Consider the following 69,659-nt stretch of genomic DNA (forward strand, 5'->3'; position numbering starts at 1 on the left):
TACTTGACTTAGCCCAGCCCAGGAGACACAGAGCAGAACACTGTATATCATGGAGTAAACTGGGCAGGTGAAGTGTAATCCAAGACCAGCTAAGAGTTCAAATGTTATTCTCTGTCACAGCTGAGTCTAGATCAGTGTCAAGAGCCTGCAAAGGAACAATGAACAGACCTTGAAGGGGGACCACTCACCTTCCTTGCTAACTGGCTGCATGTCTGGAATCAGCACGTAGCAGATACTATCACGTGAGAAACACATGTTTTGCAGAAACACATGCTTAGTTTAGAAGGAAGAGATGTGATGAGTATTCTTTTTACAATTTAAAAGTTTTTATTGTTACCACACAAAAATATCAACTCACAATTCAAAGGGGATAGTATTACAGCCAAAAATGCAAAGAGAAGCAAAAATGCGAATGTCTATGAATAAATGGTGAACACGTCCATAAATCCTCAAAGAACTGTGTTTATTTCATTGACAGATAAAACATTCAGACTCAATTCTGATGTGTGCTGAGGATTAAGAAGCTTGCTTTACAATTAGGACACACATCATACATATTGTCATCTGTTTTCCATACAGACATGTTCTTTCTCATGGGCGTGGTTTCCCTTTGGTACCCATTTTTCCTGTCCTTACAAAGTATTTCATCGAAAAATTCAGCATATAATATATACCGAATCTGAAAATATTACAAATATACACATTTCAAAAGTCTTGAAAACAAAAAAGAAAGATCAAATCCCTTATTAGTAACTGTAAATTCACCTGGAAAGCTGCTGCTAATCCTTTTAAGCATGGATATAATTGGCCTTTTGTTTAAATTAAAATGTAAGCTTTTTGCAGAGACAGAAGTGCTAAGATTGAATGAGAACTGTTCACATGTTCACTCTTGACCACAGGGGCCATCAGAACTGAATTCAGAACGTGAGATAATTATGCCTTTACTTGTAAAACCCTAAGACCTATGAAGTCGTGATCCACAGGTTTGCTCAGTAAAGAATGGATTCTTGTGTCTCTAAGGTGCCTACTAAGGGGAGTACCAAAAATATCCCGATATGTGGTAATCTCAGGATCAAAACCCAATTTTATAAATAACAGAACCAAATCCTCAAATTGCACAGCAGATTTGTTCTTACTGAGGGACTGAAGTCTAAACCATGCCTGGAACCCCAGATGCTACAGAGGAAATGGTTGAGAAGGATGATTGAGCTGTCAGTTCTGCAGGCTAGTGGGACTCCAGGCAGGCAGAAAACACACAGGCCCAGCATGCCTGGGGCCCATGCTCCTGAAGTTCAGTCTCTGTTAACCAGATTTCCAAATCTTCATCCTCCTTAGAATCTTCAGAATGCTCAGTCATTTGTTCAGATTTGAGGAACGCTTTTTAAAAAATAATTAATGAGTTAATTAATTTAGAGTCAGGGTCCCCTTCTATAGTCCAGGCTGGAACGATCATAATGGCACAATCACAGCTCACTGTAGCCCCAAACTCTTGGGCTCAAGCGATCCTCCAGCCTCAGCCTCCCAAGTAGCTGGGACTACAGGTGCCTGCCAGCACTCCTGGCTCGATGAGCAGATTTCTGTACATTTATCCCAAATCCTTGGTTTGTATATCCTGCATTCTTGATGGAATTTTCATGAGAATTCGGGGTGAGGGGGGAAGTTGTTCTCTCATCTTTCTTTAACAGAATGGGTCAGAGGCCACTGCTCCACCACAAGAAAGGCTCCAGAAAGGACTGTGCCCACCAGGCTCTGTGTCAAACCAGCCACGTCTTCTGTGTTCCCAGAAACGTCAGCAGCATTATCAATCCTAACTCATCAACACTATGTAAAAATACTCTGGGTGGCTTGAATGTCTTTATACCGTATTAAACACAGTCGGAGCAGCATGGCCTCACGTGGCTGCAGGGGACACGCACGCCTGCATCAGGCACAGCTTTGCAGGGAGGACTGCCCTGAGCAGCCTCCTTCCATCTTTGGCAGGGGCCTCACAGGTGAGAGTTGGAAACCTGGGTTTTCTTTTTCCTGCCACATTTATAGGAATATGCTCTAAAGAAAAAAAAAAAGAGAAAAGATAAAGTCTTCATGAAAGATTACACAACTAGTCAGAAGAAAGTCTGCTATTACTTAATAGCATAGCTGGTTTTGATCAAATACTCTCATGAGTAACTTCTCAGGAAAACTCACCTCAAAGGCAGGGAGAATAAGTGTCTCCAGCCTCACTTCTGACCTCCTTTCAGACCCCAGTGAGGGGTTAGATAGCAAGTTAGCATGTAAGCTCTTTGTGAATGTCTATTAAATAACATGTGTTTGGAAATGAGCTGTTGACGCGAACCAAAATAGCAGAAATGATACAATAATTTATTTTAGAAGAGAAAATGCTAATAGGTTTTAATGTGTAGTTTTTTCCCAGACTAAGTAATCATGGATTGTTATTAATATGATTAATTTGTAGTGCTGTAAATCATACTCTACTAGGATTTTTTTTAAGTAGGTAGCGACTAGGAATAATGAATTAATTTACCCACTTTTTATTTTGAAAAATGACTTTTGTTGGTATAATCTTTAAGTTTGCATACTAATCAGATATTAATTTTCCCTGCTTGCCATTTAGAGGCCCCTCTACAACAAAAAGACAAAACAGAAAGGTAAAACAAACAAAACAGGAACCATCTCTCCCAGTTGTTTCATTTTAATACGACTACGACTCAACTGGCGGAAGAGCCTTGATCTCAGATGACTGGCTCTTCCTCCATTTTTTCCTGATATGTTTGAAAATCTGACCCCTGAATGGTTTGGGGATAAGGAATGAACGCTTCACTTTCACTATTTAAACATGCAGCCATCAGCAGAGTAGAATCAAAGGAAAATGCAATTCCTCTTGTTAGGACACTGGTGTGGAACCAGGGCAGCAACTGAGATGAGATGAGGCTCACCACTGAGCGCTGGGCGTCTTGGAGCCCTGATGGCACAGTCACGGGTTCAGGTTGCCCACAGTCAGCACTAGACCCCACCCCACGTTTGACCCTGTAGTAGTGATTTTTCAACAGGTGCGCCGTGGTACACTATTGTGCCATGAGAGGATCTTAGGCGTGCCGTGATAATTTTTAAAGATCATTCATTAAATTATTTTTGAAAGAAGTTCAAAGCACAGCAAGTATATTCTTTTTTTCCCCTCTTCTTTTTTTGATCAATATAATTAAGTGTGCCGTGGATGTTTAACTATTGGTTCAAGCATGCAATGAGATAAAGCAGGTTGAAAACACTGCCCTATGTATAATCTTAGCAAGAACACTGTCCTCCTTGAGGGCACAGAAGTCCAAGAAAAGTTATCCTTGAAGTCGGGATCTCTTATGTTAAGATATTCCCATTTCCATCCTCGCCATTTTCCTTGCTTCATTTACTTGCTTGAATACTTTCCTTTCTCCTGGTTTACTAGCACCGTAGCCCCTGGGCTGGCGATGTGGACCTCCCCCGACCCTGACCCAGTCCCCATATCCTGATACAAACCAAGCAACTACCTGTGATGACACACTCAGCACAGTGTCTCTCCTTTCTGGAAGGAGTAAGGCCCTACAGGGTTAGACTACTCAAAAGGGCTCTTATTAACTGACTTTTGTTTTACAAAAGGGCAGTGTCTTAAAGAGGAACCCTCACCTCTCCCCACACTAAGGTAGCATGTTCTCGGGTGAAATGCTGGTAAAGCTTTGGGTGAGGAATAAGCCACCATCCATCAATTTATTTCCAAACAAGCACACAAATGCCTTTGAGTTATTTCAGGAAGCAAATGTCCACCTGTCCTCTGGCCTGGCCTGTTAGTGGTCAATCAACAGGATGTGAGATGGTGACGTTGTTTTGAGTATACCAGTAAGCCTTTCTTATGAGAGTTCTGGGGATAATGAATTAATCTTATCTTTAAAAATAGCATCAAAAACAGGACGATAAAATCACTGTGTAAATAGCTGTACCTTGCAAAGTTGGAAAGGTCTGGTGAAATACTTATGAGGCTCTTAGCCTACCTCTGGAAAGGAAGACAGCACCTGATTAAAAGAGGATCTGAGAGAGAAATTTCCAGCCCCACGAGAGGGATACTCACTATTCAAAAAAATTCATAAATAGGATCTATCATATAATCCAACTACACAAAATAAGGGACTCACACTCCCACATCGGGCAATGCCGACCCAGTGCCAGTGCTAGCATTGAAAAGATGTGACCCTCCCTGACTTCCTACTTATAAACAAGTAAGGATAAACATTTTCATTGCACAAAATTGTTTTGAGTATTAAATGAAACAATGTATGGGAAACCATCAGTCCCACAGGGGCTTAAAACAGTCAGCTCCTACCCTTTCCCCAAACTACAAGTGAAGGAAAAAAAGCACCATGAGGTTACCAAAATTTCATAAATTTTTATTTCAAAACAGATACTTTAATGTAGAGGTCCCTACTCTTAATTTCTAGGTCATTATTAAGATTGATTTTTACTTTTAAAATTAACTCTTATTTTTTAAATTACACTAATAATTTTTAAAATAATTTCAAACACAGAAATCTCTAGACATAAAAGCGATGGCCCTCCCTCTTCACCCCTCTTCCTAACCCATTTCTGTCCCCAGAGGGTGTATATTATTATTTTGTACGTTTTACAATACACTCTCATATTCATTGTCTCTTTTCATTATGAAAAAATTTCAAATAGAACATTAGAAAGAATGTACATAGTATGAATTTCTGTTGACATAACTCCTTATGTTAATATATTGGTCGATGTTAACTTTCCTTGCATACTATTCAGACCCTCCTCTGGAACTCAGTTTCTCTCTCTGCTATCTCTATTCTCTATCTGTCCATCAATCACCTCCCTCTCGGTTATCTACCTGTTGTTTAATCTATCTACCTACCTACCTATCATCCAGCTATCCATTCTCTGTGATCCTTCTTCTATCACTCATCTGTCAACCATGTACTGTCTCTCACTTATCTATCCATCTACCACCTAGCTATCACCTGTTACCTGCTATCATCTATTAACTACGTATCTGTCATCTCTCTCACTCTATCTAAGCTACCGTCTGCCTGTCATCTATCCTTCCACTGATTTTATTTTTTAATACATATTATACCACATTGTTCAGCGCCATTTCATTTTGTAACCAATCTTGAGACAATCCCCAGGCTTCTTGGTTCGACCCGACTTCTGTCCTCTCTTAGTGTCATCCACATCATGAGCTCATTGTCTCCTTGGTCAGCCCCTCCTGACACACACCCCAGTGACTCCTACTTTGTCACTTTATCGGTTCATTTTCTCTAGATCACTTCTGAGTCTTAACTCCTGGCAGAAAAATGCTTCTGTCTTTACAACCATGTTTTAAAAATAACACAGATTGGGCAGCGCCTGTGGCTCAAAGGAGTAGGGCACCCACCCCATATGCTGGAGGTGGTGGGTTCAAACCCAGCCCCGGCCAAGAATGGCCAAAATAAATAAATAAATTAAATAAATAAATAACACAATCCTTTTCTAGCTTTTTTTTTTTTTTTACAGTAACCTTTGAAGTTTTTGCTTAGGATATGAGGTGGGAGCTTATGTCATTTTCCCCCCATGGACATTCAGTGTTCTCAGCATCACCCTCTCCCTGATGTTTTGAAATGCTGCTTTTCCATAGGACACATGGAATTTGGTATAATACCTGCCCAGCTTCTCTACATCATCCACGGTTTCTGGCAAAGCAATACCCTTGGTTTCAGGCAGGAGCATCACGAGGCCACCACAGAGAGAAGCCAGGACACCTACGGAACAGGGGACAGGTGTTATTGCCCAGGAACACACGGCCTGGCCCCGCTGCCACCCGCCTGCTGGCAGCTGCCACAGTGCTCACCTGGAGGGCCCGTGGGTTGGGAGAACTTCTGAGGAACTAGCCAACTCCCAGTTTCCTTGCCAGGACCTCAGTGTCCTTGGCCTTCCTACACCTGCACACTAACCACCATGGCGCCCGTGCTCCTGGCGCGGATTTGTTCCCTCCCACATTTAACCAATGTTTACTGAGCACCTACTCAGTGCCCAACACACAGGCCACACCTCTGGTGTCACAGGAAGCTGGGAACTGCCAGAGAAGAACCCCCACTTCCATTCACCAACAGGGTCACCTACTGACACTCCCTCCCTCCTCCCAGTCCTCCTTCACAGAACAATACAAGACTTGTCCCTGCTTCTGCCCAAGGGCGAATCCTCACCTTGCCCTGTCTTTTTGGGTTCCTCACACAGTAATTAAGTTCATTTCATCAATATCTTTACCCATTGGTAAAAGCTTCCAAATTCGGTCAGATTTTCACTTTAACAAGCCTCCTATCAACCACATATCATCCTCCAGTCACCGCCCTTTTTTTTCTCTAGAGCCAAAATTCCTGGGCTGCCGTTCCCGCAGGACAGCAACAGCCTGGGAGGAACTTGGCACTCAATTGCCTTGAGGTCCCTCCTGGTCTCTGCCTCTACCCTTCCCTGGTTCTACCCAGCCTGCTGGAAGCAGGAGGAAGGATGTGAACTGGAGGGACGGGAAGGGGTCAAGGAGCGTGGGAGCGGCTGTGTGTTCCCTGTTCCCTCGGCATCGCACTTCTGTCATCAGACCAAATGAAGATACGATATGGATAGATAGAAAACATTTAAAAATGCAATTATCTTAGACTTCTTTTTAAACATACTGAAGATCCAACTAGGTCCCCTGAAAATTTCTTGTTCTGTTCCCTGATACCATAAAAGAGTTTCATAGTGTTTGATTTTAACTCAGAGACTAAACAAAAAGGCTAAATCATTGTTTATCAACACACTTTAATACAAACTAAATTAAAGCCATTCAGGATTTTAAATTTTACTATAATCAGATGGGCTCCCCCAAACTAAAACAGTTGTCTTAAAAGGGTCTACTACAGTAAAGAATGTAGATGAAAGCTCTTAAGAAGAGCGTTAAAAAAATAAGTTCTGGCTTGGTGCCTATGGCTCAAGTGGCTAAGGTGCCAGCCACATACACCTAAGGTGGCAGGTTCGAATCCAGCCCAGGCCTGCCAAACAACAATGATGGCTGCAACCAAAAAAAAAAAAAATAAGTTCTTACCAAAGATTATCAGAGGTAGTTCCAGCCACACGGCTGCCAGCCGGAAAAGCAGAAAGGGGGCTATGATTCCCCCCAAATCACACAAACCTGAACACAGTGAAACTCCAAAGTTTCTGTAGAATGAAAAATAGTTTCAAATGAAAACTATTTCAGTAATTAAATTCAAGATAATCAAAATATTTGGAGATATCCAATAACAAAGAAAGTGTGACAATATTCCCCATTTCTCTAGTTTTTAACTTTGGAAACCACTACTCTGGTGTGCTCTGAGCAAACCATTTCCATTTCACACTATTTCCCAGTGAGGGTTGTGAGGAATTCTCCAGTGTGGGTGAGAGGCATCCATCCACCAGCAGCTCACGGCCCTGCCTGCTCTGCGACAGTATGTGCCACTCTGGGCCACTGTGCAACAGCAGTGTACCACAGACTATTTCCCCAGCAAAGGTGGCTGATTTGCACGAATCCCTGAACACTGTTTCATTTTGTCCTTCAATAACTGGCTGCTCAGAAATGCAAGGCGTGTAACATGGTCGGAGAGAGGCCGCAGCCTGGCAGCGGGTGCTCTGGGAACGCAGGTCTAACCTGCAATCTCAGCAAGTACACTAAGAGGTCATCTGGTTCCAGCTCTAGTGTCTTTCAAAAAAACTGTAGCTGTGTATGGAGATACTGATATGAGAAATATTTCTATCACAAAAATGCAGCAGGTAGCATCAGAGAAAGCAGTTATGACTCAAAGCATTTCTTCTTTACTGCCTGAACTCAGCGTGAGCTAATGTATTACCAAATTTAGGAAACTATTTTATAGTTTTTAAGTTGACTTAAAACATTTGACTACAGAATTATTTAGGAGAAACCATGAAATGAATCTTGGAATTACCGTAATGTTGTTGGGTACAATTCTGAATTTACCAAATACACAATTTCAAAGGCCATGGTTATCCCTAGTCTTCCCAGGGTAGCAACTGTGGTCCTCAACCATGGTATCCCTGCAAACACAGAAAGTTTGGAAGGGAGAAGTTAGGGGTCTGATTTTATTAACATTTTATAAAATGACAGACATTTGCTTAGCCTCTCCTAGCCCTAAGTATTTACTAATTTTAAGCACAAATGATAGAACCTCCTAATATTATAGCCAAATTTAGGCAACAGCCAACGCAACCAGAATGATAGCTAACATGTTAGTGTGCTAGATGTCTTTCTGGGTGTATTACAGAAATACAATTCAAGACTCATCTGTTGAGCAGCCGCTATATTGGAATAATGGCCTGTGTTAGGGCTGCTCTGGCTGCAAGAAGAAACTGCTTTCCCCCACAGTAGCTAGTGGGAAACGCTAAACATTCCTTGCTAAATGATTTTTTCTTTTGTGTTTTAATGGCAGAAGGAGTTAAGCATTTTAACTCTAAAGAGTCAGTGCTCTACAGTTTCTTAAGAGCTGTGTGATTTATGTCATCCTTTCCTAGGAGATTTGGTACAAGAACATAGGATTACATGAACAAGACCACATCTGCCCTTCCGAGCAAAGCTGAGGATTCCCAGCATGTGCGGCTCTCATCTGTGGACAGATGGGTACCTTCTATACGCATATGCGTGCTTACATGGCACTAAGTTGTCCTCTTGCCTTCAAGGAGCATTACTGCACCTTCCTGAACAGGTAACTGTTTAGGGGGAAAGTTGGCATGAATGAAGAAGAAAAAAGAGAATCAAACTCAGTAGATTTCTGTGTGTTCTCCCTACAGAGAGTCAACAACAACAACAAAAAGCTTAAATTCATTAAATAAAACAATTGCCCAGGAAGGTAAGCACAGAGAAAGACGGTTTAAGAGTCCAAGTCATTACCGGCAGGCCTCACTTTATTGGATTTTGACTGCAATTGGCTGAGGACATCCAACACCTGTAGCTGTCACACTGAGAATTACATCAGGGAGTGAGGATCTGAGTTGTGCTGATGCACTGGGCCACCCTCTGCCCTGGCACAGAACAGTTGTCAACATGTGTTTTATTCAGGCTTTGCTTTTTCACGAAGGCCAAGGAGGGGCAGGAGGAAATGCATTCCATTCCTGGCCTTCAGTGAGCAGGTGCTGCCAGGGGTGGGAAGTGGGAGCCATGGCCCAGAGTTTCTGGGTCCCAGCCTGATGGGGAACCTCCCACTGCTCTCGGCTGCAGTGAAGAAGGCTGCTTGCTACCCTGGAAATAATCTCATTATCCAGGTTATGCACTTAAGTCATAGGTTTCTTTTTATTAAATCAAGATTGCTTTATCAGTGAGTCTCCCTGATAAGTTCAATGGCAATTTAAGTTTACAACTGAGGCTAGGACTATTAGATGAAAAGAATCAAACAAAACCCAGGAAACCAAATTAAAGCACACACCCACAATGAGAAACATATGTGGTTAGCTCAGATAAATAACCAGTCAATTCAGCAAAATGTCCAGAAAGCATCCCACACTCTGGGAGACATGGTCTGTATCCCACCTGCCAGGCTTAATCTGAAAGATTTCCCACTCTTTTCCAAGCAGTAAAGTCCAGTATCTAACTATATCGGGGCAGAGATTGTGTTGAAATTTGTTAACAAAAGAGAAGTCCTCAAGGCACTGCCCTGTTCATGAACTAAAGAAAACAATAATTTATTAGAAAATGTGAATAATTACATACACACACAAAAACTTATGATCATTCCAATGATACGCTAAGTTCATTTGGGGATTGAACTTTGGGAGCAAAGACAAAAAACACAAGGCAATTTAAAAAGGAGCATTAAAACTAAAATTGTCTCCTGCATAGTTAAATGAGAACACAGAGAAACAATGTCCCTCTTTCAACAGGGACCTGGTCAAGCTGCTAGAGGTTATTAGGAATACACCTTGATTACTAAAGAAAGAAACACAGGATCTAAAAGAAACAAAATTCTGAATCTCCCCTGAATATACCATTTGTAAACTAAAATAAAATCTTAAGCCTCCCCACTGATGGAAAGGACTCCATCATGGGCAAGAGGACCCCAGAAAAACCTTGAACTTGGCTTGTCAGCCACAAAGAGAAGGGCAGCCAGACACGCCTCACTAAGCCCTCTCCCTTTTGGAGTTACTCTCAGTACCAAGACACTAAGTCATTAACAGGAGCTAAGACCAAGCAAGATAAAGCTTAAATCACACAGACAGCTCATCAATTTATTGAACAGATTACTCTAGATTTCTGTCCAGTGGCTTATCTCCTATTAACACACTTACTAATTTTAACTTAAAATATCCCAAGCCTTTAGACAAAACTTCATTTCTTTAGCCAATTAAAAATCAAAGAATTTTTAAATCCAGTTGTAACCTATAAACCTCTCACCCCTTCAAAATGTCCTGCCTTTTCAGACTAACCCAGCATATACCCTCTGTGCATTAATGTGTGGTGTCACGTGTGACTCCTGTCTTCACGGGTGTATAAAACAAACTGCAGCCTGGCCACCGTGGGCACAGTTTCTCAGGATCTCACATGTGTGAGTCACATACATTCAGCTCAAGAATAAACCTCTTTAAATTATTTTACAGATTTGTTTGTCTATGTTAATACATCTGCCCTGATTTCGAATTAAAATTTAGTAAAAAGTCCTAACAGAGATAAGTATATTAAAATGTATGAGCTGACTTTTCACTTAAGGAAATGAGAGTAAAAGACAACTTTTTCATTTCAGAAAGAAGACTCAGCAAAGTTGCGAGGTTTGTAGCCATCCTAAGCAAACTCAAATCAAAGATGGCAGAAAGGTTTGCATGAAGAAAGCTCTTTACTTTCCAGACTTTAATTGGAGTTCAGAAACTTGGGCCAGAAGCATTGAGTCTTAGATGAAGAAACAGCCAGAAAGACAATTTCTTTTTCTAGGATTTCATTCTTTGAACCACGAAAAGTTGGGCTCCGTGGAGGGAACAGAAGTTACACGGTTTTCTGGGAGATAATTTTAGGGCTGGTTTCTCCAGAGGGTTTATCAAAATTCTCTGCTGGGGCTGTCCACCTGGTCAGCAAGGCTGAGAGGAGAAGCCTTTCTAACGGTAATTTACCAGTCCACAAAATCAAGTCTAAAAGCCTCTTTGAACTGGAAGGACAGCCAGATCAAGGGAGGAGCCTCTGTTAAAACTCACTTCAGGGATGTGAAATTTATTCTTGCCAGTCAGTCATAACTGACACATGACCATAAAATCAGCCAGATCTGCCAAGTACAGAAATGTGTCTAGAACAAGAGCAATTAGTTTTCGGTCTTACTGAGAACAACTCTAAAGCTTTGATCAAGAAATTATAGCTATAAAATAAAGCTAATTAGAGGAAGAAGAAAAGTCTAATCTTTGCTTTAAATTTTCCAATATATGAAAGTGTTTTCTACAAAATAGCTTGATTCCCACTTGCCTAGTTACTTTAACCTTGGCTTGGACACACAGTCTTAAAGCTTTCTTGGATATGCTGAATGCAACAGACATTAAAACCATCCTAGTCTAGGACCAGAGAAAATCTAGGACAACATCATGAAATGATGCCCCTATTTTAGTCACTAGTCATTCTTTCCATGTTCCCCTAATTTCATATGCAATGAATATTTCATCTCTTTTTTACATGCAATGAGAACAGAAGACCCCATCTCAGGGGACTACGTTTTTAAGTTAAACCGTAAGTACCAAAGTACAATAGAAAGAACAGTGAAGTCTTCAGTGCTCTACTTAAATGGTACATTTCCTGAAGGCAGGAGTGATGTCTATCTTGTTCACCTCCCCAGTTCAGTGGTTGGCAATTAGTGGATCCCAAAAAGACATGTGTTGATGGATGGCTATTGTACTGATCCCCTACTCTTAGACTATGTTGACTTGGTGTAGCAGGTTCAATAGGGTCTGCCCCGATTTTTGTCCACCTGAAATCTCAGAATGTGACCATATTGGGAAACAGGGTCTTTGCACACATAATCGCTTCTTTACGGTAATCATTCATTCTGATAAATGACCATCTCTCAGAGCCCCTAACCTGGCTTCCAGCGATAGCAGAGAACCTTTATTTCCTGAACCGCACAGGAGCTTCACACTCTTGTGAAGCTATTCTCTACTTTGGAAAAAAATCATCCTCTCCTTCCCTACTATCTGGGACTTTTCATTCTTCACGAATGCCTAGTTCTTACTTCCTGGAAGCTTCTCTGGACAGTTCCCATGGATTAATCACCCCTCCCACCTATTTTTGTTTTTGCTGTTTCTAAATCTAGTAAATAATTCTATTAGTTCACTTGTCACAGTGAAATCATTCCTATTAAAGTGTCTGTGTCCCTTAATATGTTGTGCACCATCTGAAGTTAAGAACTATATCTTCCTTCCTGTGGTGGCCTCAGCGTCTAGCATGGTGCCAGCAGTGCTGTAGGTGCTCAGCAGACGTGTTCAACGACGCCCACCATATCACAGAAGTAACTCCCCGAACAGTAATGAAAAGGGCACTGGACCGCTGTAGGCTAGATTTAGCACAACAGCCATTTCATCTGTAAGTGAACCTAAAAACTGAGAAACAGAAACATCTACAGAACTAATCATTGACCTTCAAAGATGTTACACCGATTAAACAGAACATTGAATGACATCACAAAAGCTTGTGTGGTGCCAAGATCATGATTTGATCGCACACTTCCTATGGACAAGTGGCTCCCTAAACTTTTTAAATTTTGATTTAAGTTTTTTCAGCTGCGAAACAGATGCAGGGGAAGATTACCTTCTGGTAAGAATGCAGTGACAAGGCACGCCACCCCAGCCACTATATTGCTTGCTGCAAAGGGGAGGCGCCGTCCAACACGCTCGATGGTTAGTAAGATCAAGAGAGCTCCTGGCAGTTCCACGACTCCTGAGATGAAAAAGTCTATGTAGAGGTTGCCTCCTATAATTCCCAGGCGCATGACGAGCCCTTGGTAGACCACTGCACTTGTGAACCTGGAACAACATTGGAAGACACCAGAGAAAAAGTGAGAGATGACTTCAGCCTGAGTTGAAGGAAGGGGCACAGTGAAGGCCTGACACAAGCTTTTAAATCCATCATGAGTCAAACTTACCAAGCAAACATGAGTATAAGTGTGCACTTCCTCATTTGGGGAGTTCTCACCAGATCTAAAATGGATGGATTACTAACTTCCTCATCTGTAACAGTGATCTGTGTATAAGAAAAGCAGATTTCAGTAGCAATACATAGCAAAAAACCCCCTACATAGTAGAGAATCATCATTAACCAGATTCAAAGCTACAAAATGGAATAATTTTATTTTCCATTACAGAAATTATGATTATGATACAGGTCCTTCATAATCGTATCTTAAAACCCTGAGAAGGAAAGGGCTTGTCCTCTGGCATTTTTAATAGGCCAAATTCACAAAGCGGGGTTGCTGCACAGAGAATCTGTTCTTGGGCGTAACTGTGGTACTTAGGGTTTTGAGTAACAGGGACAAAAGGTGCGTTCTAAAGTGACACGCGTGTGCACGTTCATTAAACTGGGAGAAAATGAGAGTAAAAGTGGGCACAGCAAGTGGGGTCCAGCCAAGTGTTTCTTTCTATATCAAATCCCCAATGTTTGCTTTGTCAAACACAATAGACTAACGTCAAGTCTAAGATCTGGCATCAAAGATCTTATTTTGCTTTTGCTCATTCATTGGAATCTAACATCTTTTGATCCAGGAAAATCCAGCTCATCTCTATCTGGCCATCCAAGAAGTTGATCTTTTCTTCGATTCAATTCAACAAATGTTGGCCGACCACATACGAGGACTGTAAGGAAATCAAAGCAGAGGGAAACTCCAGCCACAGGCTGCTCCCAGTCGAGTGTGCCTAAGGGGTCCGAGCGTCGTCTCTGCAGTGGCCACAGAGTCACCTCCCACACACCTGCACAATCTGCCCTTGCTGCTTGGAGGCCCTTTGACCTCCTCAGTCTCGATTTCACCTCCTCTGGGAGGTCTTCCTTAACCTTGGCAGACCTAATGACATGTGCCTCTCCTTCCCAGCTCCTCTAGCAGCACCAAAACAACGGTGTTCCCTGCTGTTCTACTTATCTGTCCCCTGCAGGGGCTCTGGTACTCTTGGGAGGCAGGAACTGTATTGTAGAACCAAGAAGATTGCCTGGTGTTCAGCAACTGTTTGCAGAATGAGTGAATGCTGATGCCCTAAGTCAAGTGCCCTGGGATATCTGTTCCTTAGTCATTGTCCTCAAGTGAGAACCCTGACTACCAGGACAGGAGCCCCTCTGTCTGTATGCTCAACTTCAGATCTGGCCCAGAAAGAGTGGAAATCTAGGCAAAATTTCCCCCAAGATTTCAAACCAAAAGTCTCTCTACCAGTAGTCATAAGAATTTGACATGGAGCAAACTCACACTGATGGTACTTGGTCAATCACCTATTTGAGATGGTAAATTCAATGGGTCGACATCTCGTGCCTATGTTTGCTCCAGGGAAAGTCACACACACCAAAAGTAGGCTGCCAAATGAATGCCTTTAAATCACTTTTCCCGGCAGTCTTCCCAATCCTGTATTTCTTCTATACCGAGAAATATTGACTTTCCACATTTTAAAAATCTCTTAAATTGGGACATGTCTTACACCTGAACTGATGAGAAAGCTGTGTACTGGGGCAGCTGGTGTAGTTTTCCTACTTAGTGGTCCATAAGATGATTGTGTCTTAAAATCAGTATCTCAGAGTCAAAACAATAGTCTCTGCGGTGAGGAGTGTGGAAGACTGATAATTAATTTACCACCCATTCCTTCCTTCTCCCTCTTGACAGGAAATCCATGGAATTTCAGCTGGGCCCGCACTGCCCAGCAGGAGTCACTGTTTCTAGCTTCTGGTTCAATGACGGTGGCGCTGTGCCTTAGACCTCAGTAATGAGGTGGTTGAGGGTGTAGTGTGCTCAAGTTCTAGGACCCATCCTTTAAAAAGGAAATAGCCTGAAGGAAGAAGAAGATGTTGGTGAGGTCCCACACACTAGAGAGAGGTGGAGCTACGCGTACAAGATAAAGGAACTCTGCCCTGCCTGAGCTGGGCTACCTGCCTTTGGGTGGGCACCCTACAGAGTTAAACCCTTTTCTCTCTTTTTGTCACGATACTTTTTGGGTCTCTGTTTCAGCAGCAAGGAGACCTGAATCCTAGGTAATATGATACCAACTCAGACATTCCCTCAGCTAACCTTCTACAGTTTAAGACCCCAGTGAGGTATTTTTCTTTATCTACATTAACTTTTGCTAAAACAAGACAAAAATATCAAACATGGAAGATAAGAACTTGGCATATTACAATAATATATTATTGCAGGGTTCGCTATGAAAATGTTTTCTACAATTAGTTTCTATATATTACCACATTAAAATGGCTAACACATGTTATCTATGGAGTGTGTAAGATTAGATTCTGGGCGAAATACTTTCATTCAAAACTCTATAAAGTTAGTACTTTTATTAAACTCATTTTATAAACAGAGGCTTACGACATTAAGAATAATATAGCAGGAAGGCAGATTGGCCAGGATTTGAAACCAGACAATTGATTGCAGATCTCATGTCCTTACTGGCCACACAGCACTGCCGAATATACAGAAAGCTTTTATTTATTTATTTATTTATTTATTTTTATTTTTATTTTTATTTTTTGAGACAGAGCCTCAAACTGTCCCCCTGGGTAGACTGCTATGGCATCACAGGTCATAGCAACCTCCAACTTCTGGCCTCAAGCAATTCTCCTGCCTGCCTCCGCCTCCCAGGTAGCTATGACTATAGGCACCCTCCACAATGCCCGGCTATTTTTTTATTTTTTGGTTGTAGCCATCATTGTTGTTTGGCGAGGCTGGGCTGGATTCGAACCTGCCAGCTCAGGTGTATGTGGCTGGTGCCTTAGCCACTTGAGCCACAGGCGCTGAGCCATAGAAAGCTTTTAGTCTAGAAAAATTCTTTATAGTTGATGGTCACTTATATGTTATTAAAGATACACTTGAACAAAACTTGAATTTTTAGTTAAAACACTGTTTTATAAAAACGATCTGACTAAATAAATTTGGATTTTAAAGATCTTTAAATTCAGGATTAAAACGACCTCTCCTATGGGGCAGTTTTTCTCCACAGAGGTATCACTACTGGCTTATTCCACAGATCATTTTCTTTTACTTAGCGCATTTCCACAACTCAGACTTGGGTCAGCGCAGCCGAGCTGGTTCCTGGTTCCAGGTTCTCCTGTTCTGTCCAGACGATGGGATCGCAAATCCTCACATGGACCACCAATAACCCAGGGCACAGAGACGGCGACACTTTACCTCATCTTTTCAAAAGCGATTCTCACTACAGTTTAACTCTGGCTTTCCTTCACTTCCTTTCCAGTCTTCTTGCTTTCTGCCCGGAGCTGTGAGTTCTATTTACTAGGTACGAGTCCAAACAAATTTACTTTCACGAGGCCCCGAAGTCACATCATAGTGTTGACGGGAACTCGCACACCAGGTATTTCAAGGTCTCTGGCAATTCAGGTAGAGTCTGACATTTAAACATGCTTGCCGATTTCTTCAGTTCCTCGGGTTCTGCACTGTTTCTGGTGACAAAATTAAGAGAGCATTCTTTGTCTTCACACCCGCTCTGTGGATGTTACATTTTCCTGCTCAGATCTCCAGTCACTTCCTGACCACAGAATTACAGCGTGTTAGATTATAACAAGATAATAAAGGTCTTATGGATTAACCCGAGATTGGCCATATTTTTCTGCAAAGGGCCAGACAGTAAGTATTTTTGGTTTTGTGAGCTATAAGTTCTCTGCTAGACCTGCTCAACTTTGCCACTGTGGTGTGAAAGCAGCCCTAGGTAATATATAAATGGCTTCTGATATACTTCATTCACAAAAACAGATTGTGAGCTGGGTCTGGCCTACAGGCCATAATTTACTGACCCCTGAACCAGAAGGTCGGTGCTGGAGAAATTTATACAGATCCTGCTATTACGCCCCTTACGGAGAGGAAGACATTGAGGCATAGGTAAGCTAAGTGGCTTATTCCAGGGACACCCAGTGTGGAGATGAACCAGGAAGCTGATCCCAACTGTCTGCAGTCCACAGAATATAGTATGTATTTTATTGTTTAAAAGTGTACTTGTATCACTTCATTAACAGTCCTCATGAGGCAATGAGATGATGGTGGTTTTTACTTTCTTCTTTTCAGCTATAAATATTCTCCTAAAAAACTAAAACTGTATTACTTTTTGTAACAAAAAAAGCACTCACTTTTAAAGTCATGGGTTTCAGTTAGGCACTAGAGAAACTACTACAGACTAAGTATCATTCCCCCTTTCTCTTTCCTAACAGACCCCCCACCACCATTTCCCTCCAATTCATCAGTTCATGTTCTCAGGACAGCTGACTCGGCCTCCAGCTGCAGAGGGAGGCCTGATTATCTAAAGGTAATCCTGTCCTCTGTATCAGGGACTGGGCCTGCGTCCCAATTTGAGCCAATGAGAAATAAGACTACAACCCAACTCGGGACAACTAGGAAAGGGCTTCTGGGAAGTCCTTCATTGCTCTGAAGTCAGAGGTTCCTGAGGAATCTTCTCTTGCTCCTCTCAGGGAATGGACAAGGAAGTGGTGGGCTTAGACAGATCTTAGCAGCCTCCCTGCATCCATGTGGGAACCAGTCTTAAGATGAAGCTGCCTTGTCAGCAGAGGAGAGAGAGAGAAAGTCACCATGGATTAATAAGATCGCTGAGACCCGAGTCTGGCGAACCCTGAACACTGCTGTAACTAGAATTCCAGACACACGAGGCAGTGAATGTCCTTATTGTCCGAACCCATTGAAGTTGGTTTTCTGTTACTTGTTGCCAAAAGCAGAATTATCTGAAGAATCCAGCCCAGAACAATGCTTTTACTTTAATGACTGAGTGTTTTAGGCAAAATATTTTATATTGAATAATTAAAATCATTGCTTCAACACTCCATTTCACTCTGTTAAAATAGTTGGTATCAGTCTTAACTTCAAACATTTAAGATTTAAACCAAGTAGTCTCATGATCGCTGCTTTTCCAAAGCACAAGTTTAATGCCTAATAGCTATCCTCTACCGAAGAAGTATGGAGTGCTGAGTACAAATCAAAGCAATCAAGATGATAAAAGCAAGCTTCCCTGTCCTGTGAATGAAAGGATTAAGAGTACTTCCAAGCAAGTAAGTACATTGCTACATTTAAGAACAAATCCAGCTGGTCTTTGATTTACTAACATCTTCTCCCAGTGACGCAGATATTCTGAAAGATGACCCACTTTGTGGGCATCCAAAGACTTGGAGAGACTAAGAGCCGTATCTTAGATGGAATTCATCCAGTAAATCTTGGCAACTTGTGTGCAGTGGCGGCCGCAGCTATTATTCTTTTACAATAATCTCTAGCTGTGCTTATTTTCTGTTGCCAAAGGGTTACCAAATTTTGCCTAATCGGAGTTGGACACAAAAATAACAAAGTTCTATACTAGGTTATTATATATATTTTTTAATTGCTTTATTAATTTATGCACAAGTTGTTATATTTCTACAAAGTTTATCTGCAGTGAAAGTCAGCCATTTTAAATGCACACTTTAACAAGTTTTGACAAATTATACAGAGTCTTATTACCCTGCCATCGTATGGAACTTTCCATGACCCCCAGAGTATCTCCTGTCACTGTGAAGTTGGTCCCCTCCACCTGCTCTGGATCCTGGCAAGCTCAGATCTGCCTTCTCTCATGACAGTTTTGTTTTTTCTAGAATTTCACAGAAATATAATCACACAGCATGCCATCTTTTGTGTCTCACTTGCCGTTCCGTTTTCTCATTCCTTTTATGCCGTCTAAGTGGGGAATGCTGGTTTTGATTTGCTGCAAAGGGAAGCCGTCTGGGTAGCCTTTGTCTGTTTGTTGCCTAGTAATGCTGCTCTGCTCATAGAGAAAGGTATCGTTCAAGGTTAAATTGCAGATGTTGGTCTCCTGTATTTACTTAAAGAGTGAATTGCTATTTGCTCTATTCATCTCTTTGATCAGCTTTTAATTCTGCCAAGACTTCGTTTTCTAGCAACAATGATGTGTTCCATATTAAAAGAGCACTTTATTCATCTCTCTCTGACTAACTCAATTCTCTTTACAATTCTTCCCGGGGCCTTTCTGAAACATTTTTTCAAGTTGACATTTTAATTTAAATTGCCAAGGAAGAGAAAGACATTACAAATAACCACCTATTATTAACATAGAATTCAGAGGACCAAGTTCAGGTCAAAAAAAGACAGTCAGCACAGAGAGGAGGTATTTTACTTGGGCTTTTCTTTACTGGCATGTTATTTAAACTTTACAGGCCTCAGTTTCCTTACCAGTAGCATGAGGATAAAAATACTAGCTTTATTAGAGTATTTTGAAGATTCAATTCAACCATGCACACACACAAACACACACCCGCAGCTGGCACACACTGAGTGTGTGATCCCAGAGGCTGGCAACATTAAAATCACTTTTTATGACATCTGGGTGACACTGTACTTCCTGGTGACCTTTCACTGGGCACTTTCTCAGGCAGCAACTGTAACCAGCACTGAGAGTGTAAAGGCAGATGCTTCCAAAGGCGCCTCGAGGAGAATCCCTTTGTGAAGGGAAGTGCGCTGAGCCTGCTCTATGCCCTAACATCTTTCTTTTTGTGTTGGATTTTCTTAAAAATGCCAAATGTATTTAATGTCGGTTTGGCACTGTTGATCTCCCGGGCTTACGTTAGGGGAAACTTTCACAGAAGTACCCAGAAGCAGACACGGACAACCTTGCCACTCTGACCGTAGCCTCTGAGCAAGCAGCAACCTCATCACCCAGGAGGCTACTAACTGCACCTGCCTGGGACCTGGATTCACAGTTTGCCCTCTAATCACCCCAGAGACCAGCAAGGGAAGCCCAGAGACTCAGTGAGCAAGTCCCACCTCTGCCCACTCCTGGGATTCAGCTCTTCCCAGGGCCCTCCCAGGGTCAGCAGGGGAGAATACTGCTTTGCCACAGGCTCTGCCCTGGGCAGGGGAAGGGGACAGTGTTGGCTAGCTGCATTTCTGGCCTGGCACCTTCATCTGGCTGTTCTTAATAAGTGGCTTCCTCACCAGCTGCCGTATTTTACAAGGAACAGTGACACCCATGAGAAGGGGACCTTCCCTGTTTTCTAATAATTCCCTGCAGGCTCTGTTCTCTAGAAATCTCAGTCTCTTGGAAGTCTGTATAAGCAGAGTCTTACTTGAGGATCTGAGGCTCACTGATTCTCACTTGAAGCTAAACTACACAGAAGTCTTACAGACAAGCCCAGGGACCGGAGGGCCTGGCAAGGCCGGGAAGAACACACCAGCGATGCTGAAGTGGCCCCCGTCCTCCCACCCAACTGCCCAGGGCCCTGCTAGTCAGTCAAAGTCCAGCCCCAGAAGGCCAGGAGTATGTATCTCATCATATGCTGCTTTCTCCAGACCTGGTATCCATGAAAGGGAACTTGTCAAATTACCTGCCGTGATTTGGGAATTTTTGAAAACCTCAATATCCTTTAAAACAAGAGTAGCTAAAAAATATTTACTATACAAGAGCTCATATGATACTGAAATGCTATTATGAGTGTTTGTTATTATGATGTTTACTGAAGCAGTTAAAAATAAATCCCAGTTCCCTAAACCAGCCGTCAAATAAAAATAAGTGAGCCACATGTGTAAGTTTAAATTTTCTACTGGGTACATTAAAAATGAAACTGGCAAAACTAATTTGAATAATACATTTCATTTTTATCCAATCTACCCCAAATATTATCATGTCAACATGTCATCAGTCCGGAATCATCGGGGAGGTATTTTACCTCCTTTGCTTCATGCTAAACCTCTGGACCCCTCTGTGAGTTTGCCTGGACCGCACATTTCAGTGCAGACTCATCACTCGTCCAGTGCTCACCTGCACGCATGGCAAGGGGCTGCTCTACAGGACAGAGGGAGTCCCCCTAACCTGATCAGTGGCTCTTTTGGTGAGATACTCTGTGGGCAAGGTATCTGTTGGTCAGCATTGGCCTGATGGAGTCTGTCACTCCTGCAGGGTTGGGCATGCTGCCCAGAACAGCAAAAGGGCCTCTATGTACGAGGGCCCCCGAGGGCCCCAAAGTGCAGCCTGGTGTTAGCAAAGGTGAGGAGTTTCAGCAGTGGGTCACATGTTGGAACATTTCTTCATTTCTTAAAAAGAAAGACAAGGGCTTTTTGTTGTTGTTGTTTTTAACTTTTTTTTATTTTTTATTTTTATTTATTTCGAGGAAGGAGAGAAGAAAAAGAAGAGAGAGCACTTTCCTTCTAAAATTCATCCTACAGGCTTAAACCGGCGGTCAGCAGACGGAATCAATGCGTCATTAACATCAGTAGATGCCACAAATCTTAGAAAAAGTCATAAACATCACACTCAAAAATGCCCAATATCTGAAACTATAGTATATAAAACTATTAGTTCTATGAACAGGCAAGTTGAGTATCTATAAGACACTCATTAACTGTGGATGTTTTGAAGAGGGAGAGAGAGCTGGCGTGAGTGGATTTGAGCAAACCTCAGCTGTGTCACAAATGCACATCAAAGCCACACACCCCACCCGCCACATACCCCACCATCGCTTCTTGGTCTGAATGCTTCAGGAATTATTTTAAGCAGGGAGTGGTCTTTAATGCATGATCAATAACACATGAGCTCTTCCGATCACCTGCCTTCTCCCTGGCTCAGGGGATCTGTCCTAGCTGCTCAGAAGCGTGCTGAGTCCGGAGCACCTGCAGCCTTCTCCAGCTGAGTTCCTGACAGATGTCGCCTGCCATGGCCTGGGCACATAAGCTCACAGGCGCTCCCACCCCTCTCCTGGTGGGGCAGCACTGTCCACTCAGGTCAAAGACAGCCAGGGTGACATCAGGCCTGGGTCACCCAAGTGCTCAGGGCAGTGGTGATAGGGGCAAGTCCAGGACAGTGTCCTCAGAGGGCCCCAAGGGTAGAGCCTGGGCCTCCTATATTCCCACCAACCTTTTCCTCTGAAAACTGGATCCTCCTCCTCTTGTTCATGCAGCTCTCACCCGCCCCTCAGCAAGCTGACAATGGGGTCCCCACATTGCCCACTGATGTTCCCTGTCAGGATGGTTCACAGGTATCTTTTCCAACCCTGCATGCTCAGGGTATTCACTCTCCTTCCTGGCTCTAGACTGGCCACTACCTGCTGGCCATGCCCATGGGGACTCCTAGTGATTTCTTCTGGTTTCCACGTGCTCCAGCAAAGATATGCTGAACCTTGCTAGCAACCAGAGATGTACCTACCAGGAGGCTGGCCCAAGGCAGAAGTCTGGAACATAGCAAATGTGTATGTGGACAGGAGGGACATGCAGATGCCACGTAGTGGACACGGTGAGCGAGAGGCATTATTCAGAGCACTGAGCTCGCATGCACACACTGGGACCAGGCAGCTCCACTCCTGGGCCTTGTACTCCATGGTAAACCTCTCACAGGTCCAAAGGGGACACCCATGAAAATGCTGATGGGCAGCAACCCAGTGCCCATCATCAGAAAGATGGTGACATGTGACATGCAGAGCTGTAGTAATGAAAGTCACATGGCAGTTAGAAGCAACTCGCTCACACACGGGCAAGCTGGGTAGACATCTAAAACACAGCTGAGTGAAAAAATAAGCAATACAACAAGATGCGGAGTGGTATAACAAGATCCATACTTACGTCTCCTAAATACACACAGAACACTCTGCATCATAAGGACACATGAATATAAAAGGGCGTAAACTGAACACAGTGAGCGGAGAGCTACAGAGGGACGAGCAGGGACGGAGGGAGGAAGGGAGAGGAAAGCCAAGTGAAGCATGAGGGCTCTGCACAGCTCAGCAGGGACTGAGCGATGCACGGAGGACACGATTATCTCCACCCCACACCCAAAGAGAAACGAGAACCTCACTACTAAACTGGAACAGAGCAACAGAACAGGCCCATCTTGTTTTCCCAAACCAAGTACCAAGTAGTCCAGCCATGTCTGCACTTGTGGGCCCAGTGCTGTTTGTAAGGAGGGGGGTCCCTCCGTCAGGACCCTCGTGGAGAGCACTGCTGTGCCAGCACAACCTAGGTGTTGTTCAGACTTACTCATTCGATGAATCTTAACTTTATTTCTTTCTAAAGAAGGGAGGATTTATTCCATGAAAGTCCAGCACCTGATTCCTTTTTATACGATTCTCCTGGAAGAGACTCGAGAGTTGGATCTCAACGCCTTTCTCCCTTCCTACTTGTACAAGTTCCTCCTGCTCTGTCTGTGTCACGGGGCAAATCAGTGCACACCAACGGTCAATCTAATTCTGGGGAATTTTAACAGATTTCACGCTTCCCAGGGGGCATCTCTTTTCTCAGGATTATTTCAGGAAGAAAGACAATTATCTTGGTGGGTCAAAGTTCTGGCAAGCAGGACTTTCATGGAAACAGCACCTCTGGCTTATGAATAAGGCCGGGAATTCCCTCCGGGAACTCCCGCCGGGCCGTGCAGGCCTCTGCACGTATTATGTTCACTATCACTTTCAATACTACTAATACAAACCTGTTGCTTGCTTGGCTTACATAGTACGTCCTGAAATTCTTTCTCCTAATGATCACAAGAACCCAGAAACATCTCCACCCGGAGGCAGCTGACACACAGACCTGCTTGTGAGGTGCTGGAGTCTCAGCAGCAGGGACAGTAGATAAGTGAGGATGGAAAGGACTTCGGCTCTGAGCCTGAACAGGCAGTGGGACTTGCTCCTTCACATGGAGAGATCAGCTGGAGGGCAGAGGACACACTTGGGTCCTCTGCAAGCTGGCTCTGCTTTCTTTGTCCCAGGTTCTCATCTGGAGGATGGGCTCTCAGCAGGAGCAATCTCTAGGGAGAGCAGGTAGCATCCATCAGAGGTGCCAGCATGTAGCTTCACGACAATGAATGCATGAAGACTTTCCTACTTTCTGAGGAAGAAGTAGGCAGAAATCAAGTAGTTCCCCAGATTCCCAGTCAGATAAGCTAGGGTCCGGGAACTGATGAAGAATCTGAGTAGAACCCAGGCATTGAGGAAAAGGGGCTGAAGAAAGAGGAGGCTTTCCAGGCACAGAGGTCGTGTTTGGTACTGGGCATAGGCCACCAAATGCCAGGTTCCATCCTCCCTTAGGGCCAGGAATCTGAGTTTGCTCAAGACTTTCACTGTTAGCTCTGAAACCCCTAAGTTCCAGGAATCCTCCCTAAGTTCCAGGAATCCTCCCAGTGCTGAACGGGGAGAGTTGGCCACCCTAGTAGACACCTTCTGAGAGCCATCAGCTGTCCTGGGTTCTGTCAATACAATTACTCTTTTGTATGATGTCATCAGGCACCAGAACTGGCTGGTCAGATCCAGCACATGGAGTTTATACAACAATTATGCTGAGTGCTTCCTTTCACAGTTCTGATGAATATTTTTCAAGCTGTAACTTGTATTAGTTAGAAATTGTTAGGATTCTGACAAAGGCATGGCCCAGTGATTCCAAGAGGGAGTGTGGAAGATGAGTTTGGGTGGGTGGGAGAGGAGGCCCCGACTCGGCGGCTCCTCCCTCAAGGTGCTGCCCTTGGAGAGGCATCTTGGGGTCTGCCCACTCTGGGACTGTAATCTCAGTCTTTAAAGTGCATGTAATTTGAATTTTTAATTCAATTTAAGCCATATGATATTCTGACATCCTCTCCTCAGTACTTCTGTGGGTTAAACAAGAGTCCATGGACCTGGGAGATGTCAGGCTGAATTTCCTTCAGTAACAGCAATTTCTTAATCACCATGCTTGAGAAAGGAACTCAGGGCGCCTGACACACTCTGGATGCAACAGTTTATCAGTGCAGTTTTATGGCTATTTTGTTGTAGCATCAACAGTTCTCCTATTTTATGCCAGATAATCTTAAAAAGTTAAAGGTGTGAACACTAAAGACACCCATTTAGACAGGGCCCACTGAGAGGACTCAGGCTATTTCTAAGAAACATGAAGTATTTGTAAATTAATAGTTGGCTGCAAAGATCCATTTTGTGCTGGGTATATCGAATGTCCTGATGTTTTTCGTGCATTTATAAATATTCTAAATTAAAGTGAGTGTGATATTTCCAAACATGTATACCACAGTTACCATTTTTGAGTCATTTTAGAAATAAGTGCTTTGCTCTTTGAATTGGCATCATTCATTCTGTGAAATCAAACAATGAAGATTTAGCTCTGTTAGGGGAAAGACCGAGTTCCCAGGGACTTTCTTATCAAAAACATTTGCTATTTTCAAGACTCACACCTTTCCTGGAGACCCTTCGGGCACTCCCTGGGCCTAAAGTACATTCTCTGGATCTGTTGAAATGAATTTGACACAGACAAATTTCAAATCCCATGTCTGAGATAACAACTAAACCCAATCGTTCACAAAGACAGCACCACGACCGAAACACCACACAGCCCCAGTGGACTTCGCAGAAGTCAGAATCGTGGTGTGGTTCCTCTTTTGAAAGAAAAATAAATGTTTTTTATAAAAATCCCCCTTTGAAAGGAAATGTAGGAAACAGATATTCCCAAGGCTGGGAAGTCCCTTTCAGGAGCAACATTCGTATGTGTATGACAGTTCATTAAATTATTGAAAAGATGATGGCTCTGAAGAGTCAGCAGTCTCTCTGGTAACTAAGGTAACCTAAAAATGAGCATGACACTTCTAATGAGGTTTTAATCTTCTCTGTCCGTGAAATACATCGAAGAGTGAGGTCACTTACACTGACGATCAGCCCAAAGGAATCCCTTTGGGATCAGAAAGCTCAACTGTCCATTCTCTATGTCCCCCGAACACACCACCGCAGGCACCGCCCATGAGCTGGTTTACGTCTAAACATGTATTGACACAACATCAGGTTATCAATTTTGACAACCTATAGATCAGCTATGAACATAAACTATCTAGGCAAGTCCTAAAAATAAGAAAATTTTACAGCCAATCCTTATGGGTTTACTGGGCCAGCAATGTGGACATACTGAGTTCCGCAGCATCTGAGGCTCTGTGTCCACTAGAATTATGGCCCACACTGCTCCATAAGCACATTCCATACAAAGACATGAGGTGTGGAAGTTGCAAGGAGGGGTGATAATTTTAGGTTAAAGGACCTTAAAATCCTTGAGGAAAAAGAAATGAAAAATGCTGCCACATTTACTACCTGTGTAGCTGCATGGTCAAGTTTAGTACAGTGACAACAGCTGTCCAACCAGTGCATCAGCCAAGTATTGGTAAATAATGTGGCATAAGTGAATCTCAGCTACATGGAATACTATGCATCCACTTGGCTCAGATCATTTGGCTCAATGCTTGTGCCATGTCTGGGAAGCTGCTGACGCAGGCTGGGGACCTTTGCTGGAGCAACTCTACTCAGAATGTAGGCTGGAGCCATGTTTTCATCCCATGGAAATGAGAGGGGACACAAATATTTCCAAATAATAATCCAATCTCCCACTATTAGTAACGTAAAATGTATTGATCCCCAGCCCCGCTGGATCCCACATGGTGATGGCTGAAGTACAGAGGGAAAGCCCAGCCTCATAAGCACAGGTGGAGCCTCCACTGCACCACGTCTGCTAACCCACCAGTGGCCAAACCAAGCCACATAACCAAGCCCAGCCTGGAAGCACAGGGAGCCCACTCCACCTACCACAAGGACAAGGCGATTACATGGCCACGCCCAACACCATGGAGCCAAGAGGTGTTTTCATCCCACAGAAATGAGAGGGGACACGAGTATTTCCAAATGATAATCCAATCTCCCCCTCTTAGTAACCTAAAATGTGTTGATCCCTATTCTGGCAACTGACCTAGTAATACTATGGTCAACTGCTTTGGTTAGTTTTGGCTGCAAGAGCAGAGACCTCCAAATCTCTGTAGCACGTGGAGACAGGCTTAGCATACTCACTATACCTTACAAAAGAAACAGCTGCTTCCCAGCCATATTCCCCATGGCAGGGTAGGCCAGCTGGGGCAGCTCTGCTCCAAGGTGTCGCTCTTCTCCTGAGACCTGTCTGAAGGAATGGCCTCAATGGGGGATGTTCTTGTGGCAGTCACTAAGAGCAGGAGGCTGCTAGACACTCGTGCTGCCCCTAAAAGCTCCTTCTCTGGATCAGTCTTCTGCTACTTCTGCTATTGGATTTCACGTGCAACACCTGCCCCGCCAGCCAGTGCTCTGGTTATCATGAAGAGGTGCTTTGTACATTATCATGCTTTGTGGGAACATATGGCCCTTTAAAATGGAAAACTATATTGTGGCCTTTAGTAAGACTAGATTCTGCTCTTAAGAATGTGTTTTAGCCAAAAATGTTAAACCTTTTTCATTTTATAACACTTTGCTTTTCTGCTTATGCTGTATAACAAAAGGATTAAAGATGGGTAGGCTCAGTTTGAAAGACATTTGTTTCAAAACCCAAAGCACCCTTGGAGAAAGAGGTGATTCCAAGCATGAGCCTGGAACTTAGGAGATGCCTCTGTGAGCTGAAATCATGACGTGCTAGGAAGTGTTCCGAAACTACTGAAAAGGGCAGGACTCAGGAAGCAGCACAAACATGCTCTGTCTTACCAGCCATTTGTACGCTAGTAAGAATAGGAACCAAAATAACTACAAAGAAGGCATCCTCAAACTATGGCCCATGGGCCACATGCGGCCCACCAAGGACGTTTATCCAGCCCGCCAGGAGTTTTTGCCACTGCTGCCTGTCCTGCTTAGTAGCCAACTCGTCCTGGGGCCCACCGTCCGGCCCTCCAACGGTCTGAGGGACAGTGAACTGGCCCCCTGTTTAAAAAGTTTGAAGACCCCTGGAGTAAAGCATACGCATTTTTTTTTAACCCAGGAGTTCATAATGAGGCCTTAAAAACCACACTACGTACTCATCACTTTTGGAAAATGGAGGGAATAGAGTCATTATTTTGAAAAGAAAGACTTACATATATGTCCAGCCTTTTCTGTATGAACTACATCTCAAGGCAACAAAGAGCTGATGAGAGAAGTTGGCCTTTATATAAATATCCTGGAAATTAATGAAGAACTAGGGATAAAATGAGAATATTTTTTGATTTGCTACCTCTGATGAATTAATAAATCCATATCATGTTGGCCAGTAGCAATTAATGTCCCAAAAAAAGGAACAGCCGACTCTAGACAACTCTTAATGGAAAGTCACTAAGACACTTAAGAAACGTTGGCAAAAATATCAAACCTGAAGCTGATCAAGCTCTAAATCTAACTATCATTCTACAGGGAACATAAAGTCAGAAGAACAAGTGGAAGGACCCTAAGGATGTAGTCAACAAAACTGAGACTGAGGGAAACGCTATAGGCAAAATCTCTCAGGGTTTTTTACCCTCAAAGATGGAAGAAAACAGAAAAAGATTAGGAACTTAAAGGTTAAAGAAACCTAAAAAGGCCGACCAAACAATCACAATATACAAATGTCAAGGGTTCTAATGCAAGAAATGAACCATAAAAACAGCAAGACCGTCAGGGAATCACAGATCCTGACTTGACATTGCATAGAAAGGAACACGGTTAGTTGCCTTTCCTTAGAATACTGGTATTGCGATTGGTTTTACATTTGTATCTTATATACCTCTGCCCTCCCAGTGTGATTAGTCCTCTGCTGGATCATCGATGTGACTACCCATTGACTCTTAACAGACGAACGAGTGTTTCTCGTTACTCACCTAGCAATGTCCTCAGGAGAGCGCTCATGGAGACCCAGAGCTCAGTAGATACTTCTATGCTTCTGTTTTACAGGAAACTACTGCAATATAAAATGCTACCTTGGCTGGATATGAACCTTCATCAGTTTGTGGAGGACAGCAGACTGAGCATAGAAAAAGGATAAGACAGCCCAGGAGCTGATAATTGTTAGATCTGGATGATAAGATTCATTAACCTTGTTTCTCTCATTTTGAACAGGCACAAAAATTTCCATATTAAAATGTTTAAAAAGAAAAAAACAAGAAAAAAGTGAAAACTCATTGGGATAAGAACAAATAATAAATAAGTAACCAAAACTCAGTTTTGGTCACAGAAATCCAGCAGTGGCAGCAAGGGGGCTCTAGTAAGTTCCCCAGGGAGATGGAAGTCTGGCTCTTCACTGGACACCTGTCTGACCTCTGTGAACTAGAGTTCAAATTACTCAGAAGGTGCTAGATCCCACAGTTCCTGGTCTTCTCCAGCACAGCCACATAGAACATGGAACCACCTGCCGCCGACACCATCTCTACCAGTGCTGCGAATTAGAGGCTGGGCCAGGGGGTCCACGGCAGCAGTGCTGAGCTGCACACTCGCAGGACGTGGACCTGCAGCTGCTTCTGGAAATCAGACCCGTCTCTCAGCGACACTCGCCATAACACAACTTGCCCGGTTAACACGGCATTCCATTTCACAACCCATCAGTGCAGAGCTGGTTTCTCCTCCATTCTTAGGAACCTTGACTTAGATCTCATATATGCTTACCTCAGGGACAACGTGTGCAGTATCTTCAGGATCCTGCTAAGTGATTAGCAAAAAGTGCACATTTGACTACTAAAATTGAGGAGGAATGATTGTACACTGGATCCAGCCGTAAGGCAGAGACAAGCAGGGAAAGCAGGGGCATGTTTCCCCCTGAAAAGAATCTATAGCTCCAGAGTGCCCACACGGAGGATGACGAGGAGCAATTAATCATGGTGCTTAAAAAGATCCCACTTTATCTTCACCACACATTTTATGATCCACAAGCCTCAAAGTACGTCGCTAACCTATTTGTACTAGTGACAACTGGTCAGAAACCTCGGAAAACACAGATGCTGCTGGGTGCCACTTAACAGGAGAAAGGGAAAAGGCAGAAATCTAACTATTTGTGACCCAGTTCTGGGGGCTGGGGAGGGGCCACTGCAACCAACAATACCCAATTCCTATCAGAATGTTCTTATAAGAAAATTTCTATGGAAACCAACTGAATGCTACAAAGAAAACAACGTTAGCAGCTAAATATTCTTCAAGATTTAAATCAAGACTCGATCTTCCAAAAATTCTTCTCTAAGACTTCTTGTATGCTCATCCTTCTGTCCCTGTGCGTTGACTCAGTCTCTGCAGCTAACGCGTTGTCATATTTTTCTTCTGATGCTATTCTCTAATTATTTGGGGGTTGCTTCTGATGCACGTGCTATATACTCAACTGCACGTCAAACTTCTAGAGGCCAGAGAATAAGCTTCTAATCCCCCATTTCTCAGTGCAGTGATACGGAGGCACACGCACAAAGCCTTTGTTGGGAGAAGGAAGAAGGGAAGAAGAAAAGAGGGCAGGCACACCCGCATGTCAGTGTACAGGACGACACACTGCATTACTCTGAAGCTCTAGTTTGCGTAAATAGTATCTCCAAGACCATCTATAGAAATACATCTTTAGACTAAATTCAATGTCAAGAAAAAATTTATAGTTTTTACAATCAAGATGAATCATTAAATATGGGACCCACTATAAGTAAATATAATGATTTAGGTAACTTGGTGCAACTACTATACTATGAACTGAAATAATCAATTAATCCTATGATCTTATTACAACGTCATAATGATTTCTTCTTGAATATACCTTATGACCCGTTTTTCAAGATGTTTTTAGTTAAGTCAAACTGCAAATTATTTAGTCAACATTTGGTAATATGCACATAATTTTAAGAAGCAAAATTAAGTCTACAAGTGACCAAGAAATTAATTCACCAACTTTAACAATCTCTGGTACTAGTAATAAATAAAATTACCTCTGAGTAATTTGGTGAGAGGTATTTCCCATTGCACTTAGCAATGCTTCTCAGAATTTTTAACGCTTTATCTCCTTTCTTCCGCGTAATCAGCCAACGGGGAGATTCAGGAACCACCCTGGCAAAGAAGGAGTGTTTGAGTTATGCCTAGGAATTTCAAAATCTAAAGGTTTGTGATTTGAGTTTTTCTATCAAAATGGATCTTGCAATTAGATATAAGTTTGGGAGACTATCAGGGTTGATAACAGGCCCCATGAAATGAAGATTTTCCTTGCAAGGTCATAACAGACAGGAAAAATGCTACCTGACACCTGGATTGTTGCTCATCAAAATAATCAATATGATATTGTTCTTGCAAAACCAGGATATCCTACAATATGATATCTTTGTTTATACATGAGAAAAGAACTGGGATTTAGTGAGTATTAGGAAAAGATTAGGACAGAACTTGATTTATGTTAAATGACTTGCTCATAAAATTAAATTAGAAGAATCATTAAGATATGTCCATTCTCAAAAAAATCAAGTGTATATATACCTACAGCTTTTTGATAACTTTGTTTTTTGATCTTAACATTTTCTTATTCCTCAGAGAATTCCTGAGTAGTATTAATTTGCTTAATAGAATATAAACTAGTTAATTTTATTACATTTAATTTGTATGGTATAATACTGGCAAATATGGTTTGTTGCCTTATTGCTTTCATGAAAATATTGCACAATAATAAAACATAATTTAATACTCTACTTAGAATTTCGCATTTTTGTATTTTATTAATTCATTTTAATAACTTTTAATCAAATAACAAATAATTTTTCTAAGTCCTCAAATTCTCTAAAAATTCTCAAAGCACATAGTCATTTCGGAGATGTTAGAAGATTTCCTCTACCGATTTCATTTTTGTGTTGGCTTGGAGTCTACATTTCTGTGGAATAAGTATAAATATGATAATAACCAAAACCACATTACCAGTAATAAAGGAGGAAGAGAAAGTTGGGCAGCGTTATGGCTAGCTGGATCCCTTGCCAATTGGGGATAAAGTAGGCAATTCCAGGGAGAATTATGATTCCAAGGGTGAAGAACATTTGAATCACTATTCCCACAATCCTCCTTTGTTTTGAACCTACTATTTCTGTCACTGAAGGGAAAACAAACACAAGAGGTTAGGGAAGCTCAAGATGGGCTCCAAAATAAACACACAAAAACAGAGACATTACACCTGTCATAACTATCAGCCTTGCTGCAACACGGGAACTCAAAGATGCACTTGCTGAAATGATGGAGGTGTGTCTTCCTAATGCCTCACACTTAGCTCTCACCCTCTTCTTAGACAATTACCACAAGCATTTCCCACCTTCCTCCTACACACCCAGACCCAGCCCTCTTCTGCATTCACCAGAGGAACACGAACAATGTCTGTGTTGGTTTTAGGACAGATTCAATGATGGTTATTTTGAAGGGTACTTGTAATTATCAAATTGTAGGTACAGTAAGCTGCTTACATTTTTTCATTGTATCTCTAAAGATCTGTACATTTCAGTCTCTGTAGGAGATTCATTATGAACATCAGACTCTACAAACACTTTTCATTATCACAAAACAGCTTCTATTAAATGGTAATTCTCTCCATAGTATGAGATGTTTTGTTTGTGTTACAGTTCTTTAAAAAATTATTGCTGGGACCCTTTCTTCACTTGCCCCTTCCCCTAACTGCTTTGCTCTTTTCTGATCATCCTGGGATTGCTGTCCTAAGATTAGAACTTTGAGAATTCACCTGGACTTGGGTCCTCTTTAAAATGCTTCACATTCCAAAGTTACCCCTTCTGCTGCCACCAGTGACAGCCAGCCACTCCTAACACTCTTCTATACTTCCCAACCCACAGGAAGATCTTCAGAAGCTCTGCAAAGGGCAGTGCATAGTAATAATAGAAGGGAGTGGAACAAAGATCTGGGGCAATAACCTAAGGTGAGAATTTGCATTTCCCTGGTCACGAATCTCCCTTGACTCTTAAAGAAGGTGGCTGGTCCTAGACTAGAGACAGAGCTGAAGGGAGCAGCCAGGACCTTCTCAAGCAATGGGAGAGAAAGGTAAAGGGAAGTTTTTCTTTCTCTCCTACCTAAAAGGTCAAACTTTGTAGTTACAGCAAAAGGTCAAAAATGAACTCATATAGTAAAAATTTCTCCACTTGTGCAGAAAGAGAATTAGATAGTATTTGAAAACACAGGAAACTGTGTCACAGGGCATAATCTACAGAAAATGCTTTTAAAATGTTGTTTCAAGGAGCTGTTCAAATTTTATAAAAATTAATTTCTCATAAGGCAAAGTTGGAAGCCATATGATGTTCCATATTTGTTTCCCAAAGTAAGGGAGCATTTTAGTTTCTAAAGCAGTCAGAATCCTGGCTGTCGGCCCTGCCACCTGCAGGAGTCATTGCTGCCCTGCACTGAGACCTCCTTTGTTAAAGGAACGCTGGAAGGCTGCTGGTCAGCACTTTCCAGCCATCCAGCCCTGCTTTCCAAATAGAGGAGAAGGTACAACAACATCTTACCAATCACGTAGCAAGTCATCCATGTCCCCTTTCCAAACACACCTTGCAGGAAGCGGAAGATCACAAACACAGGGAAATTTGGTGCAAAGGCCACCACAATGCCCGTGATGCCAACGCCAAGACAGGATATTAAGTAAACGATGATCCTGCCATACCTTTTGGGGAAAGAGAGAGGAAATGAGCTCACTTTAAACATTTTCTTCAACACAATGGGAAAAAAGCAACTTTGACTTTAAGGGTTGCTAAAAAAGCTTTAAGTACAGTAAATGTGTTCTCCATATCTTCATTATTACAACCAAAAGATAGTTGAAAAACTGTATGTCTTGTTTTAGGCCAAAAACAAGGCAAATAAAACATGTACCTCTAAAGTGACATTACAAAATTTAAAGCGTGGGACGTGTTTCTCGTGGTTGCAGTTTCCCAAAGGATGACCCTCTTTACAACAACATATTGTAAATTACTCACATATTCTCTCTGGTTGTTGTTTCACATATCCTCTCTGGTGGCCCAGGCATGAGACTTGCTAGCATTTTGTGGGCTGAGTCACAAGGAGGAGGGATAGAAAGTAGCAACGGTGTGTGACAGCCAGAAGGCCTGGCCTTGGATCTCTCTGCTCAGCCATCTTCCAGTCATGATGGCCCAATCTCCAAGCTCTCCAAAACTCAGATTTTGTTCACTTGTTTTAGGTTTTTGTTTTTTTCTCACCTTTTCTAGACTTTTTTACTCACCTGTTCTAGGTTTTGGACATCCTAATAACTACACAGTGGTATCCCATTATTGTCTGAATTGGCATTTCTCTGATGACATATGAGGTGCAGCATTTTTTCATGTAGAAAGGATCAAATAAGATGTCAGTGTGAAAGCTCTTTGTGGACTACAAAGTTCACAGTCAGTGTGAACTGCTTTTAATTTTTGTATTTTGTTTTCATCGTTAACATAATAATTATTAAATAGCTAAGAAAAAAGGAACGGAGTATTGTGCATAAATTCTAAGAGTCTGGTGTTAATTGCTTCAGTATAGTTGTGTTGAAATACCATCTGGTGAAATTTCAATGTCAATGACCATAAAGAGATTTGATCCTCTGAGATTTTTCCTGAAAAGTGTCCACAATATTTACACATATAGCATTTTGCTTGAGTCAGCAAAGTAGAGGAAGCAACAGCTTGGTTTAGTGAGATTTTTTTTTCTAAAGTGACTCTATTTTATAGAGCAGTTTAGGTGCTCAGCAAAACTGAGCAGAAAGGCCAAAGAGTTCCCATATGACCCTGCCCCACACATGCACAGCCCCCGGCCACTATCAGCATACTCCCCTAAAGTGGTACAGCACATGGGCCCACACTGACACTTCATAATCACCCAAAGTCCATAGTGTACGTGAGGGTCACTCTTGATGATGTGCTTTCTATGAGTTTGGACTCATGTATGATGACAGGTGTCCACTACTGAAGTATCACACAGAAGGGCTGCACTGCCCCCAAATCCTCTCTGCTCCACCTGTTCATTCCTCCCTCCCCGCCCAACCCCTGGTAACCACTGACCTTTAACTATCTTTGTGTTTTCTCCCAGATTTACGTAGTGGGAATCACATCATATGTAGTCTTTTCAGATTGGTTTCTTTCATTTAGTAGTATGTATTTTAAGTTTCCTCCGTGTCTTCTCATGACCTGACAGCTCCTTTCTTTTTAGTGTGAAATAATCGTCTGAATATATCACAGTTTGTTTATCCACTCACCTACTGAAGCATATCTTGGTTGTTTCGAGGTTTCGGCAATTATGAAAAATATTGCTATATACAGAGGATGCAAAAAAATGTATACACATTTTAAGAAAGGAAAAACCTATATCAAAATTGTAATATTCAGTATATACCAATAACAAAAGATGTACACAAGTCATGTTGAGCACCTCTTGTAATTGCAGAAATCAAACGTGACTTGAGCATTACAAATTTATTAATACAGTTTTCTTTCCTTTCTTAGAATGTATATAGATTTTTTGGCACCCTCTGCATACATACAGGGCTTTGTGTGAACATAAGTTTTCAACGCTATAACAAAGAGTATAATTTCTGGATCATATGGGAAGAGTATGTTTAGTTTTGCAGGAGACTGCCAAACTACCTTCCACAGTCACTGTACCATTCTGCATTCCCACCAGCAAGGAAGGAGCGTATCTAGGGGTCTACATCATGGTCAGCATTTGGTCTTGGCAGTGTTCTAGGTTTTGGCCATTCTAATAACTACATAGTGGTATTTCATTATTGTTTTAATTGGCATTTCTCTGATAACATACAACATGGAGCATCTTTTCATATGCTTATTTATCATCTGCATATTTTCTTTGAAGAAGTGTCTGTTAAGATCTTTGTCCCAATTTTTAGTTGGGTTATTTACTTTCTTATTGCTGACTTTTAAAAGTTCTTTGTATACTTTGAAGAATAGTCCTTGAGTATCACACATGGCCTTTACAAATACTTTCTCCCAGTCTGTGACTTGTCTTTTCATTTTCTTGACGATGTCTCTTGCAGAGCACGAAATTTAAAAGTTAATGAAGTCCAGCTTATCCATTCTTTCTTTTATGGATCATGCTTCTGGTATTGTATCTAAAGAGTCATCACCAAATCCAAGGTCATCTAGATCTTCTCCTATCCTATCTTCTAGGAATTTATAGTTTTAGTTTTACATTTAGCTCTGTTATCCACTTTGAGTTAAATTTTTTCAAGGGTGTATTTAGATTCATTTTTTTGCATGTGGATATCCGGTTGTTCCAGTACCATTTTGTTACCAAGAGTACCACCTTGTCTGCGTTGAATTACCTTTGCTGCTTTATCAAAGATCAGCTGACTCTATTTGAGTGTACCTCTTTCTGGGCTCTCTATTCCGTTCCGTTCATCTACTGCATGTGTCTGTTCCTTGACTCACACCATGCTGCCTTGGTTATGGTAGCTCCATAGTGAGTCCTGAAGTCAGGTACTCCTCTGACATCATTTCCTCCTTCAATATCGTGTTGCCTAATCCGCATGTTTTGCCTTCCCGTATAAACTTTAGAATTGGTTTGTCAATATCCACAAAATAACTTGCTGGAATCTTGATTGGGATACACTCAATATATATATCAAATTGGAAGGAACTAACATCTTGAAAATATTGAGTCTTCTTATCCACAGCTCTCCATTTATTTAATTCTTTGATTTTTTTCATCAGAATTTTGCTCATACAGATGTTAGGCATATTTAGTTAGAATTATACCTTAGTATTTCGTTTTAAGGGGTGCTAATGTAAACAGCATTGTGTGTTTAAATTTAAATTCTAGTCACTCACTGCTGGTATAAAGAAAAGCAATTGTTATATGTTAACTTTGTATCCTGCAACCTTACTATAATCACTTAATAGATTCAAGAGCTTTGTTGGTCAAGTCTTCTGGTTTATATTTTTAAAATAAGCAATCATATCATCTGTGATCAAAACAGTTTTATTTCTCCCTTCCTAATCAGCATATTTTCTTTTTCCTTTTCTTGCCTCATTGTATTAGCTAGGGCTTCTAGTACACGCTGAAAAGAAACGGGAAGGGGGAAGTCTTTGCCTTGCTCCTGATCTTAGTGGGAAGCTTCTAGTTTCTCACCTTTGAGTATTATGTTAGCTGTAGGTTTTTTGTATATATCCCTTATCAAGTTGAGGAAGTTTCCCTGTATTTCTAGTTTACTGAGAGTTTTGACCATGTATACATGTTGGATTTTGTCAAGTGCTTTTTCTGTATCTATTGATATGATTATGTCCTTTTTATTTTTTAATCTATTGACATTATCAAGTATGTTAATTGATTTCTGAATGTTGAACCAAACTACCATATGTGTGATAATTCCTACTTGTTATGGAGTATAATTCTTTTCCTATATTGTTGTATTCTATTTGCTGACATTTTGTTAAGAATTTTTGTGTCTATGTTCATGGGAGATAGTAGTTTGTAGTTTTCTTTCCTTGGGATATTTTTGTCTGATTTTGGTATTAACATAACAGTAGCTTCATAAAACAAGTTAAGGTGTATTCCTTCTGCTTGTATATTCTGAAAGAGATTATGGAGAATTAGTATAATTTTTTTCCTTAAATCATCAGTAGAATTCACCAGTAAAACCATCTGGGAAGAGTGCTTTCTATTTTGGAAGGTTAATTACTAATTCAATTTATTTAATAAATACAGTCCTATTTAGATTGTTTATTTCTTCTTGTGTGAGTTTTAATAAATTGTGTCTTTCAAGGAATCATTCCATTTCATCTAGGTTATCAAATTTAAGAGCATAGATTTATTTGTAATATTCCTTTATTACCCTTTTACTGTTCATAGCATCTGAAGTGATGTCACCTTTTTTATTTCTAATATCAATAATTTGTGCCATTGCTTTCTCTTTTTTCTCATAGTTAGCCTGGATAGAGGCTTATTGATTTTATTTATCTTTTCAAGGACTCAGCTTCTGGTTTTATTGATTTTCTATATTGATTTCTTATTTTTAATTGCATTGATTTCTGCTCTAATTTTTATTTATTTATTTTCTTCTGATAACTGTGGATTTAGTTTGCTATTCTGTTCCAGTTTCCTAATGTGAAAGTCTAGATTACTGATTTCACATATTTTTTTCTTTTCCAATATGTGCATTCAATGCTGTAAGTTTCCCTTTAAGCATAGCTTTCTTTGCATTCCAAAAATTTTGGTAAGTTGTGTTTTCATTTTAATTCAGTACAAAATATTTTTTTGAAAATATTTTAAGATTTCTCTTGAGATTTATTCTTTGATCCATGTTATTAGAGGTGGAGTGTTTAATCACACCTCTAATTTTCCAGCTAGCCTTCTTTTATTGATTTCTAGTTTAATTCCACTGTGGTCTGAACAAAGACATTGTATGATTTCTATTTCTTTAAATTCATTAAGGTGTGTTTTATGGGCCAGAATATGATTTAACCTGGTGAATGGTACATATGAACTTGAGAAAAATGTGTACCCTACTGTTGCTAGATGGCGTGCCTATAAACGGCATTTTAGCCAGCTGATTGATAGTATCACTAAGTTCAACTATGTCTTTACTGATTTTCTGTTTGCCAGATATGTCCATTTCTGACAGACAGATGTTAAAATCTTCAACTATAATAGTGGATTCATCTACTTCTCCTTGCAGTTTTATCAGTTTTTGCTTCATGTACCTTGATGCTCTGCTGTTAGGCACATACAAGGTCTGACAATCAAGTTCAGGAGCTCATCCTAGAAAAGGTGCTACATTCCTCTGCTGAATACCACTATCTGTATACTCACCTTTGGGGTACTCCTCATGGGAAGCTATGCACCAGTGTCAGTGCCTAGTCACCTTAAAAGCAATTTTGGAACTCTTTTTCTGGAATGGCCATCTGAGCCCTATCACATTACCCTTGAGGTCCTAAATGTCAGCAAAATGTCTTCCTTTCAATATTTCCTTTATCTTTGGGTAAAGAAAAAAGTCACTGGGGGGCAGGTCAGGTGATTGGAGAGGGTTTTCCAACACAGTTATTTGTTTACTGGCTAAAATCTCCCTCATAGACAGTGCTGTGTGAGCTGGTGCATTGTTGTGATGTGAGAGCCACACCTTTCTCATGTCAAGATTTTCAGTTAAAATTTTCCTTACTGTTTCTCTATTGATGTTTACTCCATCTGCTGTGCTTCTCATATTGGCCGATGATTTTGACGCACAATTCCATGAATTTTTGCAATGTTTTCATCAGTCAGATTCCACATATAAGCAGGGTTATGTAATATCTGTCTTTCTATGTCATGCTTATTTCACTTAGCATAATGTCCTCTAGTTCATACATTTTGTCACAAATGATACGATTTTCTTTTTTCTTTTTTTTTCATTTCCTTTGGATGTCTGAGCCCAGATGTGGGCTTGCTGGTAGTTCTCTCACCTTTTTACTTTTTCTGAAACTTTCATGCTGTTTTACACAATGGCTGTGCCAAATTACATGCCCACCAGAAGTTGACAATGCTCCCTTTGTCCACACCCTGGCCAACACTTACTATCTTCTGCCTTTTGGACAATAGCCCTTCTAATAGATATGAGGTGATATCTCAGTGTGGTTTCAATTTTGCAAGCTGTCCACCTTATCCATTAGACTCCTTGACATATTAACCATAGTAGTTTTAAATTCCTGGTCTGATAATATAACTTGTTTGTCATATCTGAATCTGGTTCTGATGTTTGCTCTGTCTCTTCAGAGCCTTGAAATTTTTTGATAGCTTGACATGATGAACTGGTAAAAGGAAGGAAATGCTGCTAACAGGCCTTTAGGAGTGGGGTTGGGAGGTGTTGGGGTAGGGAAATCATTCTGCACCCCTGTGAGCAGGTCTCAGTGAACTTGTACCTCTGAACTGGGAACTTCACAAGTGTTTTCCAGACTCCCTCCCACCCCAGCTGGGAGAGGATGGTTGGAGGGGACTAGAGGGGGTTATTTCTGTTCTCCCCTGTGGAAGGCTAGCAGCATCTGGAATATTTCTCTTGCTCTACTTGGAATGCTAGAAGGAGCTGGAGTTAGCATCCCCTGGTCTCTGGAAGCTCTGAGAAAACCCCAGAAGGTTAGGCTCCAATTAAATAGTTTCTTCAGACGGTGAATAGGGTTAAGAAGAACAGAGCTTTCTGGCATGTTTCAAAATGATTCCCCTTCCCCTCCTGTGCTAAGCATGAGGAATTTTTCTTGATATTCATTTTGAGATCCTACTGGAACTCCAGGATGTAAGAATGGCAAAAGCGCGAGGCCCCTCTGACAGGGACTCTCATGAGTTTTTAATTCTCAAGCTCATCCACACTGAGCCTCCAGCAACTTATCCACCCAGGCTCCCCCCAGGAGGTTTCAGGGCAAGTGTTGTTATTCTTTGTATTCACCCGCATGTCTCTCTAATTAGGAGGGCAGTCAGGAGGAGGGTGATAACAGTTTGACCTATGATCTCATTTGTCTTATGGAGCTAAGAAGAGTGGTTGGCATTTCAGTTTGCTCAGCTTTTTACTTGCTAGGACTAACAACTGCTAAACTCCTAATATGCAGGTTGAAAACAAAAATTCCTACCTAGACCTTAAAATTAACTCTCTCCTTCCTACACTGTCCTCTCATAGACATGTGGCCCACTAAATTCCTTATTGTTCTTTCCTTCAAGGACACAAATCATAGATGTACAGGAAGAGAAGGAGCTGCAGGCGGGGCAGTCCTGCCAGGAGGCAGAATTATTCTCGACTCATCTTTCTTCCAGGCGTGGCTCATGCTTTCCAAACAGCAAGTACTCTCTGAGGACAGATGCTCAATCCCCCACCAGAACACAGGCAGGGAAAATCCCCCTCCTTTAAGAAAGTTTGGAGTATGTTTATTGATTATGAAAAACAAAAGAATACAAAAGAAGCAAAACCTAACTTTTAAATTAGGAAGAGTAAAAACAAAACAAGTAAATACGTAAAATATATAACTCAGTTCCAAAGGGCAGCCAGCAAGGAGAGAAAGTGATTAAGAAAGTAAGGTGAAGTTCACAAGGGCTAGAAGTAGAAATGGGAGAAAGGACATTGGTAAAGGGGAAGAAAAGGGGAAAGAGCATCTGACGCAAAAGCCTAAGGGAGAATCTCACGTGCAGAGGAGTGTGGGGGAAAGGGAGGGCTAGAGAAAACGTGAGAGGGAAAGAGACAGACAAAGAAGCCTGATGTTCTACCCATTTCAAAGCACTGATCTAATCAAACTCACATCTTTAATTGGCTACAGGATTTGGGGCCCTTTATAGTTAAATTAACTAATTATTTAACAATTGCCATTTGAAACTCTCTAAAAGGTATCCTTAGCATTCTCCACTGAATGGCACAATCACAAGAACCCACAAGGCTGGACTGGAGTAACCAGAACAAAATTAGACCCGATATGGCCATGGGCCAAAGATTCCCAATCTGTACCTCTTTTGAGGGATATAGAGAGGATTACTAGATTATTGCAAATATTTTCCCAGCTAGAATTGGGATAAAGGAATAGAGTTAAACATGAATACAATAACATCAGTAATATCAATCTGAATAGCATGACTGTCTTGCATGTACACACCCACCATGTTTTCCCATTAGCCGGTCACATTGATGAATATAAAACACAATAAGAGATATCATTCCCTTAATGGTTTCAGGAAAATATCGTTTCAAAGAATTTTAAATAAAATATAAGGGTTTCTTTTTTAAAAATGTTAAATAAAACAAACTTGCAACAGGCCAACCTTATGGCTAAATTAATCAAACCACAACCAGTGAGCTCTTACTGAAGCACATTGAATCAGTTCCATAGTATGCAGGACAACAACGCGTCAGCCCACTCTCACTTCCTTGCGTGTCTGTGCTTTCAGTCAGGTGTTTTTATACCTACTGGGACAGCCCCACACCTTTGTACAGTTCAAGGAGTAAGGAGATGATACTTGAGAAGGAAAGAATTAGTCAAACCAAACAAGCATGAATGTCATGAGTGGTGGAATAGAAAACCATCTTTACCTTTAGCAAAGATAGTTTTCTAATAGTTAACATCAACTGTTTTCCTCTCTGTACTAATGTGTTGTGTTACAGTGATGTAAAACGGTTGTCATGATTGTACCTACCTGTCTGCTGCATAGCCTAAGGTGAAGGCCCCCGCCAGGAAGCCGAGGTTCAGGATGGCTTGGGTGAAATCCAGCAGCCACGCGTTGACACAGACGAGGTCAAACTGGGAAAGCAAAGAAAAGACATGTGGAGACCTGGGAATGTTTATCTTCAAAACACTTACCTTTTGTACAGATCAATGGTCTTTAAACTTTGTTTTGCCTTTTAAATAAATAATTTATTTCATTTATATTTAAAGTAATCACTAGTAAAGATTTTTATTAATTTCAAACTAATATGAGGGTACAAATTTCTAGATTACATTGTTTTCACTTCTAAGGTAAAGTCCAAGTTGTAGTTGAGCTCTTCACACAGGGGGTATGCTGAACACCCTCACCTTGTGTACATTAAGTGAGATCCCGCCCATCAGCCTCCCTCCTCTGGCCAATTGTCCTCCCACCCTCTGATCTTTAAATATTTTTGTTCATATATTCCTAAAATAAATTATGAAAATGTATCACATGCATACTTTAACAAGGATACAAAAATATTTTTGTTGTCAGTTTAAATTAACTCAAAGGAATGAGTTACAGTATTTTGTAAACACTGACATTTTAAAATAATGTTGTTATTATTATATCATTCTTTTAAGTGTATCTAATAGACTATCAACTAACTTTTGGACACTTACTATCATCCAACAAAAAGGAGTTCTTTAACAGTCTACAATTGATAAAACCCAACTTCTTATCTAGGTTCTATAGCTAATGACTTGTTATCTAATATAGTAGGAATAAAATTGGAGGCAGTTGTAGCTAAGAATATTAAATGATATAAAAGTAAAGACATTTGGCTCAGTGCCCACAGCATAGTGGTTATGGTACCAGCCACGTACACCAAGGTTGGTGGGTTCAAACCTGGCCCAGGCCAGCTAAACAACAATGACAACTACAACAAAAAATAGCCGGGCACTGTGGCGGCTCCCTAGTCCCAACTACTTGGGTGGCTGAGGCCAGAGAATCACTTATGCCTAAGAGTTTGAGGTTGCTGTGAGCTGTGACACCATAGCACTCTACCCAGGGCGACATAGTGAGACTGTCTCAAAAAAGAAAAAAAAAAGAGATTTACATATATACATAAAGTCACGATCACGGTAATTTAAAAGGATTTTTATCATCAATTTTGGATTACCAAGGTACAAAAATTTTATATTAATTAAAAAGTGAGTAATTGCTTGTCTCGAATAATTTCCTGTTGGAATTCAAGATGTAAAGAATGTAACCAGACTAAAAGTACATAAAACCTCAGAAAGTACACAGACTGATCAACTACCAGAGAAAATGCAATATTCTGCTTTAGCAAAGTATCAAATAGTGTCAAATATAAAAATCCAGATGGTAGAATTTGCTTCCTCCAGCTGTATCTCAAACAGTGTGGCCAGCATGCAGAGGGACACAAGGCATGCTGTTCAGAGACGGTACAGTAAGGCCTATCATGAGCTAGACATTTAATCAATTTGTTCAGCTCATGTTGAATTGTGTGAATCAAAATGGCCCCAAATATTCTTTAAACTCGTAAAATATTTTTACATAAAATTGATTGTCTTCCTGACTCATGAAAGGAGTTGTCAAAAGGATCTTTTCTATTTCATATTAAAACAAAATCAATTTATAATAAATGTCTAGGGTGGCACTTATGGCTCAGTGAGTAGGGTGCCAGCCCCATATACCAAGGGTGGCGGGTTCAAACCCAATCCTGGCCAAACTGCAACAAAAAATAGACGGGCATTGTGGTGGGCACCTGTAGTCCCAGCTACTCAGAAGGGTGAGACAAGAGAATCACCTAAGCCTAAGAGCTGGAGTTTTCTGGGAGCTATGACCCCACGGCACTCTACCAAGGGTGACAAAATGAGACTCTTGTCTCTAAAATAAATAAATATCTAATCAGTGAAAGTGCTGTGATAACTAAACATTTTCTAAAGTGTCATGATAGTTATCTGGGTCAGATACTGTCTGCCTTTCTTTGACTTCTCCATCCCCAAGGGCCGGAGGTATGGAAACTACATTTCCCAGAGTCCTTTGCCAGTAGGCTCTGTTTAGGTTCCTCCAGTAGGGAGCTACTGCAGGATCAGAAGGCAGGAGGGAGGTCACCTGTGTTCCACTTCTGGTTGTAGCCACAGCTCCTATTCCAGTCCTACAATGACAACACTGGTTGGTGGCTGTGGGAGTCAGCCTGGCCACAGGAGGGCAAAAGGTTACTGCCCAGCAGGTACCAACTTTGTGATGGGTGTCCAGCAGGGCAGGGACTGACCTCCAAGGTCCCTGTCCTCTCCTTCTTTCCTAGTCATTCCAAACAGCTCCAATCCTATCCCTTTTATTAAATCCCTCTCTGCTTAAAATACCTACGCTTGTTTCTGTTTTTACTACTGGAATATTCCCATCTTTCAAAAGTACAAAATAAAATAACTTAAACAGATCATGTAACTTTAAAGAAACTTGCACCCACCCACACAGGCTTGTGTTTCCAGTACACGGAACACTGAGGACTCAAGGAGTCAAGAGCTTGGTGTTGACTCTTGTTCATACAGTCAGGAGGCAGACCCCAGCCTTCTGGGGCCAGCATTTCCTAATCAGCTCTGAGTTCACTGCCTGCTGCAGCAACAGATCTGGCCCTGATTTCCTGAAATAAAGTACTAGAAGCTTGTAGTTCCTAGAAGATCTAAAATCTACCTCATGTTAATAGGAGGTCATTGTGGATCACCAAAAATTCACTTATGTCTGAATCAAAGACACAAGAGTTTACACGTTCTTTCTCCTAAGGTCATTTATGTAGAATAAATGAGGCACCTCCTATTTTTTTTTCAGAGTGGACACACACAAAAACATTAAATGATTTTTAAATGTCCATAAACCTGTGTGTACCCATTCTGTTACTTATTCATCTTCAAAGTCACTTTTATACAAAGAGAATTACTCCCTTGACATGAGCAGAAAGTCAATCTGATAAAAGACTCAAACAACTGTTGCTATAAAAATGTTGTAAGGATTACATTGCTTCATTTTGCAGAAAGCACTAACAACTGTAGCCCAGTTCGAGCCTTTGAAGAGTTTCCAAGTAAGGGCTTTTCTTAGCTTTTTCTAGTTGTTAAAATCCAAATAGACATTATGTTCATTTGAGTTGTAAGTAATTATTGGATTCTAAATTATCCTTAAAACTAGGATAAAACATCAGTGTTGTACAAAAGTTAAATGTAAGAAGTAAGGTTCAAAAAAAAAAAAACATGCAAGAATGCAAAGGCTTAGAAGTTCAGAAGGGGACCTTATCTGCTTCTCAAGCCCCTTGGCGTGAACCTGACACACATCAGCTGGGGCCTCCCAGAGGTGTAGCTTAGCCCTTTGAACAGACTCTCACAGAACAAATGGATCAGAGGACATTTGACTCCAATCATGAGCCATGAGAAATAGTAGCCATTCATTGTTTGTGTCATTCTAGGAGAAAGAGAAGACTCTGAAGTCAAATGAGATATCTAAGCGTCTCTGTTTCAACATTCTAGGGATGAATTTTGAGTGGAACCTTTCCTAATCAGCGCTTAGCTTGAAGTCAAAAGCCATTAAACTCTTCATCATGTCAAAAACATCCGTGACACCTTTGATTTAATGATCAGGTGTGTCCTTGGCTAAGTTTTGCATTTGACAGACAATTACACGTAGACGTCCATGGGCAGGGTCCATTTTTAATCAACAACAGAGCACTTAGCACCATAACAGAGCCTAATGACGTGTTTAAAATTAGAGGAATCGTAAAAAAATAATTTGAGTTGGGACTCTATGAGGGGAAAGGATGTCATGATTAACTCTAGCCATTGTGAAAAAATGTTTTAACGTGATCTGATGGTATTATTTGGATACCTTCATTTAATACCAAACTGTTAACACTTTTCTTTTTTTTTTTTTTTTTGAGACAGAGTCTCACTATGTCGCCCTCGGTAGAGTGCGTTGACATCAGAGTGCCATGATGTCACAGCTCACAGGAACCTCCAACTCTAGAGGTTAAGAGATTCTCTTGCCTCAGCCTCCCAAGTAGCGGGGACTACAGGCATCCACCACAATGCCCAGCTATTTTTTGTTGTTGTTGCCATTGTCATTGTTGTTTAACTGGCCTGGGCCGGGTTCAAACCCACCACCCTCAGTGTATGTGCCTGGTGCCGTAACCACTGTTAACCATTTTCTTATACGTGTGAACCATCACCATGAGCTGCAGGGATAAAAACTAATCAGCAGGAGGTATTTACAGATGGTTCCCACTCGGCAGACTTGGCATTCTGCAGATGAGCTGGGAGGAATACCAGCAGGTGCACACTTTGCTTCTCCCTCTGTGAGGAACGCATCTATATTGGAGAACCAAGGCCAATTTATGTGAAGCAAAGGTAAAGCAACTGAGATCTAAAAAAAGTGAGGGCCATTAGAAAGCCAGATGGCTTCAGAGAAAGAAATGGCCCCAGGGAACAGGAGTAGTGGATACTCGATAAGGTGGGACCTCAGCAGAACTGCCTTTAGATGAAAATCAAAGGGAAAAGAGGGTAGGAATGGGGGAGGAAAGAAGCAGACCCAGCCTCAGGGGCAGACACGGGGATACCAGCAGGGCTCTGCCTGCAGCATGTGGGGTGCAGATCTCCTTGTTTTAAGCCCAGGAACTTTTTATCTCTACCCCATGGCTAGCAATGGCCATGCTTTAAGGCAGCGGTTCTCAACTTGTGGGTCGCGACCCCTTTGTAACAATGAAAATATATTCTGCATACAGATATTTACATTATGATTCATAACAGTAGCAAAATTACAGTTATGAAGTAGCAACGAAAATAATTTTATGGTTGGGGGTCACCACAACATGAGGAACTGTATTAAAGGGTCGCGGCATTAGGAGGCATTGGGAAGGTCGAGGACCACTGCAAGTTTAAGGTATACACAAACAAGCTTCAGAACATGGAGAAATGCCTTTTAACGTATAGATTTTTGTCTGAACTTGTGAAACTGAGAAAAATAATAATATTAAATGTATTTGAATGATAATGCCTTGTCATCTGTTACCTTAGGTCCTCATGACTCATCCTTGTACAAGATTTATTGGACATATCACCCCTCTCTGCTCAGGCTGTTTGCTTTCTTTGTAGTGAAGACGTGGAGTTAGCTCATCTTAAAATGTTTACAATTTCTCTAAATAACTGAGACTGTCTAAAGATGAGAAGAAGATGAAAGTTTCTAAATTTGTGCAGGGTTCTCTTGGCAGGGAAGAGCTATGGCTCTGGAGCCAGGCAGCCTGGATGTCCTGACTCTGGCACTTCCAGCTGTGTCCTTTGGCTATTTTCTTAACATCCTTGACCCTTTGTGTCTCTGTCTGCAAAGGGGAACACATGGATGATGACGTCATTGCAATAAGGCATGGAAGGCACTTGGCCCCATGCCTGAGACATGGTGTGTCCAATAAATGTTACTAATTGCATTCTGGTCAGTGGATATAATAATAAATGACATAAATGGTTTTGAAAGTGTTTGTTTTTTTTTTTTTTTTGACTCTGTCACCCAGACTACAGTGCAGTGGCATCATCACAGTTCACTGTACACTATAACCTCAAACCCCTAGGCTTAAGAAAGCCTCCTGCCTCCGCTTCCTGAGGAGCTGGCACTATGGGTGTACCATGCTCTAATGTTTTTGCACAGGTGGGGTCTCACTGTGTTGCTCAGGCTGGTCTCAAACTCCCGTCATCAGCGATTCTCCCACCTTGGCATTCCAAAATGCTAGGATTACAGGGGTGAGTCACCACAGCCTGGGTAACAGTGGTTTCCAATACGGAGGGGTCATTAGAATTACCTGGAGTAACTGAAAAAATACCTAAACTCAACTCTATATCAATTAAATCAGGCTCTAGTCTAATTAATGTACAGCCAATACAGATGTTATCAGGGATTTAAGTACCTGCTAGGGGACAGTTAATGTTAGCATATTTTGCTGGATTAGATAGCAGCCCCACCCCCCAAAAAATGTATGTCTACCTGGGACCTCAGAACGTGACCTTCTTTGGAAATAGGGGCTTGCAGATGGAAGGAGTTAAGATGAGGTGATACTGGGCCAGGGCAAGCAGAGAAAGCAGAGACACAGACACAAATCAGAAGAAGCCCCTGTGATGACAGGGACAGAGGATGAGAGAACAGAGTCATATGTGCGGGTCCCCCAGCCACAGAGCACGAAGGACCTGGCAGTACCCAAAGCTGGGGAGAGACACAGAGCAGACTCTGACCGTAGCCCGAAAGTGAGCACGGCCCTGTGTACACCTTGATTTTGGACTTCTGGCCTCCAGAAATGGGAGACAATAAATTTCTGTTGTTTTAAACCACCTAGGTTCTGGTAATTTCTTATACCAGCCCTAGGAAACGAACATATAAATCATTTGGGATATTTGAGAGTTTGTGTACAAAATGAAGCATTATTAAAACTAAACAGACAGCACTCCCTTTCTTGTCCTCACCTCATCTTAGCCCTTCCAGGGATGAGCTGGGTCCTGCCCACAGGGCTGCATCTCCCTGGTGGCCCCATGCCCCAGCGGCAGTATCCTGGAAAGAGCGCACATCTTCCCCCACCTTCACAAGGTCAGCCTGGCTCCCCCAAGACTGAGGTCAGCAGGTTTACCACTTCCTGCAGAGCTTGGGCGGCTGAGGCTCCTCGCCCAGGATTTGCTGTGCTGCCTGCCTCTTTCCTCCCTCACACTCCTTTCCCTGGACTGCAGCCCCAGATAAAGAATTAATATGTAAGCTTTTGCCACAGGCTCCAGTTTTAGAAAACCCAGGTTAAGGAATATTTAACAAGTGGATTACAACTATTTCAACAAGTACCACTCTAAGTTAAATTCATGCCTCCACATTTTGGAGCAGGCAATTTTTTTAAATTACAATTAAATGGTGACTAATCATCTTTATTTTTTTTAATGTTTATGTTTTTTCATTAAGTCATATATACATAGATCATGAAAACATTTTTGCCTTTGTAGGATTCAATGTGTTGATTATTTGTATAAATTGGAGTGCTTACATCCTACTAATTAACATAGCTTTTACCTCATTTACTTAATCACAGTGTTAAGATATTTGTGTTCAATACATGATAGGTTTGACTTGTACCCTTGCAATATGCTCCATAGGTGTGATCCCACCATTAACCCTCCCCCCATCACATTCCCTTCCCCTTCCCTCCTTCATCCTGGGCTATAGTTGTGATTCATCTCTCATATGAAATTGTGAGTGATTATAAATTGGTTTTATTGTAGTACTGAGTACATTGGATTTTTTTTTCCATTCCTGAGATACTTTACTAAGAAGAATATTTTCCAGTTCCATCCATGTAAACATAAAAGAGGTAAAGTCTCCATCTTTTTTTAATGCTTCATAGTATTCCACGGTATACATATACCACAATTTATTGATCCATTCATGGGTCAATGGGCACTTGGGCTTCTTACAAGACTTGGCAATTATGAATTGAGCTACAATGAACAATCTGGTGCATATATCTTTGTTGCCAATTGATTTTGGTCTTCTGGATATACGCCTAGTAGAGGAATTGCAGGATCAAACAGCAGGTCTACATTTAGATGCCTGAGTGTTCTCCAAACTTCTTTCCAAAAGGAGCCTACTAGCTTGCATTCCCACCAGCAGTGCAGAAGTGCTCCCTTTTTTCCACATCTATGTCAACATCTGTAGTTTTGGGATTTTGTGATGTGGGCTACTCTTACTAGAGTTAGATGATATCTCAAAGTGGTTTTGGTTTGCATTTCTCTGATTAAAGATGATGAGCATTTTTTCATGTGTCTTTAGACTGTGTGCCTGTCTTCTTCAGAGAAGCTTCTGTTCATGTCTCTTGCCCACAGTGAAATGGAATCACTTGTTCTTTTCTTATTAATAAGTTTGAGTTCTCTGTGAATTCTGGTTATTAGACCTTTGTCAGAAATATAACCTGCAAAAATCTTCTCCCATTCTGAGGGCTGCCTACTTGCTTTACTTACTGTGTTCTTGGCAGTGCAGAAGCTTTTTAGTTTGATCAGATCCCAGTAGTGGATTTTTGATGTTGCTTCAATTGCCCGGGGTGGGGGGGTCCTCCTCATAAAGTTTTCTTCTAGGCCAATTTTTTCAAGTGTTTCCCCTGCACTCTCTCCAAGAATTTTTATAGTTTCATGCCTTAAGTTTAAGTCCTTTAACCAGTAAGAGTCAATTTTTGTTAGAGGAGAAAGGTGTGGGTCCAGTTTCAGTCTTCTACAAGTCATCAGCCAATTCACCCGGCACCATGGGAAAGATTCCCTATTTCACAAATGGTGACTAATCATCTTTAAATTAGATGAAGGCACAGATACTTGCCCTCATTGCCATTTGCCACACTGATTTAATGCAATTACATCCAAAAGGAAAGACCCACTGAAGTCCCAGCCAGGGCTGGCCCTCACCCCTCCTGCAGCCAGTGCTGACCTGAGACTCAGGCTGACCAGCCTGTCCTTCCAGGAATGGGCTCTGTTGCTCTAGGTTCTATAGCCATTAACTTGGTGCTAAAGGTTTTCCTTCCACAGAGGGAGCCCTGTGCCAACCCAGGACATAAGCTAAGCACTGAAACCACAGCCCAGTTCTAGCCACCTGGGTGTAAGCACAGTTAACACTGGCAGCATAAAATGTGGAAAGGGAACAACTCTCTGACCTGCTATGGGACAGGGGCAGGCAACAGAGTCAGGGAGAAGTCTGCCCCCTCTTGCCAAGAATTCTCATGGAGCCCATGTTGGGTTGCACAGAGGAATCAGTGGTAGAATTGGTGTTAGCTCCCTGACACTCCATAGAGATGCAGTAAATGTTTGCTCATTGATAAGTTCCCCCAGTTTGTTCTTCCAAGGAAACGGCAGGACATGACCGGTATTAAGTATTAAACAAGAAAATACCCATGATTAAAGACCAACTGTATCAAAGAATCAGTTTGCATGACTTTTAATCAAGTGAGACTACCAGGCTACAATCTCAGACACTTCATCACATCGTTTGGCCAGGGATGTTCTGAAAAAATGACCGAAACGACTGTGCTAGCCAGTGAATATCTAACACATTCACATATTTGGGAAGCAAAGAGGGTCGCTGCATTTTGGCTTTTCTCCTTAGCTTGGGGATTACTGAGAGCCTAGTGCCCTGCAGCTAGATTTTGCTGAATTCTTGTATTTTCTAATGCAGGCTTTGGCTTAACTGCTAAGGCACAGGGCATGATGGGGCTTTGTGGTCTTCTTCCTTTGTACCTGCTGGGGGCCTAAGGCAGCCACACACAAACCCTTCCCCCTCAGACTCCTCCTCTCCTCCTAAGACTAAGGACCTTGTAAGCCCCACCCCAGCCCCTAAGCCCCAAGTAAAAGGGGTTTCTAACTGCCCCTGGGTGCTGATACCGCCTTAGCACTGCCCAGGTGAGTCACCCTCCCCTTCAACAATCCCGGCCTAACCATCTCCACCCCTGCTGCTGCTTACACCTTTCAGTACCTTTGGCCTTCAGTAAGTGAATGTACTCAGGTAACATCTGTACTTTAATCATGTTTATTCTTGCTGCAGATAACTGCTGGTGGCTTCTTAAACTACATCTCAAAATACCCATACTTTCGATAAAGCTGATTTCTAAGAAAACAAAAATAATGAATAAGAGGGTTTGTAGAACAGTCCTCAAGGAGCAAAATGACTACACTCAGAAGAATAATGCAGAGAGGCAACTCAGCAGGGGGACTGGACTCACAGTGTAATGCACTTCTACCAGCACTTTAATAAACACTTCACTAGAAAATAAGCCTTTATGGATTTGGAAATATACAGCAATTTAGTAAATCATTGTCAAGGGCTGGGAATTGCAGGGCTGGAGTCATGTGACAGGCAGCTGGGGCTTTTGTGCATCTGAATGGCATCTTTTCTCCCACCTGCACTGTTCTGTGAAGTGTTGTAAATGTCCCTGGGCACTCAGAGGACCCTTTCCCTCTCACAGTTGATTTTCAGTACAGATTAACTTTCCTCTCACCTTCCGCACACAAAGACTTTCTGGCAGTCACAGTGTCTTAAGATAGGATGTGAAATACTGTCTTTTAAATTGGAAAGAAAACAAAAATCAACTGTAAAGATACAACTCACACAGAAAATGAAATATAAGTAATTTGTGGTTAACTTGTAAAATATCCTTCTTATCCTTGTAAGTTTCTTTTCCTTCTTCCTATATATGCAAGAATTTAACTTTGGAACACTACTCCCATTTCTTTGAAGAAGTGTGCCCCTGGAGGCCATTCCCATCTTTTTGCTTTGAATAAGCTTTTTGGTGGAGGAGGCAGAAACAGGGTCTCACTTTGTTATCCTGGGTAGAGAGTAGTGACATATTAGATCATTAAACACATGTCCAGTTACAAATCAAAGGTTTAGTTTATTCTATCTCAAATAAGAAGCATACAGTTAATCAAATTATGCACCCCAACTATTGACACAGTTTTGTTAACTGGCCTAATGAGCCAGTATTGGTGATATTGAGAAGGGCGTTTTCCACAATTTGGTGACAATTGAGTATTTTTTTTTTTTTGCAGGAAGTGGTCCAAAGCCTGGAAGAAGTGGCAGTCAGCTGGTGCAAAGTCTGGTGAGTATGGTGAGTGACAGAGTTTCAAGTCCAGCTTAGTAGCTGGAGCAGTACTATTTGTGCCATCATGTTGTCTTCCAAGAGGATGGGCCTGTCTCTATGGACCAGCCTCAGCTACTTAATCTCAAGAATCCTTACCCCATCATCTGACTGGTCACAGTACACATCCACTGTAATTGGTTGGCCAGGTTTCGTGAAGTTACAGTGGATAATAGTCCTTGGACCATTACACTGGGCCACCAAGCACCAAGCACATAACATTAGCTTTTTGTGATGAATATTTAGTTTCAGACTATGTTTTGGCATTTCATCTTTATCCAATCATTGTGCTGATCACTGGTAATCATCAAAAAGTATTCATTTTTCATCACATGTAACAATATGATGTAGAAATGACTCACTTTTGGGCGGTACCTATGGCTCAGTGGGTAGGGCGCTGGCCCCATATACCAAGGGTGGCAGGTTTGAACCCAGCTCTGGCCAAACTGCAACAAAAAGTAGCTGGGTGTTATGGTGGACACCTGTAGTCCCAACTACTCATGAGGCTGAGGCAAGAGAATCACCTAAGTCCAGGAGCTGGAGGTTGCTGTGAGCTGTGGGATGCCATGGCACTCTACCAAGGGCGATAAAGTGAGACTTTGTCTCAAAAAAATAAAAATAAATGGCTCACTTTTAAGCACTGACAACAAAGAAAGGCAAGCTTTGGGATGGTGTTTCTTCTCTCATTTAATTCATGCCAAACCCAGTATCTAGCTTCTTTCCATTACTGATTTATTTCAAATGGTCCAATGTTGTAGAAATAATAACATCAAACCTTGCTGTCAATTCAAACATAAGTTGAGATGGATTTGTTTCCACTACAGTTTGCAGCTCATCTTATTAAGCTTGCTCTCATGCAGCTCATTTTCAAGATTAAAATCACCAGAATGGAACTTTCAACCCATCAACGTACTGTTCATTCATTAGCCACATCCTTCCCAAACACTTCATTGATGTGCTAGCTGTCTGTGCTGCACTGATTCCATGACAGAGCTCATGTTCAGAAATAACATAAAATTTTGACTAATCCATGGTTCAAAAAAATTGTTTTAAAAATTTTTTTGGAAGATAATTACAGGCCAAGATGTACATTTGAAAGAATGAGGATATGCCTTCACAATAAAAAATGAAAAACCTAAGAAATATTAAAGCTAAATGTCAGAGATATCAACTGTCAAAGTTAGTACTTAAGGAAACTGGACATCCTTAATAACCTAATCCTATCCATGACAGGGATGGGTGTCTCCGTTAATCCCTCCCGTTTGGCGTTTAGACATAATACCTGGCCACATTAATGCTAGACTAGGAATTATAAGACTGATAAAATAGACTCTTTGTGGAAATAAAATACCAAATTATAAACAGCATCAGAGGCCTTACAAGGCAAGAGTTAGGTCACATCTTCAGGCCACCAGTCTTGCTAATCAGGTCATCATGACCCAGTATGTTGTGTCTTGCTCTCATAACCTGACTGTCACAGCACCCTTATCTTAACTGACATCTTGCTGGCTCTAAGCTTCAGACAGGATTTTACTGCTTTAATCAACTGTAAATAAAAGAGTTTCTAAATTCACCTATAACCTGCTTCAAGATAGTCTGCCTTTTAGAGCTGAACAAGTGTATACCTTCCACACACTGATTTTTGTCTTTGCCTGTAACACCTGCCTCCCTACAATGTTTAAACCCAAACTGTAATCTAACCACTTCAGTACCACTTATTCAAGGCTTCTGGCGTTTTTGCTTTCCCAGGGCCATGGTCACTCGTATTGGTCCAAAATAAGCCTCTTTAAATATTTTGTAGAGGCTCAGTGCCTATAGCTCAAGTGGCTAAGGCACTAGCCACATACACCAGAGCTGGCAGGTTCAAATCTAGCACGGGCCTGCCAAACAACAATGACAATTACAAACAAAAAGACAGCTGGGCATTGTGCTGGGCGCCTGTAGTCCCAGCTACTTGGGAGGGTGAGGCAAGAGAATCACTTAAGCTCAGGAGTTGGAGGTTGCTGTGAGTTGTGATGCCATGGCACTCTACCCAGGGTAACAGCTTGAGGCTCTGTCTCTAAATAAATAAATATTTTGTAGAATTTGGTTTTTGCATCAACAGAACATAGTTCTCCAGGGGATGTGGGTACATGCCCAACTTTGAGAATCACAACCTAACATGTTGTTTACGTTAGTATTTTTTTCAGATGGGACATTCTGACGTGTACTGTTGGCCACCATGTGGGAAGCTGAGGGGTATAAATTGCAGCTTCTTGAGAGAACACATAGACATTGTGCACAAACTTACATATTTCTTTTCTATTGCTATGTAACAAACTACCACAATCTCAGTGGCTTTGAACACCACCTATTTGTTATCTCACAATTCCATGGGTCAAAAGTCTGGGCAGGTATGGCTGTGCTCCCAATTTAGTATCTCCTATTCAGGGCACCAAGCGGGCTGAGTCGCCATCTGCAGAGTCTGGAAAAGAATCTGCTTCCCAGCGCATCCAAGCTCTTCACAGAATCCAGTTCCTTGTGGTGCTACAACTGAGGTCCCCATTCTCTCACTTTGGTGAAGCCCAATAGTCATTCTCAGCTTCCTTCCCTGTTGCCTTTTCCATCTTCATAGCCAGCAACGTCATACCCCACCCTTCTCAGGCTTTCCTCTACTTTCCTCTTCTGCCATCAGCCAGAGAAAACTGTTTTCAAAGGACTCACGTGACTCGTAAGGTCTACCCAGACATGCTCCCTATCTCAAGGTCAACTGATTAGCAACCTTTAATTACCTCTGCAAAATCCCTTTTGGCATGTAACATATCATAGTCTCAGAAGAAACATCAGCGGGTCAAGGCCTTGGTACCATCTTAGAATTCTGCATACTGCACTAGCTCAAGCACCTCTTCTGGTCCAGCTATTAAAGCTATACCCAGAATTGCAGTTTCCATGATTTAAGAATGATTCAGATGTATTACATAATTTTGAAAGAAAATCAGAAGTATATTGGTTAAATGAATTGCTGTTTAAAGTCCTTTATGAACAGGGACAAACTGCTTTTGTCATAACATTTTATCAGTGGTTCATTTACCCCACTGCACCTTATAAATACCACAAGAAAGACTCAAAAGAACTGCTCTAAACAATATCATGGTTTCTCAGGAACAGTGACTTGTTACATAAAGGACATCCTACAGATTTAAGTGAATCATTTGTCTGAAGGAATTAAATGGGGAGTATAAAACTAAGGTCATGATCATAACAGAAGAAATTAGAATTCAAACTCAGATTGCAATCCAGGCAACAGACACTGTCTCCAGGACAAGGGTGAAATGCACATATACTTCATACTACTAGAAGAACTATTAACTGAACTTTTATAAGTAGTAAATTATTCATTTATCTTCAGAATATTTATGGGGGTACAAACATTTTGGTTACATGAAGTACTACTCAGCCATTAAGAAAAAAAAAATCCCCCAAATGGTGAACTAACTATAATATCTTTTGTAACAACCTGGAGGGAATTAGAGACCATTCGTAATTGAAGCTTTGAAATATTGCAAGAATGGAAAAATAAACGCCACATGCACTCATATTAAATTAAACTTTTTTGTTTTGTTTTCTAGTTTTTATGTTGGGAAATACCGTTAGCATTTCTGAAGATATGAGATCCAAGATCTCATGTGGCTGACAGAAAATCTAGGGTATTTCCCAAGGCAATGCCTATAAATCCTACTCCCATGAGGCTCTCCGAAAACTTGGGTTGAGATGACCACACATTTGTACAATGTCCATGATAGCCATTTCTGAACTGTGACTTGCCTGCGGGAAGGACCACAGTGGGTTGCACCCACCCTGACTTGTGCAGTCCGGCTCCTCCTCTATTGTTTGGAGAGGGATCTGGCAGTGTGTGGTCTGACCACGAAGCTGGGAGCCAGCAGACCAACTGCAGGGGCATCGCTCTGTCTGCCCTCTCAGGAGACTCCAATACCATGAGGTGCTCCAAAGCAGCAACAAAATGCTCTGGAGCAGAGTGCCCATGAGCCCTCGCCGACCTCCAACCCCAGGTCAGCTGCTGAGGGACGGCGCAGTCACTTCCTTCCCTAGCTGTCTTGTGCAGCCTCACCAAACCCCTTAAGGAAAATGTGCCAGGTCTCCCGAATCCATGGATGTCCCCTCCTGAGCTCGCACAAACCAGAAAAAAATTACAATAAATGGGAACTGAAAGAACTGAACAGGCACTCCATCTCCCTTGACAGTCTCCAGCACCCCCGCCAGCACCGAACGAGCTGTGTCCTTCTATAAACACAAAGAGAAGAAAGACAGGGCCAGGCTCAGCAGTTCATAAGAGTCGATTCATCACAACATTTGGAGAGAATAATTCCAAGGACAAGAGCCACAGCAAGAAACAAGAACTAACTTTAAAAAACCTGAATGCCTAGTTTCAGTGAGATGCAAGAGTGTGTTACATTGATAAAATACATGTTCTAAGAGCAACTAGTCATGAAAAAGGAGGGTTTTGCAAAAGGAATTACTAAAGATGAAAATCCTAATTGCTGAATTCAAGAGCAAACAGAGGCAGAAAGCAACAACAAAAAAAAAGGATGCTGGAGGAAGTGGGGCAGTGACTTGAAAAATCTGTTTCAAGGAGGTTTTTAGGACCCTGAAAAAAAAGAGAAAAGGAGAAATCTGAGAGAAAAGAGAAGCACAGAGAGGGTCCAGTGTGCGAAGGCTGGTTTTTCCCTGGTGGAAAACAAGAGAAAAGGAGACATTAAGATAAAGCCAGTAGAGAAGGAGGATAAAGCCAGTAGAGAAATTCTTTGGGTAGAAGAAAAATTGCAGCAGGCAGCAGAAGGAGCAGAGGTCTCACCTGTAGCCAGGATTTGACACTTAGGCCCTCAAGCTCACTTGCCTTGTAAACACCTGATGAAGCACCTGACGTCTATACCCTCTGGTGGACTATATCCGATAAATCACAGGAGACATTCAACATTTTATTACGAAATAGGCTTTGTGTTGCATGATTCCACCCAACGGTAGGCTAATATCAGTGTTCTAAGCTTGTACAAAGTAGGCTAGGCTAAGTTTATGGCATATTAAATGCATTTGGGATTTAGGAGATTTTCAATTTATAATGGGTGTTATCAGGACATACCCCATCTTAAGTCAAGGAGCATCTATGTATTACCATCCACTAGACATTCCTTAAAGAGGAATTCTAGGTGGAGAATGAGAGCCATCATATTTTAGTAGATTTTGGTTTCTGTCTTTGTAAATTATGGTAGCCCTTTTTCTCTACTTGGAAACCACAGTTGCCAAAGATTTTCAAAATCTTGTCAGAACATGCAGTGACACGCTTTTTAAAGTCTGCCAAAATCCATGTTTTCTAATAAGAACACGCACTTAAAACCAAGCGTGGACAACCAAGCGAAAGGTGATGAGACACCAGCACCAGTGCCATATAAAAAGCCACTTTTCCAGAATATTAAAACTAACCTGTAAAATTTGAATCCTTGATATTTTCCCAATTTAACCTGGGTCTTTTTTAAGCTCCTAAAAATCACTGACTCTGATATGAATATTAGAAAGCTGTATTCCTGTCCTACTACCACCTTTATGACTCAGACACATCATCCTGAGAGCTTCAGAGCCTAATTTGTCAAATTAGGGAACACTGAAGGTCGGTGCTTTCCTATTCTTTTGTGATTCTGTGAAAATGGAGGGAGTATTATACACAAACAGCAGGTTACTCATGTCACTAAAATGATTACTATTAGATTAGGAACAAAACAAACATACAGTGAAAATATTTAGAGGAGAAACATAACATTAAATAAGCCAGTAAAGAAAGCAAAAGCTATGGTTAGTATAAGTCAACAAATTGCCGCAAGGTTAAAAACAGTGAACTGATTCAAATAAATATCTTTGAGCCAAATCTAAGCTTTCTTAGCATCCTGGAAAGATGGCTCCTTTCTCCTTTTGTGTCTTGTGTTCATTTTTGCTTTATTTTTTGTTCTTTTGGTGGTTTGTATTTGAGAGAAAGAGTAGGTGGAACTTGACAACACGATTATTTTCATAACATTTCCAATTGACTGGAATCAGGAAAAAAGACTTGAGAGCAGATTTAGTCCTAGGAGGGTTTTGGATAAGTTTTATAGTAGAGAGTTTCAAGGAAGTCCAGGCAAGCCTTGGGACAATAGAATTTTTGACTGAAGTCCACGTGGAGATCCCAGCTTGGTAAGCATTTCCCTATTATGCCTGGAAAGTTTATAATTATCTGACGTGAAGTGCTAAACTTTGTTAGCAAGCTCTAAATAGTTCCACTTGTGGAAAGATCTTGTTTCTAGCCACCTACCCCAATAGCATTTTTCCATGAGAGGGTTGTACATGCACAGCAGCCGTGAATGCAGTGAGAGTTGAGAAACCAAAGGATAAAGCACACAAATTCAGTTTTTCAGTACCAGTTATTTACTGGGAAGTTTGAGAAGCACAGGCTTGTATGGCCTCAAGACAGTAGATGACCGCACTGTTATGCCCCAGACCCAGTGCTTACATACCACAGGGAAGGGGTATATATGCTCGATAGAAATGATTAAAGCCAACCACCCAGAACAGGAAAGAATGCTCAGTGCAGCAGAGCAATGGCATCGAGGTTGCTTTGATCTAAAGGCAGGATTTATAGTGAATATGTGTTCTTATGCTAAGGATAATAAATATAGCAGGAATTCAGAGGCTCCCCGGACTGGGGCCAATCAGAAGTCAATATGGTTGGTGATCAGGATCGAATATGGAATTCCTTGTATCTCTGCAAGTGTCTTTCTCAAATTCCTGAAGATACCCAAACTGTCCCTTCCCAGGGGATGAGTGTGACAAAGGGAAAGACCTTGTTTACTGCATGACTGGGATGCTGGCCAATGCTGCCAGCTCTAAGGCACAATTTAAAAGCCAGAACTGCCATTCTAATTTGTCACAGGACCTGAAATCACGTTACTAATAGTTGTGCAAGGTTCCAAACTTAACATATTTGCTTCTTAATGCATTTTGCAAACTGAACCATGGTTGGAGGGTCACCACAACATGAGGAACTGTATCAAAGGGCTGCGGCATTAGGAAGGTTGAGAACCACTGACTTACAGCTATTAAAACAAAAACATATACATGATATAGACTTTACAGTAGGGACCCCCCTGAATACGCATTAGCCAATACACACTAACCCTAACCCTACCCTAACCCTAATAGCAGCATGCTTCAAACCTGAAGTCTGGTGTAAAATGGATTTTTATTGACATTTGGCATTACCTCTCTTTCAGCCAGGCTTTACATTAGTTGTTTAACATTCACTGTCTCAGCAAGTCCACCCAGCTACACCAGAAGGAAACACAATTATCTTCGTTTTTCAGATGAAGAAATTGAGGCTTAGAGAGATCACAGTGCTAGTCAGAGATTCCATGTTAGTCCGTAAGTGGAAGGAGACTGAACTCAAGATCTCCGACTCCTGGGTTCACATCCCCAATTCCTAGGCTGTGCCATCTGCCTCTACAGACTTGAACAAAGAAATGCAACTTTTCAGATTGCTGAAATACACATTCTTCATTTAATGAAGCTCAAGAGATTATTCTTAAAATAATTTTACTTGAGTTAATGCATACTATAGGAAATATACAAAATTCTCTTGTTTTGAGGCCTTTTAAAAACCCTCGTCACTGGCTTGGCGCCCGTGGCTCAAGCGGCTAAGGCGCCAGCCACATACACCTCAGGTGGTGGGTTCGAATCCGCAGCCCGGGCCCGCCAAGCAACAAGGACGGCTGCAACCAAAAAAAAATGGCCGGGCGTTGTGGCGGGTGCCTGTAGTCCCAGCTACTTGGGAGGCTGAGGCAGGAGACTCGCTTGAGCCCAGGAGTTGGAGGTTGCTGTGAGCTGTAATGCCATGGCACTCTACCCAGGGAGATAGCTTGAGACTCTGTCTCAAAAAAAAAAAAAAACCCTCGTCACTGCTCTCATTAAACTAACCAGCCTTCTTAGTGAGCTACTTCCATCAGTACCTTTGCCAATTGAATACTGCCTCACACTTGCTCTGTGTGGGCATTTTTTGTACCTGTTATAATGTAAGAAATGTTGGTATTGTACAAATCTGGGTTTCCTTTCCCTTCAAGCACCACTTTGACAGTGTCCCCAGTTGCTCTTAGACACAACTACTCAGAGGAAACAGGTTCAAACTTTTGAGTACAAGAGTTATGCATCTCAGCCTTAAAATAATGTTTGCTTTACAAAGAAGGGAAGATTTTAGAATAGAGTGTCATCTTGGCAGTTTCTATATCCTTTTCCTGGCTCAGACTTAGGCTAGACAATAGGAAAACTGACCATTGCCAAGACAGTGTTTATTATTTTGAAACCTCTGGGCATCTCAGAAAGGCAGGGGTCCTGGTTGTGTGTAATGAGGTAGAATCCAGCTTTTAATGAGCCCTTGATTTAGGAAATGGAGGGACAAAGCCATCAAAGTTCCAGGTATGTTGGGTCACTATCTGGAATGAGGTGATACCATCAAAGGTTTGGGTGACCATGTGGTCTTTCTTCATCTGCCTCTTTGGAGTGCACCCGAGAAGCAGAGATGCCCCAGAGTTTCTTTACCATTTGAAGGTAGAGACAAGGCACACATGCATTTCTTTTAATAACTTTGTGCCAGGACCCTTCCTGGGAACAGCCTAAAAGGTCCCCCCACTGCCACGCCTTCTCTTTCTCTTGCTCTTCTCAACTCATATCTACTCAAGCTGGAAAGCTGGATCCCAGATTCACCCTGAGGAGGAGTCACAGGAAGTGCTCCATGTCAGAGAGGCCAGTGTAGTCTTTTTTTTTTTTAATTAAATCATAGCTGTGTACATTAATGCAGTCATGGGGTACAGTGTGCTGGCTTTATATACAATTTGAAATATTTTCATGAAACCGGTTAACAAGGCCAGTGTACTCTTGATACACATTGGGTGACTTGGGTTCCACAGTCTGAGCAAGGAGTGAGCAAGGTAAGCATGGTGAAAAATGCTTACGACTCCTGATCACATCCCCATTTATTCAGAAGACTTTCATGGCTCACTCCTGAGTAGGAAGCCTGCTGTTGTGCACTAACAGGGGGCAGAGAGTGGGTTCTGGTTTGCTAGAAGCTTCCTGCTGAGCGCCAGCGATGTGCCACATGAAATAGAATAAAAATTAGAATGTGTTTAAACACCATAAGAGAAACAGATTTCTATGTAAGCACAAAGGAGGGAGAGAGGAGTTCCAGCTGGGAGGGATGTGTCAGGAAGGGCTATTGAAGACCTGGCTGTACTTTCATACACAGAGATGGCAGAAGCCAAGGGCACAGGGTCAGCCAGGAGACAAGGAAGGGACGCCTGGACGGGAATCATACTATCTGCTGAAAAGTCCCACTGAGAGGCTTACTGGTAAGGGGCGTCTCAGTGGCGCTATACATTTTACAAAGTATTGTACCATCCATTATTTTATGTGATTCATGCAAAATGCAAACTTGTTTTTATACTTGTATTTTATTTTCACAAAGCCTTGACTGAGAGAATACACGTGAAAATAGTTTAAGCAAATGCTACGTGAATAGGATGTTAACATTTATTTCTAAAAATTAGAAAGTAGAGAACATAGCATAATTAAATCAAATGTAGATGCTGCTCTATTAAGGCCATGCTTCCCCAGCCTAGCTTGATGACTAATAATGTAAAAGCATTAAACACCTGATGAAACACTGGATTTCCATGGTTCTCTGTGATTATTTTTCAGAAAGATGAAGATATAATGAAATGACACTCACATGATGGAAGTGGGAAAGCCACACAAGATGGAGACAAACCACAAAAGTGGATGTCCCTGAGGAGAGAGAATGGACACGTGTGGCTGTCCACAGATGACATGACCAGAATTCCCACTCCACAAGCTCTTTCAGAACCTTGCCACATCCGTTTAGGAGGCCAAGTCTAATTCCCCTTCTCTTGAATCCAGGAAGGGTTTGTGACTCTTCTGGCACTGTCAGAATGCAGCGGCAGGAACGCAGTGTGACTTCAGAGCGGAGGTCACGAAAGACGATGAAGAATTCACCTTTGGGGCTCGGAGGCTGCCATGCTAGGAGGAAGCCCAAGCTACATGGAGAGGTCCTGGGCAGCTGAGGTCCCATCTGACAGCAGTACCAACTGCCAAATATATTTATGAAGACCCCCCCGCTGGTTCCTCCTGAGCCTTGTTCCCTGAGGCTATATTTTATGGAGCAGACATAAGCACTCCCCGGTGTTCCAGTCCTGAATTCCTGACCCCCAGAATCTGTGAGTATGAGAAAATGGTTGTTTGGGGACAATTTGTTCCACAGCACTAGTAAGTGGAACTTCAACCTTATCTGTAAAAATTTCTTTAAAAGAAATTTAAAGTAAATATGACAAAATGCTATTATCTATTTATTCTGGGAGGTGAGTATGTGAATATTCATTATATTTTCTTTGAAAACTTTTATATTTTTTAATTGAAAAGCTCTGACAAGAAACATAGATTGTTGAAATTTCTAGTAAGTTTGTAAGTGCTAATGTTCAAAAGAGAAAAATCTTTAAAAACTCATGTAAAGATGTTTATGTTTTACTTTGTTGATTTAAGAATTTAAAAAAGTGGAGATGAAAATACAATACTATAAAGTGGCCAATTAGGATAATAAGATGTCATTGGAATTGCTATAATGATGTTTCTATATGGTAGCAAATTCCGATATTGTTTCACAGGACTTATAAAGGAGCTAAACATTATCATAGCAGTCTGGAAAATGTTAGCATGCTATTGCTGCAGCATGATTTATACGATTATTGACGTGATAATGGATTTTGGCCAGGCTAAGAAGGTTAAGCACAAGCACCCAGGAATAATTTATCGATACAACAGATCAAACTTTGTGGCTGGGGTTGTTTACAGAAGGAGCTGTACTCGGGGAAAAATGGCAAAATAAAATCATTTAGATGAAAATTCCCTAAAAGACAAGTAGGCAACTGGAAATCATGGCACTTTTAGAGATGATGGAATACATGACATCCAAATTAAAATGACTCCAGCATTTTACTAAATAGAAAGCTTCCTGCAGATCACCTCCAGACTTCAGATTCTTGGTTCCTGGAAGTATGCATGAATCAGAGACTGCAGCATGGCCCGTCTGTTTAAATGTTGTTTGGCTTCCTCAGAAACGGAACCGGGTATGCAAACAGTGAAATAAGACACAGTGGAGAGCACAAGATGAGCTGAACAGTAAAACAGGACCTGGTGACCATGGCAGCTACCTGTGCAAACCACAGGGGTCCCTGAAGGGTATAGATCCTGGACTGAGTGCAGTCCCTCAGGCCTGTTATCTCAGCACTCTGGGATGTGGGCCAAGGCCAGAGAGTCACTTGAAGCTAAGAGCTTGAGATCCACCTGGTCAGCATGGTGAAAGTCCATCTCTACAATTTTTTTTTTTTTTGTAGAGACAGAGTCTTACTTTGTCGCCCTCAGTAGAGTGCTGTAACATCACAGCTCACAGCAACCTTCAACTCCTGGGCTTAGGCAATTCTCTTGCCACACTCTCCTGAGTAGCTGGGACTATAGGTGCCCGCCACAATGCCCGGCTATTTTTTTGTTGCAGTTTGGCCAGAGCCGGGTTTGAACCCACCACCCTCAGTATATGGGGCTGGCACCCTACCCACTGAGCCACAGGTGCCACCTTACAAAAAAATGTTTTAACTTGGTAGGTGGAGTAGTATATGCCTAGAGTCCCAGCTCCTCTCAAGACTGAGGTAGGAAGATGCCCTGAGCCCAGGAGTTGCAGGCTGCAACAAGCTATGATCGCGCCACTGCACTTCAGCCTGAGCCGCAGAGTTAGGTCCTATCTCTAGGAAAAAACAAGGACTGAATCCCAGTCCATCCCCTTGCACAGGTAGTACCCAGCTGTTAGATCAGGAGTGAGGTGAATGAAGACCTCTTTATGAGGTCACTGGAGACCTCATAAAAACTGACTCTGTAGTGTGGCGGGGAGGGAGCAGGCCATGCTGGGCTGAGAGGTGAGAAGGGGCAGCAGTGTCTCCAATGCTAGAGTGGGTGTGCCAGTGACAGGGAGCTACAGGTGTTCTGCTGCAGAGCGACACAGGGATTAAGGGGTGTTGCTCCAAAGAGCACATGCATGGGGGTGGGGGAAAAAGCAAGTGGAGGCCCTTGAGCAGATCTAAATGTGGATAAGTGGCCAGTGAAGGAGAGATGAAGACAGAGAGCAAGGGAGAGGCTGGGGAGGGGGCTCACCTGAGAGGGTGGGGACGGGGGCAGGGACTAGATCACGGGAGGAAAGACAGGCCCTGAACAGGCGTGGCGTCTTGGCTCTTCCACTGTGACAACTGAAGGAAACAATGGGAGCAGATACAGGGAAATGCCTGTCTTGGCGCAGGATGCTGGGGAAGCTTTTCATCCCAAGTTTTCTATTTCAGGCACATGGAGAGCAAGGGATTTGCTAAGAGTGAGGGGAGGGTGTGGCGAGGGCAGGTTGACAGTCTGCAGAGAAAGACTGCAGAGCCAGGGGGAGAGGTCATCGGATGTTAGCAGGACTGTCAGGCAACACAGGGGCCAGGGACCAGTGTCACAGCAGCCTATGCAGGGTACAGTGCCTCCGGGGTCTCACAGGCCAGGCAGGTAGGCAGGAAGACCAGCTGAAGAAGTGGACCTCAGACCTGAGCTGGACAGGGAAGGAAGGATGAGGGAGGCTCAGCAGGGTGGGCGTGTGGCAATATGGACGGAGTTAACGGCACAGCGTGAGGCTGGGCACACTGTGTCTCCTGTGTCACGTGGTGCCACAGCACCTATGACACACCTAGACATCCTGGCCACTCCACACCTGCTCCTACAATGAACGTGTTAGGGTATTTCAGGGTTGGCAAAGACATGGCTTCCAGGCAACAGCAGCTCAAGACGCTGAGCAGCTCCCTGGCTGGGACAGGAACGTCTGATACATCTGAAATCTGCATTTAGGGATGAGCTAGCTATGCCCCATGTAGGTGTGTGGTGTTTTTCATAGGACTCATCCTCTAAGGATATGTAAGTTGCAACAGAACAGGAAACACTGCAGTGAAGGAAATCACAGCCATAAGCAGCAGCTGAATTTTTAAGAACTGAATCCCTTACGAACTTTCTTTGAAGAGAGCCATGTCTTTCATGCATGTGTAAGGTTACTCAGTCCTCAACACAATGAAGAAATTATTAGCTAAAGCAAACCTCCTTTTAGACCACTGGTTCTCAAAGTGTGCCCTGGACCTGTGCATCAGCAGCATCTGGGAGCTGTGGCTGTTACAAATTCAGATCTTCAGGCCCCATAGACTCTGGGGTGACAGGCCCAGCAATCCAGTTTCACAGCCGTCCAGCTGATTCGGAGACACACTAAACTCTGAGAGCCTGCCCTCAAGGCAGGTGGATAGGGATAGCACATTGGTCCAGGATGAGGTCTGCATTAGAAGAAAACCAATTCTCACGATGTCCTATGTAGGGCAAGTCACAAAACCACTCCTAGCCTCAATTCTATCTTTTGAAACTGGGTAAATAATAACGATTTGCCTTATAAGTCTATTTGATCCTAAAGATGATTTAGTGTTTAAAACACCTAGAATGCATCTAGCTATTATGTTTTGTAACTGGAAATTTTTAGTGATAAAAATAACTCCAAATACTACATAATTTCAAACAGCTAAGTGGTTCCTGAACCAAGTAAATGCAGGAAAAAAATCACTGATTTAAACAATATACATAGATAAGGCAAAATAGAATGTGATCAGTAAGATATTTAAACAGACTATAGCTATGAAAAGCTGTAGGCCAGATTAAAATCTTCGTATCTACTAAATGAAGCAATTGCCTTTTCTTTCCTTTTTTTTTTTTTGAGACAGTCTCTGCCTTGCTCTTGCTCAGCCTCCTCTTCAACTCCTGAGCTCCAGTGATCCACTCTCCTCGGCCTCCCAGAGTGGTAGGATTACAGGTGTGAGCCACCTTTTCTTTCTTCCTTTCTTTTTTTTGAGACAAGAGTCTCAAGCTGCTGCCCTGGGTAGAGTGCCATGGCGACTGTCCTGGGTAGAGTGCCATGGCGACATCATAGCTTACAGCAACCTCCAACTCTTGGGCTCAAGCGATCCTCTTGCTTCAGTTTTTTGTATTTTTAGTAGAGATGAGGTCTCGCTTGGGCTCAGGCTGGTCTCGAACTTCTGTGCTCATGCAATCCACCTGCCTCGGCCTCCCAGAGTGCTAGGATTACAGGCAAGAGCCACTGTGCCCGGCCCACCTTTTTAATTATTCATGCCGAGGGAGGCAGCTGCAGGTCTCCCACAAGGTCTTATCTTCTGGCTCTGCATTGAGTGATGGTGTCTCTCATTACCTTGTAACACTTTCCAAACTGGGGACCTCTGGTGCCAGAAGTCTGATCCTTCCCCATCCTGTCTTCCCTGAACAGCCCCCTTTTTCTGAAAGTCTTTTAGTTCATGTGAGCAACTAGGTGTCAATTTTGCTTAAGAAAACATTAATACTCTTAAGGTTGAGAACCACTGTTTTAGAGCAACACACCTATTTGTAGACTTTTATTTTTCCACATAAACATTAGAATAATTAATTTGCTGCTTCTTTTTTCTAACTGATGATAAATTGGAGCATCCAGCCTCCAGGATCACCTTGTATTTTTTGTCACCAATAAATGACAGGTGAAGGTAAAAAGACTATTTTTATGAAGAAGTTAATAAATACATAAACCATATATTAGTACCAATACAAATGCTTTTTTTTTTTTTGAGACAGAGCCTCAAGCTGTCCCCCTGGGTAGAGTGCTATGACATCACAGCTCACAGCAACCTCCAACTCCTGGGCTCAAGTGAGTCTCCTGCCTCAGCCTCCCAAGTACCTGGGACCACAGGCACCTGCCACAGCGCCCAGCTATTTTTTGGTTGCAACCATCATTATTGTTTGGCGGGCCCGGGTTGGATTTGAACCTGCCACCTTAGGTATATGTGACTGGCACCCCAGCCACTTGAGCCACAGGCACCAAGCGTACAAATGCTTTTGATAGGGGAAATTAACAGAGTGGACTTTCTCATGACTGGTTTAAAAATCTGCGATTTAACTAACGTTGAACTTCCAGAGCTTTTGTAGTTGTTTGTTTCCTTACAGAAGGGCGGTTTGCAGAAGAGAGACTGACCAGATGGAAAAGGCAGGCAATATATAGTTATTAAAAACCTTCAAATCATTTATAGCCTATGTATATGTTTTAAGATGTTGACAGAGTTTACATTTTAAGAAAAGAAAAATTATTTAAGTAAAATGTTTAGTGAAACAAAACAGTAAAGAAATATACCTAATTGCATAGCATGCTATTAAACAAAAATCGAAAGCTGTTATAAAAAGAATCCTATGATTATTAATACTTGAAAAGTACATGAAATACATTTTGACTCTTCTAACAGTTATATAAGACAATGAATTAAAGGTCAGGCTGTACTAATATGAAATCCAGAAAAGGAGCCAGGAAGAATCTTCCCCAAACTCCATTTACAAAGGTTATTACAGTCCTTTCCAAAAATCATATAAAAAATCATTGTTCAAAATATAGACTATATAGAATATAGTTCAATAACTTTCATTGTGAATTCTTCTTGAACCAGGTCGGATTTCAACACTGTCTCCAATTTTTTGTTATTTTTACCTCTTGGCATTGTGACTTACCAAATCCAAAAAGCTGGATTTAACTGTAACCTCATTTTATTTTATTATTATTATTTTTTTGAGACAGAGTCTTGTTCTATCACCCTAGGCTAGGGTGTTGCGGGATCAACCTAGCTTACAGTAACCCCAAACTCTTGGGCTCAAATCATCTCCCAAGTAGCCGGGACTACAGGTGCCCACCATAACACCCGGCTAATTTTTCTGTTATTAGTAGAGATGTGGTCTTGCTCTTGCTCAGGCTGGTCTCAGACTACTGACTTAAAGCAGTACTCCCATCTCAACGTCCCAGAGTGCTAGGATTATAAGTGTGAGCCACTGCACCAGGCCAAACTGCAACTTTCTATTGCTTCTTAAAACAGCCTGTTTGGCCTCGGCCATTAATTAGGCCACAGGTTTTCTTCTGTACAAAAACTCCAGATGCTAAGGTGTCTATTTTAATATTTCTTTTTTGCTGAACAATATAAACTCTCCTTAATTTTAAATTTAGTATGATCAATTAAAATACACTACATTTTCTGGTAATTAAGGGAGAAAAGTTTCTAAGCAAGAAATATGTATTAATAACTCTAAGGTTAAATGTGATATATGACACTGTGTTTTTTGTCCCTACTGGATATTAGCTACTTTCATGGATTAAGTTGGATTGCTTAATATAAAAAGCACATTAGCCCAAACGTATCTCCCCACAACCCAAATCTGGCATGTATGATTACTGCCCCACCCTTGCTGTCTTCATCGCACAGACTGGCGGTGGGAGGATGTTCTCTCTGAGGCCAGATTTTCACAGCAGGACAAACCGTATGATAACGCTCACTGTCCATAGTGCATTGGACAAATGGTGCCATGATAACGTCCACCACCCACAACCACTGTACAAACTGTGCTATGATAACGCCGACTGCCCACAGCACACTGGACAAACCGTGAGATGATATAGCCGACCGCCCACAGCACACAGGACAAACACGAGATGATAACGCTGACCACTCACAGCACACTGGACAAAGCATGAGATGATAACACTGACTGCCCACAGTGCACTGGACAAACCGTAAGATGGTAACACTGACCTCCCACAGCGCACTGGACAAACCGTGAGATGGTAACGCTGACCACTCACAGCGCACTGGACAAACCGTGAGATGGTAACACTGACCTCCCACAGCT

General features: G+C 41.9%; 1 protein-coding gene across 1 annotated transcript; it reads right to left on the reverse strand.

The window, feature by feature from the left end:
- Positions 1–815: 815 nt before the first annotated feature.
- Positions 816–47,160, reverse strand: SLC22A3 (solute carrier family 22 member 3). Its single transcript, XM_012806708.2, has 11 exons — positions 47,141–47,160; positions 42,074–42,208; positions 33,445–33,599; positions 31,865–32,033; positions 30,895–31,012; positions 13,155–13,252; positions 12,821–13,035; positions 7,983–8,091; positions 7,106–7,218; positions 5,687–5,786; positions 816–2,046 (listed from the first exon to the last, which is right to left on the reverse strand). Exons 1-11 carry the CDS (start codon positions 47,158–47,160, stop codon positions 1,986–1,988), a joined length of 1,293 nt encoding a protein of 430 aa, XP_012662162.2. The 3' UTR covers positions 816–1,985.
- Positions 47,161–69,659: the final 22,499 nt, after the last annotated feature.

Source organism: Otolemur garnettii, unplaced genomic scaffold, assembly GCF_000181295.1.
Source record: "Otolemur garnettii isolate 467f Iridium unplaced genomic scaffold, OtoGar3 scaffold00056, whole genome shotgun sequence".
Lineage (NCBI taxonomy): Eukaryota > Metazoa > Chordata > Mammalia > Primates > Galagidae > Otolemur > Otolemur garnettii.

Excerpts from the sequence above, each read along its gene's own strand:
- SLC22A3 (XM_012806708.2), bottom strand. The coding sequence starts at position 47,160 with ATGAGTCATGAGGACCTAAG. Across the intron at positions 7,219-7,982 it reads TTGTACCCAACAACATTACG|AAACTTTGGAGTTTCACTGT; the intron begins GTAATTCCAAGA and ends TTCATTCTACAG. Across the intron at positions 2,047-5,686 it reads GATGTAGAGAAGCTGGGCAG|AGCATATTCCTATAAATGTG; the intron begins GTATTATACCAA and ends TTTTTTCTTTAG.